This window comes from Catharus ustulatus, chromosome 18 (genome assembly GCF_009819885.2).
Source record: "Catharus ustulatus isolate bCatUst1 chromosome 18, bCatUst1.pri.v2, whole genome shotgun sequence".
Lineage (NCBI taxonomy): Eukaryota > Metazoa > Chordata > Aves > Passeriformes > Turdidae > Catharus > Catharus ustulatus.
The window spans coordinates 10,091,008-10,159,943 of NC_046238.1; the positions used below are offsets into that span (position 1 = coordinate 10,091,008).

The following is a 68,936-nucleotide window of genomic DNA, read 5'->3' on the forward strand; positions in this document are numbered from 1 at the left end:
GCACTTGTCCCATCAGCGCTCCCCAGGCAGATTTGCTCTTGGGCAGCATCTTCCTGGGGGCTCGTGTTGTGAAATGAGTTTTGAGATCTGAATCCGAAGTGAAAGGGTGGGGATTGTCCCTTGTCCCTCCCCCACCTCATCCAGGTCTCAGCTTCCCCAGGGAGATGGACTTTTGTGCCGGGGTGGCCAGGAAGGGGTGAAGGGTGAGCTCCAGCAGTTTGGGGAATTCAGACCTTCTCCTGCCCCCGCCTTGGCTCGTGGGTTCAGTGCAGGGAGGTGCTGGAGGAAGGGGAGCAGGAGCTGGGCTGGCACTGGGAGCTGGGGTGAGCCAGGGATGGAAACATCTTAGCGCTGGCTTGGAGGAGGACACGCGTCCTGAGTGTGACCCCTTCCCCTCTCCCAGGCTGGAGGCAAAGCTGCGTCCCCGCTCTGAGCCCGAACTCTGCTGAGCATCCCCAGACGCGTCCAGCCGGCCCCGAGCCGGGGCTGTCGGTAATGACCCCAACAGCGGTGCTGTCAGTAATGACCCCAACAGCGGTGCTGTGTGACCGCAGGCTGCTCACCGCCGCCGGGGAGGGCACTGGGAGGACAGCAGAGCCGGGCCTGTCCCTTCTGCTCGGACACGAGTGGCTGCGGGCTGTGTCCCCCGTGCCCTGTGCCAGCCGTGGTCCCCGGGGGCCGGCTCGCCTCCCCGGCCGCTGCCGCTCAGAGGATAAAATTCATATTTTCAGCTCCAACCCTCCATCCCCCTTTCCAGTCTGGAGCTTTTTTAGAGCCAAAGGGAAGGAAAGGACATGGCCTGGCTTCCCTGCCTCGCTGTGTTCTTTCACTCCGCTCTTCCCGGCGGCTGCCGATGGCTTTGTCTGGGAGTGCTCGCAGTGTCTGTCCCTGCGCCTTTTTTCTTGTGCTGCCTAAATATCCGGGCCTGGCAGCTTCGGTGGGTGAGTAGGGAGGGAAAAGGCTTTTGTTGAGAGCTGCAGAGCCCCCTCCTGCCCACAGAAAGGCGGGGTGGGACACACCTAGTCCTGGGGAGGGGGACACAGGCTTGGCAGGTCCCTGGTGTCCACCTGGAGATGATGGGAGGCATCCAGTATCCCTCTGGAGATGATGGGAGGCATCCAGTATCCATCTGGAGATGATGGGAGGCATCCAGTATCCCTCTGGAGATTATGGAGAGGCATCCTGAGATCCAGGGGCTGGCTGGGGCTGTCCCACCCTGCTCTGGTCCAACTCCCAATCATGCTTTTTCACACTTCAACCCCACAGTTATCCTCTTCCCTGCACAGGCTCAGTGCTGATGGAGATATCCCCATCCTTTATGGACCCAAACAAGGGGAGCACAGATCCTCCCCCCCAGTATCAGCCCCAGCAGCCCCCTCACACCAGGGCCAGCATCCTGAAGCTCCTGAGCTGGGCACTGATAGGTGGCCCTTGGACACAGCACTGGTGGTCTCCAGTGCACCTCCACTTCCCACTGCCCTTATTTACTGCCTGGAGAAACCTGGGCAGGGTGATGGAGGGAGGGGACAGAGTGGTCACTGCCACCACCCTGTGCCCAAGAGGCCACGGGCACTCCTGGGTTTGCTGTTGGTGGAAATAGCTTTTCTGCAGGCAGAGAAAGGAAGGACAAAAAAAATTTAAAAAGACCTTTCACGAGTGCCTTGACCTTGGATGCACCTGGATATGGGGACAGGCAGAGTGGGACACTTGGGTGCTGGGCTCTGCCCAGGGTGAGGGGTTAGCAAAGAGCCTGGCAGGGAAAAGGGCCATAAAAAGGTATTTACCCCTAGAAAGTTGGTGAATTCTCTCTTGCAACAGTTTGATTCTGAAAAATGCATTTGCCAGGCTAAAGATGCTGCAGCAGCAGTGTCCTGCCACCATCTGAGGGCTTTTCCCAGCTTGGCACACAGTACCCATTGTCCCGTGCTGCTTCTTCACCCTGCAGGCCACTCCCCACCGACTCCTTTCTTGGAAAACCAGCTTGGCTCCAGCCCCACTGAGCATCCCCATGGTCAAACCAGTTCAGTGTCCATCCACAGCCTCCAAAGCAGAGCATCACCCTCCTCCTCCTCCTTTTCCCCTTCCTCCTGCCTGGCCAAAGCAGGCAGTGTCTTGCAGGACCCCCCTCCTGCCAGGCAGGGCTGGCTGAGCCCTGAGGCAATAATTGGTAGGTGCAGCTGGAGTGCCACGAGCAGAGGGCACTCACAGCCTTTGTTTATGGACTCTTGATGATAATGAATACTCCCAGAGGTAATTACTGACTTTCTGCCCTCACAGTATAAACCTGTTTGGCTGGGGAATGGGTGGAGGTGGGAATGGGGTGGATTGAGCAAAACCAGACTCAGGCTTTTCCCACTCAGTACAAGCCAAATAAGAAAAAAAACAAACAAAAAAACCCCAACACTCAACATTTATAGAAAAATATAGCCAGCTTTCTTCTCTCTGCTAGGGGGGAACAGATTAAAACTTAATCCTCACTAAACACATTTTCTCCTTTCCCTCCCTTGGGGGACCTCCTGCACACACAGAGCTTCTTCCTGCTGATTCCTGCTTCCTCAACAGCAGCCCAGTGCCCACAGTGAGTGTTTATCAGAGCAGGGACCCCTCTCTTCTCTCTGTACCTTCAAAATCAAAGCCTGTGGTAGGGAGGGGATGAGGGCATGGGGCTCTTTAAATGTGGGAGAGGGAAAAGCAGGAGAAGGCATAGCTGGAGTTCCTCTGTCCCTGAGCCAGGTGGGTTCCTCTCACATTTCCTGGGGGGTTTGGATGCTGAGGGGAGGTTTTGGAGTTTAGGGTGGTTCTGGGTGTTTAATTGTGGCGTACAGGAGGTTTTAGGGCTGCAGGGCCAAGTGTGACTGGGGGCCAGAGCCTTGGGGAGAGCCCAGTCTGCAGCCCCCCATGCACAGGGGGAAGCCCTTTGTGTCACTCAAAAAAACCCCAAATAACGAAAAAAGTGCTCTTTAAGGAAGACATTTTTATAATTAATTTTATACTAATATATTATTTTATACAATTATATTTTCTGTTATTATTATGATGAAGAGGAAAAAGTGTCATTATCCTTTAAGTCCCAGTTTCCCTGCTCCCATCCCAAGACTCACCAGCTCTTCTACAGTTTATTGCAAACATTTGAACCTGGCAGAGCCCCACGTTACAGCTGGAGCTGTAAATAACCCGGGCTGGCATTTATGGCACTCCCATGGGTGAGTAACTGAGGGCTCTATGCTGCTGGCAAACAGAGGTCCCACAGGGCAGGCAGCACCTCCGGGGACTCCAGGGATGCTGTGGCCACGTCCAGCCCCATGGGATCAGTCCCACAGCCCCCACAGGGGCACCAGCCCCAGTTCAGAGAGGTGTTGCCAATGCCATGGGTTAATAGACACACCAGAAGTGCACAGCATCCTTTCTGCTTATGATATAGTGCTTTTTCTGGGTATCTTGTAATGCTTTCTCAGGCTGTTTATTTATGAGACAATTTATTACTGCGCAGTTATTCTGTAGCAGGGAAGTCTATTCCTGGGAGCCTCTGTTAACCGAGCCAATTGCTTAATTGGCTCACTGATGTCTCCACAAGGTACGCCAGGAGAGAGGGCTCTTGTAATGATCGCAGCCTTCCTCCTGCCCACACACCACCCGTGCTGCTAATTTAATAGTGCAAACATTTATTATTCCTTTTATTTGGGACTTCATGTTGGGGCGATTGGAGCCGTTCTGGGACCGCTGGTGGAAGGGGGTGAAATGCCCCGGAGCGTCGCTGGTTGCAGCTGGGGTGCTTGGGCTCATCCTGCGATGCCCAGGGGATGGTGATGCCTTGCAGGGTGTGTGGTTAATGAGGCACCAGCGGAGGGTTGGGGCTGGCAGTGCCGGGCTGGGAGCTGGGGCTCCTGCCTGACCCTCACCCCACGTTTGGGTCATTCACCAACAGGTCACAGCAAGATCGCGGGGTGTGTGTGCGCTTACACCTGATCTCTGTTTAGTGAGTTTAATGCGCTCTGAAAGGGAAACAGGTTCCTCATGAACAGCCTGTGCTCTGTGGAAATGACTGGAAGGACCAGAGGAAAACCAGTCCCGGTCCCTGCCCAGCTCAGGAGAGGAGCGCTGAGCCCCTGGTGCCTGTCCTGGGGCTGCCGTGTGTGCCCTCCCCAGCCGTGCTTTCACAGCGCCGCTCCAGCCCTCTCAAGCCCTTTGTCCTGCTCCTTCTGCCCTTTCTCTGTCCCTGGAGGATCCCCGCTCTGACACCTCCTGCCCCGGGATGTGCAGCGCGCCCTGGGCTAGAGCAGAGCCGCAGCTCCGAGCCCTGGCATCGTCCTTGGGCGCTTTCCCGGGGGGAGCAGCCTCCCAGCGAGCATCTCTGCGCCGTGCCCGAGCGCTGTCCTTCCCTGTCGGGTTTTTAGGCATTGTCTGGCAGAGCTGACAGCGTTTCTGTAAGCCCTGCTGGATCCGTGCCCGCTCTCCCTGCTGCCGCTTCCCCAGCATCCCTCCCCAGCCTCCCGCGGCCCCGCGGAACAAAGCCCAGCCCGCCGGGCCAGCGCTGCTGCGGCTCTCGGAGCGGGGACCCCGCTCCTGGACCGGCTACCAGCGCCACGGAGGGGGCAGGAGGCGAAACGGGGCAGGGAAGGAGGAGCTGGCAAACAACGGCACCAGAACGAGCCTTCTGCTAATGTTGTGTTTGTCGCAAAGAAGCGATTAAGTTTCCCCATGATTTTCCTCCTTCTCCGGCTCCCACCGCCTATTGTTCCTGGCTCCATTATCCCCCCGCCGCTTACATAAACGTATCATGCGGGTTTCTGAGGCACAATAGAGAGAGTCTCATTCATCCAAGGTCACCAGCTTCTACTTGCGCTTCAAAGCATGTGGTGGAAGCGTTTTCTCCTAAAGATGTTTTTATTGTACTCAGCACAGAGGCTGAGGGAAATCGCAGCGCTGCACTTGCACCGCCCCAGCTCTTCTTCCCTCCCCACGCGTCCGGTCCTGGCGGGTCAAATCCTGCCCTGGAAGGTGAGGAATTATTTTCTGTGCTGGTTGGGACCCCACTGTGGGATTCCCAGCCTGCCACTGCACTGGAGCCAAGGAACAGCATGCTCCATCCCTGCCCCTTCCCAGTTAAATAGGAAGGGAAGTGGAAAGAGGGGGGGAAAAAAGGGATTGTATTTCAAATTCTCCATCCCATATGGGTGTCAGTACGGACGAGTTACACAGTGGTCTGTACGACCTCCTGCGGCTTTCTCCCTCAGCTGTGGCTCCAGGCTCTCCCTTTCTCTACTTGTGTCTGGTTGGGCACACACGAAGGCTTCTGGCAACCTCTGCTGGGGGATAGGGACTCGCTCTGCCCTGGGGGGTCTGTGGCCCGCAAAGGGCAAAGTGCAGCGGTGCCCCCGATCCAGCGGGCTGGAAGTGCCTCTCGGCTGGGGAAGGAAACGATGGGGATGGCGCACGGGGGTGCCAGGGGGTGGGAGCCCCCCGGGAGGCACCGGGCGGGGGTGAGCGGGCAGGACCCGCGCGGGTCCCTCGGAGCCGCCCCCTCCCCTCCCCTCCCCGGGCCGGGCTCCGGGCGCAGCTGCGGCGGGGGCGGTGCCGGGGAGGGGACGGCGGCGGGTCCGGCCCCTCTGCCCGCCCCGCCGGCACAAAACGGGAGGCGGGGGCGGCCGGGGCCGCACTCCCCGCAGCGGGCAGGGCTGCGGGCCGGGCCGGGGATGTAGCGCTCAGCACCGCGGACAGCGGCGGGGCTGCCCGGGGGGCGGGGGGCCATGGCCGGCGTGCAGCAGGGCGAGAAGCAGCTCTTCGAGAAGTTCTGGAGAGGCACCTTCAAAGCCGTGGCCACGCCGCGACCCGAGAGCATCATCGTGGCCAGTATCACCGCCCGCAAGCCGCTGCCCAGGTAAGGGCGACCGGGGCAAGGGAGGGGGGCTCTGGGAGACCCCAAGTCCTTCTTCACCTCTAGTCTCCTTCCCACCACAAAGAGAGTCCTGAGTCTGTCTCCCCGCCAGCAGCAGTTCGTGGCTGGAGGACCCGGGGCCCCCTTCCCGTGCCTGAGGCTGGGGGATGCTGGCTGGCTGAGCCCCCTCCCTGGGCAGGTGCTGTGTTCCAGAGCACGGCAGGTTTGGGAAACTCTGGCTCGGTGGTACTTGGAGCCTGGCAGCTGGCTGGGTCCCGAGGGGAGCAGGGTGAGGGTCTGCAAAGCTCTAGATGGGCTGCGGGGAGGGGGCAGTGGTGGGGGGATCATCTGGAAAGTGTGACCAGCTCCACCCCCGCTGTGCAGAGCCCCGGGGTGTGTGTGCTGCTGGGACCCCTGAGGTGGTGAAGCCGGGTAGGGAAGCAGCTCCCTAGGGCTGGACCCTGCCTTGTCACCCAGGGGAGGCTGGTGGCCCCAGGGACACACAGTGCACACAGCCTGGTCACTGCCACGGACCGGGACAGCTCTGGGGATGGGATCCCCCATGTCCCACAGCCAAACAGCCTTGTCTTTGCTCATCCAGTACCTATCCTGTCCTCCTGCTCCAGGAAAGTCGGTGTCCCCATGTTTTGCCAGAGGCTGAACCCATGAAAAGAGGCGAGGGGGCTGCAGGTAGCCTTGAGCCTCTCCGCCAGGCTGTCACACAGGCAAAGGTCCGTGTGGCTTCCTCACGGCCATCCACACTCTAATTTAGACCAGCTTTATTTTGCTGATTGACTTGTTAAGAATATTGTGTTTGTGCTGTTTTTATAAAGAAAGGACGCTTTTGCTGGCTCTCCTCTCTCTTTGCTATTTTTCCTCTGCCGACTTCTGCTCGGCAGGTGTGGGGAACCAGCCAAAGTTCCGTGGAGGTGCTGCGTCTGTAGAGGAGAGGGCTCGGTCTGCAGCAGGCTGGGTGTTGGGGGCTCAGCCTGTACTAGGGAGGACAGAGATCCTTTGGAATGAGCCATTTCGGATGCTCCCCGTGCCAGAGAAGGCTGTGAGCAGCAGTGGATATGGGGGTCCTGCTGCTTGTGCAGTGTGGGGGTCCCTTCTGCCCCTGCTGCCCAGCTGCTGAGCGTGAATTTCCGAATCTTTCTGATTTCCATTAATCTGGGTAGGAAAATGGGAAAGGCATGGCTTCGGTCTCCAATGGAGAAGAACAACTCTTGTTTCCACAGGCAGTGTTTGCAGGGCTTTAGCCTTTGTGGCAGAGAGGAACCACCGTGTTTTTCTCCCTGCCTGCATCGGGTATGGTCAGCGCCTGAAGGGCTGAGGGCTGGCTTACACACACACTCCTGCCTGACGGTGCCCGAGTGAGCCGTGCTGCTTAAATATCTTACAGCTGGAGGTGTAATACGGCAACAAATTCGGGTTTGGGGGAAATACAGCCAGCCTGGGTGCCAGGAATGGTGCCTGGCTCTGTCTGGCCAGCAGCTTGGATTGCGCAGACATCCTGGTGGGGCTGAGCACCGCGGCTCGGGGTGTTGGCAGATCCATTAAAAAGTTCCCAGATGTGTGCACCTCTCGGTGCTGTCGGTAGTGACAGCTCCGGTGGGAGTGAAGCAGTCAGGAGCTCTCGGCACACAGCAGAGCGGCCCTCCCAGCTTGGCTTTGCACCTCGGCATGGCCAGGTCCAGGTGCCCACGCCGGGCTGTGCTCCGGCCGTGCCGCTGCCGGGTCAGCATCAGCAGAGCCGGCTCCTTTTGTCCCCTCTTGGCGTGTGCCGGCGGGCCGGGGGTGTTCCCTGCGCTGTGGCAGCTGCACAGAGCGGGGCCAGCCCGGCGGGGCTCACCCCGGGGCACTCACTGCGCTCACCCCGTCCCAGGCAGGCTCTGCCGCTCCAGGGCTGCCACCACAGGCTGCGGGGACAGGGATGCTGTGCTTCCCAGCTCTTCTCATCCGTGCTGCCGTCTGCACATCCCACAGGGCTCTGCCAGGAGCCCCAGGCTGCCGTCTGGGCAGGATCACACCTCTGACATGCCAGATCTCACACCCCGGGGGCTTTGCAGCAGGTCCCCGCTGGGCTGCACAGTGATGTCCCCAAGCTGGCACTAGCCCTGTAGTCCAGCAGTAGCCAGAGCCAGGCTCCTACTCCCCATCTGTGGAGAGAGCAGACCCAAGGCTTGCAGCAGCTCCTCTTGTAGTGCTTTCCGTGCCTGGCTCCACTCTGGGTTTGTTTTTCCGGAAGGTTTTGCTGCGCCACTGCTTGGATCAGCCTCTCTTCCCTGACGATACTCCCGGCTAATTTAAGAGCAAATTACTGTGGTGCCAGAGAGGAGATGGGGAGACCAGTTAGCCAAATGAAATATTAAGATGACCATCTGGATTCCTGTTTTCTCCACACTTGACAGCTGGTCCCCTTGCAAACACCCTGTTCTGGATCCAGCCCCATGCTTCCCACACCAGTGGAGACGCTGCCGTGGTTTCTAGGCCAGCACTACCCACCTCCCCATCACTTTTCCTGTGTCCTTGTGGAGTGTCAAGGGCTCAGCTGCAGCTTGGGGGTCCTGCCAGGGACCCCCTCAGTGTCCATAGCCCAAAGCCTTCCCTGCAGGGTGCCCCGAGAATGGTTAAGGGCTCAATCCTGCATCCTTGTGGGGCAGCAGTGGGGTTCCCTGGACAGAAAGTGATTTTTTTTCCCCTTGTCCCATCCCTCAGCACTACCATTCTGCTGCTTCTGCAGGTAAAGCCTCTACCATCTAAATTCCCATCAAGCTGTCTTGGAGGTTTGGAGGGTTAAAGCTCTGCTAAACCCACGGTTCATCCTGGAACAAAAGAGTACATTAATACCTTCCCTCCTGCTGGGGCTGGAGGGGCCATGAAATCCAGCCCCCCAGACAGCTTTGTGCCCAGAGCAGAGCTCTGCCAAAGTAAATGGATTATTGACCAGTTTGCAGTGTGAAAGGAAAAACCAAGCTGATGGGGAAAGGGGCTTTTCCAATTAACCTTTTCCCACACAGGGCCTGGTGGGGCTTTGCTGGGCAGCTGGGGGTGAGGGGCTGGGAAAGGCTGGGGCTGACACAGAGCTTGACTTTGCAGGGGAATTGCTCCAGCATATGCAAAATCTCAGTGTGGGATTTGAGGGGGTTTTGTGCTCAGGGATGGGATCAGGGACAGGAACCACCAACCCTGCCCTGAGCCCCTCTGCCAAACTGGGAAACCTCAGTCTCTTCCCCTGGAGCATGAGGATGGGGCTTTGGCTCTGGTGAACTGAAAATGCTTTTAAAAATCTGCTGTGTTAAGGTGCCACTGGCCTCTGCCCAGCCTTTGGGGATGGGTGTGAACACCACACTCTGGCCCCAGCCCCAGAGCAGGATCTGCTTTCCCCGCTCTGGGCTGGGCTTTTGTCTGCATCTCTTCCCTGGCCCTGACCTCAGCGCGGGGCTGGGAGCCCTGTCCCACCTGACTTCTCCCAGCACTGCTGAGAATTTCATCAGCACTGCTGCCAGCACCTGGGGACATCCAGGCGGGAGATGCTCCGGGGTATCCCAGGGAGCTGGAGCTGGTGGGAGTCTGCGGGCTCGAGGATGATTCCAGGGTGGTTTAGTTCTCTGCTGCCACACTGCCAGCCACAGTGCTGTCGGCATGAGCTGCTCTGTCTCTGCCCTGTCCCCAGAAACTCAAAATCCACTTTGGGGCACGCTGGGGCCTGTCGGTGCTGGTGTCAGCTCCTGGGGCAGCCGGTGATGCCGAGTGAGCGGCTCCTGCATCCCTCCTGCCAGATGGTCTAAGTGGGTCACATCAGGGCAGCGCTGGGGATTTGTGCTTTAACCCTCGATCCCCCGGGACGCACCGTGCTCGGAGGGGGAGGGATGTGCTGCTGAAGTGGGATTAAGCCATAGTTTGCCAGAGCAGTCTGGGTGCTGCTGCAAACGTGCTGGGACAAGGGTGGCGTGTCCTCCCTGCTGCACGGGGACAGGAGCAGGGCAGGAGCAGCGCTGCAGTGGCGGAGGTCTCGGTACCACAGCGAGTGCAGAAAGCAGCAGCAGCAGCTCTCCTGTGCCCTTCCAGTGACTTTTGGCCATCCCAGCCTCTGGCTTCCCAAGACACCCTTTGGCGGCCGCGAGTCCCCGGCGGGCTGGCAGCCCCTGGGCAGGGATCGGGGTGTGCTGCCGGGGAGGAAACCCCGCTGGCAGCCCTGCCGTGCGGATGGCCCCACTCCCGTTAATCCTCCCCCTCGCTGGCCGGGCATCTGCTCCGCGGGAAGGGGCGGCGGCGGGGCCGGCCAGCCGCCTGGCTGCCATCTGCTGCTCCATCCCAACGAGCCCAAGTGCTAATGAGCCCGTGGCCCCGGCCCAAGAGGGGGGAGAGGGGCTTGAAAAGAAAAGCGAGGGGGAGAAGAAAAGCCCCTTCCTCGGAGGGGCTGTCAATAGCGAGGCTTTTGTCTGCCCCTGCCCTCCGGCTCCAGCTGGACGGCGCTGGGAGCAGGGAGAGCTAATTAGGCAGCTCGGGAATTGCCGGGAGGCTGGGGGCAGCTGAGTGAGGGGAAGAGCTGGGAATGCCCGCAGGACGCACTCCCTGCTGCTCGCAGAGCCTTCATCATCCTCATCCTCCTCCTTTCCCCGGCCCTGTCCATCTGCCTCTCCTCTGGACTGGAGTTGGCACCGTGACCCTGCCGGCCTCTCAGCTGGGAAGTGCTGTGATTTTGGGGACAGGTCATTTCTGACCTGTAAAAGTCCACTTGAGAGCTTTGCTGAGCTCTGCTTGGGGCCCAAATCATGGGTCCAGCTCCCAGCTGGCCAGCATGGGCACAAACTGGCCCTGCTGCTGAGAGTGAGGAGCCACAGCAGCTGTGAGGAAACACGGGCTGAGGATCTCCCTAAATCCGGGATTTGCTGCTGCCCCACCTCTGGCGAAGGGGGAGCCTGTGGTGTCCGCGCTGTGCCAGGGGAAGCACCGTATCCGATCTCTTCGGGTGAGGGATGAAATCAGGTGGAAGGAAGCAAAGGGAGGACAGTTCCACTGGCTGGCTGGAGGATGCTTTTGTAGAAACATTTGATTTCACCCTTGAACAAACCCACTGAAGACACTGCCCTGGCTGCCAGGCAGCCCCACGGCTGCAGATGCTGGGGGTGCTGGGTGTGTGAGGGCAGCACTGGTGGGGTCTGGCACCTCGGGGGGCTGTGCTGGCTGTGGGGTCCCCTCCCTGGCTCAGCAGCATCCCAGCATTTGCATAACGCTGTTTCATGGAGTGTGGAGAACCAGGCCACGGTGAAATATGACAGTTTAGGGTCTTGCAGGGCTGAGGTTCATCCTTGCCCGGCTCAGGTAGCAGCACCAGCTCCAGCCAGTCCCCATCCCTGCTTTTATCCCATCCCTGGAGGGGCAGGAGAGCAGGACACTTGAACCCCATGCACGTGTTCACACCCCTCCCGCAAAGTCCTGCTCATGAATATTTAGGGCTGGAGGCCCTAAATAATAAATAGCAGTGATGACCTTGATGACAGGGATTGCTAAGGAGCTTCTGCCCAGCACCAGGTCGTGTGGCTGCTCGTGTCTCCTTGCTGTCACCATCCTGTCCCCATCATCTGGGACAGCCTGTCCTGCTGCAGCTTGACCCAACAAAGGGGCTCTGCAGATCCCACTCTCACTGTGTGGGGGGATCCCCTCTCTCACCTGGTTCCCTGGGCTTGGGAGATTTCCATTCTCTGCTCAGCCCCATTCCCACATCTCCATGGCAGGTGGCTATACCTTTCTGTACCTCCACTTCTCTATAAGCTGGACTTATCAAATGCAACCCCTGTGTCACTGAAATGAAATCATTTCATGCATGACCACCCTTTCCTTTTCTCTCCTTTTTTTTTTTTTTCTTTTTCTCCCTGTGGGCACTGAAACCTCTTCATCACAGCAAAGCCTGACCTGGGCCAGAAAATCCCACTAGTGTTTGAGCTGCAGAGGGTGCCAGGGGTTTTGCCACAGCCCCTGCTCTGGCATAAGCCCCCCAGGGGCTGTTTGCTGTTCTGAGACTGTGCTGTGACCCACAGTTCTTCCCTGTGACCCACACGCAGCTCCCACTCCCTTAGGTCCTCCTGTGGCCCCAGATCCCTGGTGGTGCCATCAGCCTGGGTTTGATGCCTGGATTGCAGCCCTTTGGCATTGCCAGCAAAGGACAGGGAGAAAGGCCAAATCCCGGGAACCAGCTTGTGTTTGCAGCCTGGCTCGATGATTTCATAGGTGTCTGCAAAGGCACAGAGGTTGTGGGAGTGCTGGGTCCCAGCAGCACAGCATCCAGAACAGGGTTTGGTGTGGATGTGGCACGTGCCAGGCTGGACCACCGCCCGTGGCAGCGTGGGCAGGCTCAGTGCCACCTCTGTGCCACCATCTCCTGGCAAAGGCCACACGACCCTCTGCAGGACACCGGGTGCAGCAAAACTGGCTTCTCCAGCAGCCACTTGAGCTGAAAGAGCTGACAAACACGGGCAGTTTAAAAATAGCCGTTTATTTCGCACACGGCGCGAACGCTTTCCCTGCCAGCACAGCGGGGACTGCAGGAAGGGCTTACAAAAAATAATGCAAGTGGCAAAAAAACTCTATTAAAAACTGTAGTGATGTTTGAGGCAGGCTGAAATGAGCCCCTGGTCTGGAGACAGCGAGGCTGGGGCTCTACCAGTGACTTGTTTAACTGTCCATGTTTAATTTATGTCTTGTCATTAATGGAAGAAGAAGCAGCTGCTGCCCAGCCCCAGCCAGGGGCATCTCCTTGTTCACACCTGGGTGGGCAGAGGGGACACTGTGGGCAGGGTCCTGCTGCCTGTGGGGCTGCTCTCTCTGCTCCCTGGGACAGAGGAGGCTGACTTGCTGGTATGGGCTGTGGGGGCTTTCTGCTGCTGGGTTCCAGGGCCGGGGTCAGGTGCCCTTCTCACAGCCCTCAGGGTGGCTGGAATGCTCTGAGACCCGGAGGCAGTGATGAGAAAATGGGTTTTCACTGCCACCAACATCAAATTCCAGCAGCCATCATCCCACTGGAACTTGATGGCACTTTGGCAATGGGCTGGTTGTATTGAATTTATCTCTGTGTGTTGGAGGGTGACTGGAACAGAGTGGGGCAGGAGGCTGGGATTTGAGCTACATTACCGTCAGGATGAAGAATTAGCTACTGCCCAGCAAGAGAAATATTTTTGCATTAAGAGAGATTTCACAGTTAAAGAGCTCCTGCTGCATTAATCTGTGGGTCAGCTGGAGCTGCTGTAAAATCCCTGCCCTCCAAAGCTGTGAAAGTGTGACACCAATCCATAGGGGCATGTAAATATAACAGAACTTATTCTCCACAGCTCCCTCAGCTGCAGCCAGCAGGGCAACCCTGCTGTGCCAGGGCAGGGGCACGGCTGTGGCCCAGAGGCTACAGGAGGCAGGTTTGGGATTTGGGCAGATCGGCCCCTGAGGTTGGTGCTTTAGTCCAGAGAAATTATTGCCTATAAAGCATTTGTCCTCTTCAAGTCCCCCTGCTCTGATCAGAGCCTGGTCAGGATTGTTATGATGGGGACAAGCAAGACAAATGGCTTCAGCACTTCTTTGAAGGGATGGGGGGTTTTATTCTCCAGAAAGTTCCAAGACTGGCAACTTAGAGAAAATAAAACCCCGAAGCAATTAAACTTTCCATGTGTCACCTGCCCTTCCCTGTGTGTGGGACAGTCTCTGTGGTTGTCCCTCAGCACTCACCCATCCCTGCCTTTGCCTGCCCATCAGCCGTGCCCTGGCTGCGTGAGAGGGTGACAGTGCAGGGCCAGTGGAGCAGAGGGGCAGGAGGATAATGCCGTGGAGAGGGAGGTGCAGGGGTCTGTGTGGGCACCACCAGGGGAGGAGGAACAAAGGGAGCTGTGGTGTAACCCCTGACACGGGGAGGTTTGCAGCCTGACCTGCTGGGGAGAGGTGGAACCGATGGGCTGTCAGCCTGGCTGTGCCCTGTGACTGCCAGTCGAGGATGGGCTTGGTCTCCTGGTGACTTCCTCTGGCCCCTGGGAGTCCCTGTGTGGGGCTGAGCCCTGCAGGACACAGGATATGTTGGCTGCATCTCCCCTAGGATCCCTGGGCATCCCCAAATGCAGGGATTCAGTTCTGTCTGGTGGCTGGAGAAGTTATTGACTGGTTTTGAACCCAAACATTTCCCACATCTGAGTCAGGAGCCGGTGAAGGTGAAGGATGTTCTTCATATTTTTTGGAGGGGTTTTGGATGTTTTGGTGAGTCCAGGCTGCTGGGGTCCCTGTCTCTATCCCTGCCCTCATCATCAGAGTGGAGCATCTCTGCACCTGCAGGGGCAGAGCCAAAGGCACAACACTGGCAGCACGCGCCAGGGGAAGGTTTAGCTCTTGCTGTGTGCTGTCTTGTGGCAGTAGTTATTCCCCCATTGCCTCAGGAGTTCACCACAAGTTCTTTTTTCCACTCAGAGTCCCAGTTTCCCCATCCCCTCGAGAGGGCTCAGATGCTCAGGGGCTCTGGACACGTGAGCTGTGCCACGGGGATGGGTGGGTTAATTTTGCAGTGGAGGTTTGTGGTCCAAAGTGCTGGCTGCTGGCTCTCTGGGCTGTGAATGCCACCCAGGGCACATCCATCCCTGATTAATGGAAACTGAAAAGCAGGATCCTAAGGAGCTGTAGCTCCCCTGCCCCCTCCCCACCGCTGCCTGCCACATCCAACCCTCGGCTGGCATTGCTGCCAGCTTTGTCCTGCACAGAGCAGAGGACAGCAGGTCTCACCTCACCTTCCTGTGGTGGAAAAGCAGTGGAGCCCATGGACACAGCCTGTGCCCTGCCTGCAGAGCTGGCACTGGGACTCAGCCAGTGCCCTGCTCCCCCTGCTCGCCCTCCCCACCATGCTGCTATTGATTTGACCTGAACTCCCTTTAATGTGCTGTGATTTCTTTCAATTAGGCTTTGAGCGAGGTCTCTGCAGCGTTCAATAGAACTGGACCAGTGCCTGGACTGCACAGCCCAGAGGGAGATGTTTGCAGATGCTCCCCCATCCCTGGCAAAAGCATCCCCCCATGCCCTATTTTCCCCATGTCCCATGAGGGTAATCCCACTGCTTAAAGGTTGTCCCCTCTGCATTTCCTGGACTGGAAATTTCCTGGACGTTTCCTTTCCCTGTGCATCACCGCTGGGCTGATGGCTTTTCCCAAGGGCAGATTCAGGGTGATTCCTGCTGTGTGCAGGAGCAGCCCCACTGCAAACAGGGACTGAACCAGCCCTGAGCACCCCTCATCTTCACATGCCCAGCAAGCTTTCCCCTTTGTCCTCTGTGGCTGTCATCTCCTCAGGGATGCACTCAGCCAAGTCAGGGCTTGGTGTCACATTGTTCCTGGCAAACTGATGGGCAGGGCGCTTGTTTCCAGAGATTGTGTGGAGCAGAAATCCCTGCCCTTCATCTCCAGCTGCAATTACCGGAGCCAAGTCGATGCAGTTGATGGTAATAGGATGGTAACACTGTCTGAATTTGTATTTAATGCTGATTCCAAGGGTCTGTAATCTTCATCAGCACCACATGACTTTTTATAGAACAGAAAAATGTGAGAGCAGTTAATGAGCTGTAATTCTGGAGAGCTTCTGCCTTGATTGGGACTAATTATTTTCTTTATAAAAATAATTAACCATCCACACAACCTATAGAGTGAAAGGCATGTGGCATTAATTAAGCCATGCAGTATTTTCTCTGCACCTTTATCTCCTGTTTCCCAGCACATCCCAAATAGACGGTCACACACTGCAGAAAGCCAGGCTGGGCACAAGCTGGAACCGTGGGAGGGGTTGTGCTGGGCACAAAGGGCAGCCCTGGGTGTGGGGGCTGCCTTCAGATGGCCATGCATGTAGTGTAAAACCCCTCATTTGGGTAGGAAAGGCTGGTTGGGGGGGAAGGTGAGGGTGCTCACACGGGGGCTGTCTGTGAGGGTACAGAGGGGACACTGGGGGTGACAGAGCAGCCAGGGGGACCCTGGCACGGTACTGGGCTCTGTGCTGTGTGCTGTTATTTGCTGTGGGACATCAGGGCATCCCAAAATTGAGGTGGTTGCTTTGTACAGGCCAAGTGTTTGCTCTCCAGCACGCTGGGATCCCGGGGTGAGTCCCAGGCGAATGTGCCCCAGCACCGGGGCTGTGCGTGCTTAGACACACACTTACATAATACATAATTGTTAACAAAACTAATTCCTCTCTTTTCCTGGAGGTATTCTGAGAACTAATGAATATATTTGCATAATCTTGATTTTGTTTATGAATAATTCTGGATTATCCAAATGTGAATAACACCAGGGCTTTGCCACTCTAGATTGCCTTTCAGCTGAGGATAGCAAAGCATTTTACAAATATTAGTTCAGCCTCACAAATCCCAGCAAGCAATAAAATTGTTATTACACCCAATTAAAGATGGATGGGATGAAAACTGAAATGATTCTCTGCAGCCCCTCGTGGCAGGGTCTGGCATGGGGACTCACCTGGCTCTTCCAAATCTTTCCCTTAGGAAGCAGCAAGCCAACAAATATTCCCCCTTTTCATTTTTGGGATGATTTAAAACAATGTCCAGAGTTGCAGGGTGGTTGGAGGCCTGAGAGCAGACAGGAGGTTTCTTTCTGGCTCTGACTTCCACACAGCACTGAGCTCCCCACAGCCCTCTGTGGCAGGGATGGCACAGCTATACCAACCTTTTCCTCCTTGGAGCACAGTGGGAGGAGAAAAGGCCCTGTATTCCCTTTCAGAAACTCTCCTTCACTCAAAACCTCCTCACCAGTTCTTCCTGGGCAGGCAGCCTGACCACTGAGGTGTTTCCCACAGGACCAGGGGGTGTTGCAGGGAAAGAGGACTGGAGTCAAATCAAACACTCCCACCCATGAAGCTGCAATTCGGGAGCTTCCCAGCTCAGCTGTCACTGCACACACAGGGAGGCAAAGGGCCCTTCTGGCCATAAAGAGCCCCTGTCAGCAAGTGAGGGTGGGAGTTTAAAGCCCACTTTCCACATCACTTGCTGGGCTGGGAATGTTGCAGGCTCATTGCTCAGCAGCAGAAATCTACTGGTTAATTCCTTTCCATGGGAGCTAATTTCTGCCCACGCTCCCCTGCGTGGGGACATCTGCTCCTCACGGTGTCACAGAGCCCTCCTGGCCCTGGCAGTGCACCTCTGTGCTTCACAGGCAGCTGGATGTCCAGGAGACAAATCCCAAAGAGAAGGATGTCCAGGGAACCCCTCCTCACCAGACCCTGCCCAGGTGATGCCCTGCTTGGGGACACCCATTTGGCACCCAAGTTGGGGACATGCATTTGGCTGCACCCCTGAGTCTGTCCTGGGGGGTTGAGCATTTTTAATGTTGGAGTCATTTCAAGTTGAGCCCTTGGGAATCATGCTGGTGTTGTGGCACATGGGGTGGCTCAGGGGCTGGTTTATGAACAGCATCTGGTGACCTGAGTGTCCCTGTCCCCAGGATGGATAGATGGATGGATGGGGCAGCACAGAGACTCAACCAGAGGCATTTCCAGAGCAGCTCTGCAGACAGGTGGCAGCTGCATGAACAGGTTGTGTTCTTGGAGTTACCCGAGTGTTGGGACCTCCAGTGTGTTCTCCCTTTTTCCAGTGACTATTCAAAGGAAGAAAATCAAGGGAGAGGAGGAAAAACTTTACATGAGTGGCAAAGAAAGCATTGCTGCTCCAAGTAGATCTTCTCCAGCTGCCTTCTCCTTGCTGCTTCCAAAGTGCCTAATTACTAATTCATTTTTAAAGTGAGCTCTCAGTGCTCCCAGGAGCTCTGGGTAACTGTGTGCTTACAATTCCCCATTTGATTAAAATTTAACGAGTTGTTATTGGCAAATTCACTATTTCACTGCTGTTTGCCATGCCAAGTAACACAGAGTTTGGAGAATGGGGAGAACAGGCACACCTGATGGTCCCTGGAGCAGGGGCTGGCACTGTGCAGCCCCTTGGGTGTGAAGGTGCTCTCCAGCCTGACCATATTGCAGCTAGTGTCAAAGCACTTCTTTTCTAGGACATCCATGAGTTCAATTTTTTTTTTGTTAAACCCTTCCTAAAGCATTAAGCATCATCCACTGATGCTCCTCAGTTTCTGGCTCCCTGTGCTGTGTTGGGAAGTGCCCAACCACAGCCACTGGGCTCTCTCCCAGCGCATTGGTCCTGACCCTTGCCCAGCTTGGTTTTGCTTGGTGCTGCTTGTGGGCAAGTGTTTAATGGGAAACACGAGCTCAGATCCAGACTTTTCCTAATCACAGGCTCTGCAAGGGCTGTTCTACGCCTGGCTGTCAGCTCACCCCCTTCATGGCTGCTCCAGGCTGCTGGGGGTGACGGCAAGGAAGGGATCCAGCAAGGAAGGGATCCAGGAGTGCTGTTTGAGGCCAGCTGTGAGCAGAGTGGCTGTGGGGTTTGGCATAAGCTGGCATCCCCAGGTTTCTGGGTCCCCCAGAACATGGATCAGGGATGTGCCAGATTGCTGTGCCACGGGGCAGCATGGCCATGTCAGCACTTCTGTCTGCGTTTGTGGGCACCTGAAACAGCCAAAGCTCCTCTTCTCATATTTCCCGATGGAGGAGAAAACTAGCTGCTGTACAGACATGGGAACCCGCAGGGTGTTTGTCTGAGGAGGGGGATTTGAGGACAGGAAAGGCACAGGATTGTCCCCCTGAGAGCAAGGCTGGCCGGCAGTGTGCAGGTGCTGCCGGGCAGGAAGCTCCGCAGGGACCTCCGAGCCGGCAGCGTGGGAGGCGCAGGATGCCGCAGGAACCGTTCGGGATGGGGCAGCCGGCCAGGTTTTCTTTAGAAACATGTGCCATATTCCTCAGGTTTCTCACTGTTGTCGCTGGCAGGCAGTCAGCAGAGCCATCCTGGGCCGCTGGCAGAGAGGGAAAGGGACACCGAGCCGTGCAAGGTGCTCAGGAAGGAAGGGGGACAGGGGATGGAACTCCTGGTGCCTTGGGGAGGAGCAGACCGAGCTGTGGGGAGCAGGGAGAGGCTGTGCTCACCCTCGTACCCGACCCTGCCTGAGAAGGTGATTCCTGGGGCACCGCTTTCCCCCTGGAGTTTTCCCTGTGCGGGGATTGTCCATCCCGTGCTGTTTCCAGCAGGAGCCGCCGCTGCCAGCTGGTGCCCGGGACAGAGCCCTCCCCGTGGGTGCCACCTCTCAGCATCCCCCGGAGCATCTGGCACCGATCCGGGGCCTCTTCCAGCAGGGACGCTCCTCTGTTCTGACCCAGCCATGCATAGTAAATCAGCTGCTGGAAAAGAAAGAGCCAAGCTGCTTTTTTGGCCCGGGATGTGCTGAGAGCGGTCGTTAAACCTTTCTGGAGTGCAAGGAGGAAAAGGAACTGCATCCCGGCTTGTGCCAGGACACAGGGTTCCCAGGAGGGGGAGGAGAGTCACGACTGGCAAAAATGTGATGAAAAATGTATAGTACAGAATTGTATTTCTCTTCTGTGTTTGAACTGCCTCAAGAAACCCACGTGCCTTTCTGCAGCTGGTGCCTCTGCTGATGCACGGAAAAAAATAGCAAGGAGAAGATTAAAATTGAACTGGCTTGGAGTCTGTGTAATCAAGGAAAGTATCTCGGTGATTTGCTATTATAATTTTCAATAACAAACTGCAGGGCTCCTGCTGCACTAATAATAACGGGTTGAATGAGGTGGGCAAAGAACCTGCCATGGGTGTTTGTGTGTGTATGGTGTGCTTGTGGGAAGCACTCACAATATTCCCCATCTCCTAATTTTGAAGAGGTATTTTTAGTGCGTATTTCAAAGAGCTTTACATAAACACATCTGCTGGAGTTTTTTCTGGGAAACATCCTGACAACACTTTTCTGTCCCCTCCTTCTCAGGGGACAAGGCAATGGGCTGGCCGTTTTCTTTTTCAATCAGATAAGCAAAGCCAGAGATCGAGAGAGAAAATCACAGGCTCATTTTGCCAGTGCCAAAAGGCTTCTCAGCCCAAAGGGTGGATTTTAAAAACACTTTGAGCAGCTCAGATCACCTTCACTAGAGCCCAGGGCAGAGGCACAAGTGATGTGGCTGTGGCAGAGAGTGCAGGGCTGTGGGAGAGTGAGGATCCTGAGCCACCACTGCCCTCTCTTGCACAGCCAAGACTTCCAGGTGGGGAAAGGAGAGATGGGGTACTCTGTCACCTGTCCATGCACTTTTTGCATGTTACTCAGGAGAAGTGGGAGAACATCCCTGGTGCAAGCTGCTGCAGGCACAGGAGTTTCTGCAGCCTCCCCTCAGGATGCCTGCATCCTGATGGTTCCCAATCCCAGGCAAGGTATCCATCCTTCATCATTTAATGCCAGTGAAACATTCACAGCTTTTAGGCTCATCAAAGATGTTTTAACCTTCGTTTGGGGGTTTTGGTTGGCTGAAGCTGCTCCTGCCTTTTCACTATGGGGTGTAGAGATGATGGGAACATGAAACCAGCCAGGGCTGAAGCGGGGAATGTAGTAAAGTTTCTGTATTGGCTATCCCAAATCCTCTGACCTTGGAAGTGCTGCCAGCGCAGGTCTGCCAAGTGCACTCAGTGCCCAGGCCTCTGAAGTGCTTGTGCATCCAGCACCCAACCCAGCTGCACATGCAAAGGAAAATAAAGGATAAAAAAAGCCCCAAAACTGCTTGGTTAGCATCCAGACCCAGTTTGCTTACACTGCTGCTTGCAGGGCAGCCGGGAAGGGCACAGGGGCGGCACAAGGCCACTGATGGCTGGAGCTGCTGGGGTTCATCCTGCAGAGATGAGGGACAACGTGGCTGAGTGGGGAGATGGTCTGGTGCCACGGTCTGGCAGCTGAAAGGTCAGTAAAGAGACAATCTTCCTGCTTTTGTCTCCTCCTGAGATGAGTAACTGCAGGGAAAAGGCTGATTGATGGAAGGTTTGTGGCAGGAGACCGCTGCAGGGCCAGGGCAGCTGGGCTGGGACACGGGAGCCTGTGGGCAGGGGAGGGCAGAGGCCCAGGATGGCAGCACCCAGGGAATGTCAAGTGCACAGCAAACCCACCCTGAGTGCTGTCACTGCACGGCCAGGGGGGACGGGTGTTGCTGGGCTCAGCTCCCCGAGCGGCGTGCGTCACCAAGTGCCACATTTCATGGCCTGATGAGATGGCATTTGGCCATGGCATGCAGCATGGCAGCCCAGGATGGAGGGATGGACATGGCTTGGGAGTTTGCTCCCTGAGGCAGCAAACACTTTGTGCCTTTGTCCTGTCCTCTGTGGACAGTGCCAGGGTCTGTCCGTGGGCAAGAGCAGTGCTTAACTGGTCTCTGTGGTGTCCCCACAAACTGGGGGTGACATCCCTTTCCCAGGGAAGGGGGCAGAGTGGGCTCAGGGCACGGCCAGCAGCAAAGAGCCACCCATCCCTTCTCCTCCATGAGGCCATAGTGGTTTATGGTGGTTTCATCACTCAGATGAGGAGTATTTGGGTTCCTTCCCACCAGTGACCTTTTGTGCATAATTTGTATTAGGGTAGGCAGTAGATCGTTTCCCTCTGCTGCCAACACATTTTGTTAGGGAATACATGTGGGAGCCCAAATCTGACTCCACAATGTGGAGGTGGGCAGGCTGGGCTGTGAGAGGCTTGTGCCTGGGGAGAATTGAGGGCCCTGTGTGCCTGCTGCTTCTCTTCCAGCCCCTGCAGCACTGGCAAAAATTGTCATGAGCCCAAAAAACTCCTTGTGGGCAAGAGGCTGCTGGGATGGGAAGGGACAGATGAGCCAGCTGTGGTGGTGGTTGCACAGGGCATGTTCTGCACTGCCTCTTCTTCCTCCTGCCTCCTCTGGCACATCTCCTGGGCTGAGTGAGTCCCATGCTCCCAGCAGCATCCTGCTGAGCATCCCTGCTGCTCTCCCTGGGCCAGCTCCAGCAAAAACACCCACAGAGGCTTTTTCTTTTCTGCTGCAGGCACAAGCAGCAGGGAAGGTGTGATAATCCCTCCTTTGAGGCCACAGAGATCATTCACATCAAACTGCATCGCTTTTGTATCAGTCATGAAAGCCACAAAAGACAATAAGAAAATGTTTTATATATTTATATATATATATATTCAATCAATGTCTATAGAGCTCCACACCAGGGGATTACCAGCCAGTTTAAAGCATTAGTGACTCTCAGTATCCATCAGAGGGGAACATTTGGTTGAACAGAAGCCAGCCTTTGATGGAATTGGAAAATAATTATTTCCATCAATAATTACTTCCAAGCCCAGAAGAAATGGTTCCTGGCATGTTGCAGGACAGGAGTCCTTGATTGCCTCCAGGCCAATATGTTTTAACCCCAGGACCTGGAAATCCCATTAGAAGCTGGGTGACAAGGATGTCGCCTGCCGTGCCCAGGTCCTGGCAGTGCTGCTGCAGCCTGCTGCCAGCCTGGGGAGGATCCCTCCTGCCTCTGCTGCTGGAATGCATCCAGCTCAGACTTTGCACAGGTCATTAATTTGGGGACATTTTTAATGGATCCTAATGATTGAGCCTCAGAAGGCTGTTCTTAAAAGGGGTTTGGGAAAGGCCACAAGCCAATTAGCTGGCACACAGAAAACAATTAACCATGTAGCTTCCTGGATGGTTAAAAATAATGGAGATGTTGGGAAGCAGCCGGGGGATTTAATACAGACTTTTTAAAGCAAGAGGGACTATTCATCTCCTGCATATTCTGGGCCAGAAATATTTCACCCAGCTTCCCCCCTACTGATCCCTGTCCCTTTTATTTGGCTGTGCATATCCTTAAATGTTAAGGCATTATAAAATGGGCTCAAAGAAGGAGCTGGCTATTAGAGAAAGTGGATGCTTGTTGAGAGAGAAAACACAGGTGGGAGGAGAGGGCTGACCCTTCTGCAGGTGCTCCTATGCCAACTCCAAGGCCAAGGAGTGTTATTCATGGCTGAGGCAGGCAGCAGGATGTTCCCCGGGGCATGCAAGACTCTGGCCATGCCTCACTGGGGCTTTTTTAGAGTGCCATTGCTCTTTAACCACCCTGTTACCCCACTTAACCCCAGACATACAGCACACACCTGTCCCTTGTTCCTATCTCCACACCCATGTGTGATGGCTGTGGTGGTCTCTGCAGCCAAAGCATCTTTCACTGTGGCTTCAGGGCTGGCAGGGGGACATCCCAGCCTCCCCCTGCTCTGGTGGGATCCACATGGCCTGAGGGCTCCAGGGTGCTGCTTTCCAAGGACAGGAGGTAGGTCTGGTGGCAGACAAAGCCACAGGACTTTGCAGAGCTGACCCTAAACTGGCACCCACAGCCCAATCCAGGGATCAGCTTTAAAATGATAATGGGAAGAAACAGAAACACTTTTAGTGCCAGCTGAGCCCAGCCTACCCTGGGTGTCACCCCACAGCCAGGTTGGGCCTGGACATGCCCATGTTTGCTTTATTTATTCCATAATGCTCTGGATGACACCAAACCCCAGTGTTTTCAGTACCCCTGCTGGGTACAGTTTATGGCTTTTTATTAATCTTTTCATTCTTTGAAATAAACATCTGCAGGGCCTGGAAACCCATTTATTTCCCTCCCGAGTGTCTGCACACAGACTTGTTTGGGTTTGTTTTCTTCATTCGGCTTCTTTTCTCCATTTCAGCCTGCACAAGCCCCAACGTTTCTTAGAAACCACTCCCTGCAGGCTTTCCCTGCCTTTGCTCTGCTCCTTGCCAGCTCCCAGGGCTCTTGCAGGCACTGACCTGGCCCAGGTGGTTCCCCTTAACTCTGCTGGGCTGTCCCAGGTTCTCAAGGTTGAGTTGTCAGCAGGACCAGATGTGTTCACTAGCTCATCATCTTATTTGTAGGAGTGGGGAAGTTTGCTGCCAGTCAAGGATGCGTGGCAAGGTGTTATCAAGGCATCAGCAGGTTCAGAAAACTACATTTGAAAGGGGCTTTTTTTTTGTATCAGAGTGCAAAATCTGTGCTGTCTCTGTGGAGCTGGTAATCTAAACCCCACAATGCAGGGTAAGTTTTCCTGTTTTTCCTTCCCATTGGACTGGACCTGGCCCTGTGCTGTCCAGCTGCTCCTTGGCTGCATGATGTTCATGGCATCTCTGCCTGAACAATGAGCACAGCATGCCTGGGCTGGGGTGCAGCTTGGCTTGGAAACAGGGCATTCCAGAGCCCTGTAGGAGCACTTCCCACTGCAGAGCTGAGCATGGAGAGCAACCTGCAGCTCTCCTCAACAGCAGGAGAGCAACCCGCAGCTCTCCTCAACAGCACAGCTCCTACCTGCAAAAGGCAAAGAAGATTCCCTAGGATGTGGGGAATGACCGAGCTGAAGGGACAGCTCCTGATGGCTCTTTGTCACCTCTTGCCCCGGCAGTGGGACGCTGGGCTGCCTGCCGTACCCTGCGGAGGACAGACGGCCGGAGAAGCTGAGCAGCTGCGTGGTCAGGGAGCCTGCCAGCACCAATGGCTGTGCCAAGGCGAGGGACAGACGGGACCATGCCCACCGCAGGTCACGCAGGTAGGAGCCAGGACCACACCCTGGAACACGGGGGTGGCAGGGGAGTGTTCCTGGCTGGTTGCTCAGCCCCTCTGGGATCTGTGAGAGCCGGGGGTGGCTTAAATGGCTCAGTGTATGTGCAGAAAATGTGTGTGATCGCACAAAATCCCTGTGCGAGTTTGCAGGGAGAAACCTGCAGTTCATTTCTACTCCAGGGCTCGCTCTCACAACCTCCTTCAGTGTCTTCCAAGACCTGCCAGCACTGCTCTGCTCTACCAGGTCTGCTGGGAATCGCCCTCAGCAATTCCCCTCTCCCCATGCCGAGATCAGCTCAGCAGCACTGCCTTCATTAGGACACAGTCTCGTTATCAGTTTGTCGTTAGTCCCTGACCGCTTGAGAGGGGGAAAATGAATGGAACGTTGTAAATGAAGCAGCTGGGGTCTCTGAGCCCTGCCTGCTCAACTGGCTCTGGGATTAAAGCCTCTCCGTTCAGTTAAAGATGTTGGAAAGAAAGAGCAAGAAAAGCACATTTCATATCTTCAGATTTCAGGCCAACCGGAACAATAATCTAAAGCACACTTTTAATTAGACTTTGATTATAATCGTGGAGGAACAATTGAAGTCAGATCAGCGCATGGGAGAAAGCTGCCACATCAAAGACAATCGGCTTTATCTGGGGAGAGGGAGAAGGGCTCTGCAGAAACCGCCTGTGGCTGCATGGTCAGATGTTCCTTCCAGCTCCGGCGGTCCCCAGCCATGTCCCTGGGCTTAGTGACAATGAGACATCCTGGAAAATGCACTATTTCTGTCTGCACTGACGTAGAAAGCCCAGCTGAGCCCAAGGTGTGCCAGATCCTCTCATGGGGCTGCTGCTGGTCCATGAAATCCTTGGGAGCAGACAGGAGTATGTGGGTGCTCCGTGGGGCCATGCTGTGGTTGCACACTGGATTTACTGCACCAGAAACACTCATTATTCACAGCTCACAACTGAAACATTAGCTTGCAGTTTCATTTTGCAGAGCTTTTATTTTTTTTTCCCTAAAGTGTATTAAAAGCACGAAGCAACTGAGTTTTTATGATAGTGTAATTTCAGTAGTAATTCAAGCCCTGGATGATCAAGTGTTGAGGGGTGGTGGAGTCTGAGTGTCCCTCCCAAAGTGTCATTTGCTCTGCATTAGGACTTTCATTAGCAATAATGTTTGTTCTTGCTGCAGAAAACTGCTCAATTTTTGGCCTGTTTCTGTAGTGAGGATCTCACGGCATTCTCCAGCTATGGGGCTTCTTTCACCCATTCCTTGCTCCTGGCTACTCTGAGGGGCAGGATGAGAAGTGGGGAAACCAAGGAACAAACCCAGCACCCTCAGTGATTTTTCAGAGGCTCTGGGGAGCTCACTGTGCCCCCACAAACCTTGGTCCTGCATCCATTTGGGGATTCAGAGAGATCTGTTTGGAGATCCACATGGCTGATTGGGGCTGATTTAGAGATGCCACCAGCTGCCTCTGTCTTTACAAGCATTTGCATTAGTTAATGAGTAGCCACAGAGTATCAGTCATTTTTTTCAGCCCAATGCTCTGAATTAATTAACCATGGTATTTGCTTTTCATTGAAACATAACACGATTCAGCATCATATATTTAAAGAAGAAATTAATTTGCAGGAGGGTTTATTTTCAAGGTTTAACAACTGTATAAGAGATTAATATCTCCTTCAATTACCATAGTGTCTCAATAAATATATATATATTTCTAATCAATTGCTACTTAACACATGTCAAGTCTTTATTATAGTTAGATGCATCTGGTTGCAATAATTACTGTATGCAAATTAAATGCCAATTAATTATTTAAAGCATATTTACAAAGAGCAACAAAACCTATAAATCTATTTTGGAGTCGTTAACCTCAGCAAACATGTTTTAAATAATCACCATTGCTGTCTTGTTATATCTCTATTAGACAGTTCATTTAATTTGTGGCTAAATAATTCATTAGAGGGTAATGAGGCAACACCCACACTCTTGGTCCACCATGAACACTGACCTTGCTGCCCCACATCCCTGAGGTGGGGATGCCAGAGAGTCCTGTGTGAGCCCATTCAGGGTTTATTTTTATTATTTTTAATGTTTATTGGGTCTTGTCCCCCATCCTCAGCCCTTCGTGTGATGAGGAGAGGCCACTGCCGGCTCGGGGGAAGAAGAAGAAAAAGAAATCTGGCCGCAAGAAGAGAAGGAGGTGAGGGAGCCATGGCAGCGTGAGGGGACAGGCAGGGCAGCCCTTGGCTGGGTGTCAGAGTCATGAGGGAGCCATGGTGGTGTGTAGGGACAGGCAGGGCAGCCCTTGGCTGGTGTGAGGGTCATGAGGGAGCCATGGCAGTGAGGGGACAGGCAGGGCAGCCCTTGGCTGGTGTCAGAGTCATGAGGGAGCCATGGCGGTGAGGGGACAGGCAGGGCAGCCCTTGGCTGGTGTCAGAGTCATGAGGGAGCCATGGCGGTGAGGGGACAGGCAGGGCAGCCCTTGGCTGGTGTCAGAGTCATGAGGGAGCCATGGCGGTGAGGGGACAGGCAGGGCAGCCCTTGGCTGGTGTCAGAGTCATGAGGGAGCCATGGCGGTGAGGGGACAGGCAGGGCAGCCCTTGGCTGGTGTGAGGGTCATGAGGGAGCCATGGCGGTGTGAGGGGACAGGCAGGGCAGCCCTTGGCTGGTGTGAGGGTCATGAGGGAGCCATGGCGGCGTGAGGGGACAGGCAGGGCAGCCCTTGGCTGGTGTGAGGGAAGAGTCATGAGGGAGCCATGGCGGCGTGGGGGGACAGGGAGGACAGCCCTTGGCTGGGTGTGAGGGAAAAGAGGGAGCCATGGTGTTGTGAGAGGACAGGCAGGACAGCCCTTGGCTGGTGTCAGAGTCATGAGGGAGCCGTGGCGGTTTGAGGGGACAGGGCAGCCCTTGGCTGGGTGGGAGTGAAGAGGATTGGTGAAGGATGCAAGGGTGGCCATGGCAGTGTGTGGGGCAGGAGGGCATGGCAGCCCTCAGCTGAGCAGGAGGAAAAGGGTCTCTGTAGATGGAGGTGTGAGGGCCTGGGGGTTGCACAGCCCAGGGAGGTGCTGCCATCTTCTTGCCCTTCCCTCAGGGCAGCAGAGCTGGGTTGAGGTTCCTCCCTGCGCTCCTCTCTGGGCTCATCCTGCTCCTGCCAGGATCCCCCAGTCTCTCCACCCTGGAGATGTGCTGGTGGTGGGGTGAGAGCTGGGGTGGCCAGGATTGCTGTGAGCATCCCTGTGGTCCCTAATGCCCCTCTGCCCCCTCAGGTCTCCCTCCTACAGCCCTTCACCTGTGAAGAAGAAGAAGAAGAAAAGCTCCAAGAAGCGAAAAAGAAACAGGTATTTTTTCCTTGAAAATGTAATTCCCTGCTGGCTGTTGGGGGTTTGGAGAAGGGGCAGAAGGCGCTGCTGCCTTGGGCAGCTGTTGGTGCCAGTGTGCAGAGAGGTATGAGCTGTGTGAGCACTGGGCAGCCAAGGGGAGGCACAGCCAGAGTCCCTCAGGGCTAGCAGGGAGTGGGAGGGGGTGTCCACCCAGTGCAAATGGAGAATCATGACTTGCTGGGGACACAGAGATGATCACCGTGAGGTGTGTGGAGCCTCAGCCTGCTGTCCTTGCTGCTCTCATGTCTCCACCCTCTGGAATGCCAATGGAACACTGATCAGGGTTTGTGCTGGTCCCCATCCCTTCCTCCCCAGCCCGCAGAGAATGTCAGGACCAGAGAAAGACTCAGACCAGCTCCCCACACCCACAATCCCAGTCTCCTCTGCCAGCCGCAGTGACTGTTTCCACCTTCCCCTTCTGAAGTCCATTTTTAATTCAAAGAGCATGATTAATTTTTAAAATTGTAAATATTTCACTGTTTTCTCTCAGCTGTTAAACCAATATTTGATGAGAACAGTGGATTCCATCTCCCTAAGAAGGTTCATGTATTTATAATATATTGAACCAAAGAGAGAAGCTACCAAAAGTGGATAGCAGGGTGAAAAGTTGAGCTTGAATCACCAAAGAAGAGCAAGGAAGAAGGAGAGACAAGGATATAGAAACTAATTTAAAACACTTTTTTCCCAAGAAGGGATTCTTATGCTCTTTTGTGAATGCCATCTCCTGATGGAAGTCCTGGGTCAGAGATTCTTTGGCTTTGAACCTTTGGTAGCCATTTATGCCCCTGCAAGCCAAGGACAAGCTGGAGCTGGTCCCATAAGACAGCATGATATGAACCATTCTGGATTAGTGACCAGTGGAGGTTGTTTGCAGACACCTGGTAGGATTTCAGCTGCACACCCCAAGTGACTTTACCAGAGGCAGTCTCACAGCCCCTCCAGGCAGGACTTCAGGCCATGTCTTCTGCAGGGTGCTGTGCTCCAAGCTGAGAGGAGACAGTGGGGTGTGCAGTGCACTGGGGCCAGGCCTTGCTGCAGGGACATGTCCTCCCTGTCACCAGGGTGTTCTGGATGAGAGAAGTGTCTCCTACATCATCCAGGGGAGCTCCAGGAAGCAAGACAGGGCCATGATGCTGGTTGGGCTGTGAGACTGCTCTGGAGTTACACAGAGAGGATTTTTCCCTTGACTGTCGTTTGGTCCTCTATACAGAAAACCAGGGAATGGACCCACCTCTACATGCAGTGCAAAACTGGAGGCAGTAGCAGAGAAAAAAGGACCCACCAGAGACAGGGGTTGTATCTGATCTCTCTAAAGTCTTATCCTGAGGATTATACTCTCATTTACTTGTAGAGTGTGCTGCTCCCTTCTGCCACACCAGCATTTCTCAGCTGCTCCCTCACCAGCTGGCTAAAGGAGAGGCGGGGCCATTCTGCCCAGGTGCTGCATGAGGTCTTTTCTCAGTGCTTGGTCTGAGCCTAAACAGTCTTAAACTTAAATTTCCAGTTTTGTGAGACCCTGTATTCAGTGTACATATTTGTGTCTTGCAGGTTATCATCAAAGAAGAGAAGGCACAGGTAAGAGTTGAGCAAGCATGGCTTAGAAATAAGAGTTTAATGATCTCTTCAAGATTGATGTTCACTGAGTGGGGGCAGAAGACATTTCTTCTGTGTTTCCTTGTGGAATCCCTTTGGGCACCCCCATTCCATGTGGGTCTGGGGTCAGTGACTCCCCAGGTGTGGACTGGAAGAGCTCTTCTGATTCCAGCATGTGTGTATTCATTATCGAGAAGTATTTGTTTTCTCTGTGGAAAAAGGCAAAGTCACCAAGTTGGCTGATCCCTTTGAGGGTTTTGGCCAAGCCCATGAAGCAGATTTGTCAGCAGGCACTCAGACCCCCTGTGCTGTGACAATCATGAATCCCTTTCATTTTTACTGCATGCTCTTGGGCAACTGAGCTGTAACATTGACATGTGATTGTGCAGCTTTTTATCGGAACAGAAATCTCCAAATTAATTAGCCATTTCTTATTTAGTTCTTCAAGCCCCAAAAGTAAGAGAAAGGAAGAAAGAAAACACAAAAAACAGTAAGTAGTGGTTCATGGAGTTCTCTGCCCTGCCTGCACAGTGTGGGGCTAGGAAGTGCTTGATGTGGTGGGGCCCCTGGAGTTAATACCTGCTGCACAGCTCTAAGCATTTCTCAGGAAGCTAAAACCAGCAATTCTGGTTTTACCAGAATGGAAAAGGGTTTGTAGAGGCTGGAGATCTTTCCTCTGCCTTTCTTATGTGACACTTCTTTCTGTAGTTTGTGTATCTTGCACGGATGTGCAGAGTCTTGTCCACCCATTCCAGAGAGAAGGCTCCAGCTTTTCTGGTGGGGGCAGCATGAGAGGCTGAACTCTGACCTGCCAAAAGGGCAGGCTGGCACAGTCTTACTGAGAAGGGCCTCAGCAACTCCTGGTTTGCTGCTCTAGGAGGTTGCATTAGGACCTACTCATGAGATACAGTACAGCTAAGAATATGAATAGGGTCAAGGGGAAGAGAAGGGATTGTGTGGAGGGGATGGAGTTTCACCAGATGGAAAAATCTGGTGTTGAGGTTCAGCTCTGGAGTGTTAGCAGAACACAGTCCTTGTCCTGTGGGCCACATAACCAAGGGGCATGGTACAAAATGGGATTCCTCATGACTGGAAGGAAGGACTGTAAGCTGCCTCTGTTTTTCCCTTTGTTCTCTGTCTTCTGGGAACTGCAGCTTGTGGCTTCTCACCTGCTTTCAGAGCAAGGAAACAGTCCTGGGGCTGAACCTTGGGCACTGACCCCCTGGCCAGCTTTGCTGGGCCTTGGGACACTGCCTGCACAGACCGTCTCCATTGCATGCAGAAAGCCAGTCTCCTTTTTGCTAAGATTTCTGCACATTAAGTGGCACAGTTTCAGCTCAGTTTCCCCTCAAACTGGGCTGCCCTGCACCTAGAAACCTCCCTGGTAAAAGAGAGACTTCCTAGGTTATCTGTGAAAGGAGGCATAACACATACTAACACAGCAGTACCCTAGCAGTGCAGTTAAGGCTCAGATCCTGCTGGTGTGCCCTGACCTCAGGGAGCTAGAGCTGCTGGAATTGCTCTTTGGGGATAAACCAGCCAAGGCGTTTTAGCCTCATCATTCTGCTGGCAAATCAGAGCTCAGCCACTCCCAGTTTCTGCAAACCTTTTGCTCCCAGGCGTGGATCAGATGGATCCCATGAGGATTTTTGTATAATCACACTGCTTTGACTTATCTTTGCATCAAGCAACTGGTTATCTAAATCACACAGGACCAGTTTTCCTTTCTGCAGGAAGGGAAAACAAATGGGAGGAACTGGTGCAGGGGGTGAAGCACAAACACGGGGATTTACACACTAATCCACCACATGAGTGAAAGATGTTCAGTGTTGCTGATTTCAACTGTACGGAAATAAGAAAGGAGGATCCCAAAATGCAAAGGTTTTTTAAAAATATAATCATTGGGTGTGAAAAGCATCAAAGAAACCAGCCAAGCAGAGTTGAAGGAATTGCCCTGGAGGTTGCCCTTCTGTCTTAAGGGAGATGCTGTTCTCAAGCAATTATTTGCTGAGTTTTTATACCAGCAAGTTGCTAAATGCTGTCCAAGCAGGTTGTATTGGTGCTGTCAGTGCCTGTGTAGTGTGGCCATGAAGCCAGGCTGTTCCCACCAGCTCACCCACAGTTAGCTTTGCCTGCTGGCACAGCCATGCCAGCCTGAACAGATGGAAATGCTTCCAGATCTAAATTAACTGCTATGGTGAACAAAGATGGGAGAGACAGGACACAGAAGGTGGCAGCTAGCCTGCCACCCTTGTCACCCTGCTCCCTGCACCCAGGACTTCAGCTGTTGGCATGGACAGCTATAGTCCTGGTATAGGGCCAGGTAATCCATGAGAAACAGCCTGGTGGTACAAAGGGAACTGCAGCAGGGCACTGGCCCTCTGTGCCCTACACACAGTTTGCTGAGGACTGTCCTCAGGCCCTGTCAGAAAAGGCAGCACCAGAGACTGGGCCCCTGTCAGAAGCCAGGGAAATGGTCCTGTCTCTCAAGCAGGAACTGTGCATGAGGCAGGCTGAAATGGTCCTGTCTCTCAAGCAGGAACTGTGCACGAGGCAGGCTGTGCTTAGGGAAGCTGTACTTTGTGCAGAGCCTCAAGAGCTGCCCACAGGACTGGCTAAATGCTCCCCCCTGGAGAGGATGGGGAAGGCTGGCTGCTATTGAGTGTGCTTTATCACTTGGAGCTTGGCCTTCTGTACCTGCTCTTTAACACTAAGGAGAGGGCTGGAGGTTTGTGATGGCTTGCTCAAAGAGGTTATGCTTCCCCAAGGCTCAGCAACAGGAAGCTCTCGGGCAGTTGCCTGGCTGGTATAGGGTGGGCTGCAGGATGAAAGGCAAGCACATGGCTCTTTAAAGTCTTGAAGGGATTGCTGCTGGCTGCTGCACTCCCACGTGCTTGTCCACAAATCTTTCCCCAGCATGCTCCAGAGTCAACCTAATAGCCTGTGTGTAAAATGCTAGCAGAGGTCTCAGGAAGAGGTCACTGCAGCAATGAAGGGATGGAGAATTTCTTGTGCCTTGATGTTCTGTGCCGTGTTTCATACACCAATCTCTTCAGTTTAAAAGGCATACCTCCCTTCTGATTTGAACATTATTGACCTCAGCCTTCAGCTGCTGGCTCTTGCATCCCCCCACTTGCTAACCTAATGCTGCTTTTCCTTTCTGCTTCTTAAAGCTCTCGTGGGCGCTCCCGGAAATCCCATCGGCATCGGCGCTGCCACTCTCGCTCAGAGAGCTCCGACTCCCACTCCCCCAGCTGCCGGAGCAGGTAACGGCACTGCTCCCAAGCTCAGTGTCCTGCTGGGCTCAAGGATGTGGCTGCCACAGCCTGTGTGACCCACAGGCTCCCTGTGCACAGCCACTTCCCATTCTGGTAGCAGCAATGTCACACACTGGGGGCTGAGCTGTTTGTGGTCTCAGCCATGGAAAGGTTTTGCCTCAAGAAGCAGTGGCTGCAGCTTTTTGGTCTGACAGTCACTTCTAATCCCCATGGCTGATGATCAGCCCATGACAGCTGATTCCAGTCTAGTGTTCCTTCCCCAGCCCAAGGGCTCTGTACTGCTGATGTCCCAGGAAACCCTTAAACATGGTCTTAGCAATGGAAATATATTTGCCCGTGGCAATCTATAGTCATTGTCTTTGACCTGATTAAAATCTCTCCTGTGGATGACAGATGCATCTTGGGGCTGGCTAAGTGGATGCTGGTGCTAGACCCAGCTTTGCTGCAATAGCAAGTGATTTATACACATAATGCATTCATGTTTCATGTTCTCTGAAAGCACTTGAACAGCCCACCCCCACTCTCCTACTTCACTCCTCCTAAGTACTGGGAATTTTCTAATGAAAAGCTGAGGATCAGTGGGGGAAGGAATGCAATCAGTAATTGGAGGGGTGCTCATGCAAGAGCAGAGTGTGTTTTCTCTTGGAGGTGTATCACCATAGGAACATTCTAGGGTGCACAAGGTTATGGTTTGCCTTGAGCCACCATAAAATCATGCATTGGAGCTGAAATTTCAGGTTAAGGTCCAAAGCCTGGATGCAAAATTATTATTTTTCTTTTAAAACAGAAAAGCAAAACATCCCTTTTCTCTCCCTCATGGCTCCCTGAGTAGTCACGTGGCAGAACGTACACATACACAGAGCCCTAGCACAGACCTGCCAAGGGCTGGTGTGGAGCTGGGAAAGGGCACTACTGCAATCCTAAGGAATAACATTTTGGCTGTTCCTGTCTCTTGGAGGCACAGAGCCAGGTCTCGGGAGGAAGGGCGTAAAACACGGCGAAGACACTCCTGGCACCATTCAAAGATCACGGCAAAGAGAAGCTCCTCTGCAGAGGTTCAGGCCAGTCAAAAAGCCAGCCAAACCCTCCCACTCTACAGCTTCCTGTCTTCTAAGGAAGTAGTAAGTATTACACACTGTCCTTCTTTGCTTGAATTAGCCAGAGGAATCTGGGCAAGAACTCTGATATGAAATTTTTATAACTCAATTAGAGTGATGTTAGATGAACTTGGTTAAACTGTATTATTAATTCATGGTGCTGTTTTCCAATGTATGTAAAGTCATTCCTTCCTTCAGCACTTTCACACCAAGGGTGGGGCTGGAGAGGGGGAAAACTTGCAAAGTCTTTAGTCTATGAATAATGAATTGAGGACATTTAACAAAAAAAAAAGTGGCCTCCAGAAACGATATTTTAGAGGGAAGAGTTTGTTATGCAGTCTTTGCTCAGCTGGATGTGAACTTAATTCACTGGTCTTTACATCCAAAAGTTTAGTCCTTCAGGCTGAAAAAAGGGTATCAAACATATACAAAAGGAACATTTACATTTAATGAGCTGATGATTATTGGCATGGGATGTTTTCTGACTATCAGGATCCTTCTAGGATCACTGTTCCTCTGGACTGACAAGCCCAGGGGCCAAATTTGAAACTTATGAGCTGCCCTCATTGATGCTAATGGGAGCTGCATGTGCATCTGAGGGTAAAATCAGGCTCAGTGCCTTGGGATGTTTTTCCATATACACAGAAAGAGATGATATAATACATGAATTGAGGGAGCAAGAGATGGACAGAAATATTAGACAGAGATTGGTATCAATCTTCCATTTGTGTGGCATGTTTCCCCTTTGTTCCTGGCAGCAGTAAAGCAGAGGTGTGATGCCCTGACTGTGGTGTTGGTATCAGATAGGAACTCTGGAGAGAGAAATTGCTCCGCAGGACTGGAGGTAGTGCAGGATCTGATAGTCACACGTGTGGATGTGTAATGCTAGAGGTGTTTTGACTACAGAGTCCTCCAAGCCCCGAAGTTGTTTTCTCCTTTAGGCCCAGTCATCAGTTGGAAATAGCTCAGGCACACGCAGGAGCTACATCAGATAGGAGAGAGATGGTGCCAGCAAGAGGAGAGGCTCTACCCACTCACCCACACAGACAGCGTGCTGATCAAAATACCCAGGGATTGTACGTGGGTACAGACAGGCACAAGCTGTCTCTCAACATTATAGATATGCATATTTGCTCTCGTTATAGAGCGTGTGGGGCCATGTGAGTCAGTGCTTGTAAAGCCTTATAAGGCAGCATGGAGAGCAGAACCTCACACCACACGCTGATGTGTGCACGCACACGCAGAGGAAGAAAAACAAGGTATGAAGCTCGTTGGCATGAACTGGGGGTGTTGCTGAGTTCAGAGCTCCTCCCCCCAAAAGAAACAACCAGCCAAAGACTGCATCATGTCACCAGGGTGTTGCTTAGTTCAAGCAGCGTATTTTTCATGAATGCTTTTGAGCCTAAGCCTAGTTTTTAATTAGTGCTAAGTTTCCTCTCTCGGAAGCCAGGCTCCCTAAGTCCTGTGAGGCCAACTGCCAGCTGTTCTGTTTCCTGAGAAAGAGTAAACTCTAATTTAAAATTTTAAAAGCTTTAAAATGAGCTAAACTCAAGCATCCTGCACTCGCTTTTCCATTTGCTTCACTCGAGGTAAATGAGTGAAGCAAATGGAAAAGCTGCAGGGAAGGGAAGACAAGAGCTTGATAATTCCGGATGCAGGGGGCGGATGCAAAGTAAAAGTCATCAGGTTACTCCTGTGTTCTTTCTAGTAAGGGTTAATAACTTGAGCAAATATTTTAATGACTAAAAGGTATAATGGCTGATGAAAGGCACTACTGTCCTCCTGTCCCCAAAAGAAGTGCATTCTCTTGGGACACCAAGAGCACATTTAAGCACTTGTTCAAATTGAAGCTCCTGGTGAAGAGCTGCCCCTGAAATTTTGCTGAATAAGGTCATTAAATATCGTGTACTCAAAACTGGCAAGGGAAAAATGGAATGGGAACCTTTAGTCTCATTTATTAATGACTATACACAACCCTTTGATGCCTTTCCTTTTCATGAGTTAAATGGTTGCTCTATGAATAAGCTTCGTTCTGTCAGACTTTGAGAGCAGCCTGAAATGAAAATGTGTTCCTGCAGAATATGTTAATCACATATTAAAAAAAAAAAAAGCTGGAGAATAAAACATTTTTTTAAAAAATTCAGAATTAGGATTTTAAAATGCCATGTTTCAGTCCTCTGTGAGAGTTGGTATGTTATACTCCCTATCCTTCCATCTGGCCTGGGCTTCTAAACCAATCCAATCCATCCTTACCTGGGGAGATGCACTGTCAATATCTCCAGAGGAAAGGGATTGTCCAAGGAGGATCAGGAAAAATCCACAGAGATACAGGGAAATATGAGATCGTGCTATAGCACTTCCAAAACTAAGGGTTTGCTTTTCAAGATGGTTTTTATTCTACACTGTTTTGCTTCTGAAAACTTGAAGTGCTTTGTGGTAAATTCTGCTGTCCTCCCCACCCTTATTTGCCTTCATTCCTTTGTAATGAAACAGCCACAATTTCTAAGTAGGTCTGCCTAGAACTGCTGGGGGATAAAGCACACAAAAAAATGCCCTGCCTATGCACCTACCTTGCTGCTTCCTTCCCTCCTTATGCAAAAGCTGATGCACCCACACATGCATGTACACATGTAGAAACACCTCAAAGTTCCCTGCTACTTTTATTTTTGGCAGCGAATTTCCAAGCTTCTCCTTCTCCCTCTCCTTTAATCCTGTGCAGCCGCAGTAGGCACCTGTGGAGAGCAGGACTGTGGGCCTGTGCCTCAGCAGGCACAGAGAAGCTGTGGGTAATGTGCAGCATTTATTTCTGCACAGAATACCCCTGCCCAGCTGCAGGCACTTTATTCCACACTGACACAGATGGATGACTGTGCCACAGTGCTTTCCTTTAGCAGTGCAATATAAATACCTGCAGGGCACAGATCTAATTGCCTTTGTAGTTGCTGATGAAGATAACTGCACAGTGCATACACTTTCCTTGCCAGCTCCTTTGCTTTCACTGTAACTCATTTGTGATAGCACAAATTATCACAGGCTTCAGCCAGATTTCCAGTGAAGCTCAGTGGGGTACAGCTGCTCCAAATGATGCTGTTTGTCTTTGTGCTCGTGTCTGCGGGAAGGTAGAACGGGGAAATGCTGTGCAGGGACTGGGACAGAGTGTGCTGGAAGGCTGAGGAAACCTTATGGCAGACCTGCATATTGGCTTGCTGCTGCTGTTTTCTAGCCTGGGTTTTGGCTTAGAGAGAAAAACTATTATTTTGAGTGCTAGGCAGCATGTTTTTGGCAGCAAACAGGGCCCTTCAAGAGCAGAAAGGCAAAACCTTCTATAAATATGGAGGTTGTTCTCTTTTTTCTTGTCCTGTCTTCCCCTCCCAGCCAGGGAACTGAGGTTACCCCTGGTTATTGTCTGACAAATCCACAGCCTAGTGCTGGGAGCAGCAGCTGGGGGAAAGGATCAGTGCTGTATCCATTGAAGGGCTGGGCAAAGAGAGGTGGTGGAAGACAAACCCTTGCTCCAAAGCAGTGCCAGCCTGGCTCTAGCTGAGGTGGGGATGCAATACCTGCACTCCAGCAGGCTAAAAAGATCCTTGAAAAGAAACAAACCTTTGCTTGGCATTCTCTGGAGTTTACCCCAGTAATGTGTTGGTGACCCAGGCTGCTCAGCAGTGTCACCACCCAGCCCCAAATATCCCAAGCTCAGGGACAGCTGTGTCACTGCCTCCCTGCTCTGGGACTCAGCATAACCCTTGTGGTACAGAAACCTCACCTTTAACTCCCCACCCAGCCAAAAAAAAAGGGGGGGCGGGTTGCCACTCAGTGCTCCTTGTGCCAAAAGGGGTTATACTGAATTGCTACAGAACTTCTGCTTTTCGGACTCAGTCAGAAGCTGGCTTTTCAGGGGTAGGTTCTCAGCAGAGGTGAGGCCGTTTCCCGGGCTGTGGCAGGTGGAGGAGCCCCAGGCAGGCGCACAGCCCATCCCCAGCAGCCCCGGCAGGTGCGGTCCCTGTGCCGCCGGCTCTGCCAGATGTCGGCCGGGCTCTCGCCGACGGCGGGGCTCGCCGGGTCACCGACACAAGTGCTTTACTCCTTTCATGAGCACAGTGACTAGAAAAAGAGAGAAAGGCAGGCGTTATGCCCCTCTGAAAGAGAAATTAACTCCGCTTTGAAGTGAGTTGCAAAACAAGAGAAAAAAGCCCCACGGAAGAAATCCTGCGGCTCTGAGTGAGGCTGTGCCACGCTGCTGGCCCGGGTGGCTGAGAGCGCATTGTCATCTCTCGCCCCGGGCTGTTTGTGCCACTGTAAATGGAGCTGTTCGGTTCCATTGGAATACAGCAGTGATTGTGTTTTTGTAACCTGTTAGACTGCGCTGCCTCTTGGTCTGGGATTGCACTTGGAATTACAGTCTGAAATATGAGTGAGGGCTTCATTTCTGCTCCCCCCTCATCTTGATTAAATAATGATTTGAAACAAAAAAAATCCAATAAATACATATCCTGGGTTCCCTTGAGGGCAGCAGTATGTTCCCTGCTGAAAGCTGGATGAAGCAAAGTTCACTGAGATTGTTTAATTACTTATTAGGGGTTGTGTGTGGGGGGAAATCCAAATGTTCACATAGAGAGAATTAGATCTGTGAAAGAGCAGGCTCTTTTCAGCCACCCTAGACAAGCAAAAATCCATTAGAATTCAGAATCACACAGAATCGTCTGATTCAATTGAGCTCTATGCAGTGTTTTTAGGTGTGGTACTCTCTTTCCATCCTGGGTGGCTGGTATGACTTTCAGAAACAGTAAAATGAGACCTGGAGCAAAGCCAAGGTCATCCAGTGGGGAATATGGGGAATTGGCCTGAGCAGGCAGGCAAGCTGTGACTTGTCCTGACTGTTGCTGCAGGGCAGAACCTCCCCCAGAGCCTGCAGGAAGCCACTGGCTACAGCCTGGTGCCCCAGGGTGGTGGGGCTGAGAATCTCTGTGTCCCCCTGGCACCTCCAGACCCATCCAGACCCTCCAGCCCTCACCCACACTGTCAGCTCCATTTTCACTGATATCCACACTGCCTCTTCCCAGAGTGCTGCTGCCACAGATGCTGAACTACAGAGGAGCTTGTTGATCCTCCCAGTCATTTGACAGATTTTGTGATGTGCTGACAACAGTTGCTGCTTTGAAGGTAGATGTCAGCCAAGGCAGAGCAGAAGCAAGGATGCCAGATCCTGGAGTCAGTCTGAAAGCTGGTTTAGAAATGCCAAGAAACTGCTGTATTTCTTGGCAGAAATAACAGCCTTTTGGTTTAAACTGAGAAGGAACAGAAGGAAGGTATTTCTGTGTGTGATGCTGGGGTCAGTGTCCCTTGGAGCAGCCCTGTGCCCACTCCAGGCTCATCCTACCCCTGCAGCCAGGGAGCACCTCATGTGCTGGTTTTATGCCTGTAAGTGAAAAGTGGTGAAAAGCTGGTTGGCTCTGGGTTAGGATTCAGCTTGAATGCAGACCAAAACCCATCTTTTAAGAAAATTATCTGGTAATATATTTGAAAATTCAATCGTGTATCTTGTGGAATGTGGCTGGGGAGAGTACAGTGGTCCGTAGCACACAGAGGTCAGATCTCTTGGGGCTCTGGATTTCAGAAAGAACTGGTGAAAAGCAGAGCTGGCTATTAGGATCCCTTAGGCTCCTGTGACATTCCAGTTTCTGCTGGAGTAAGCAAGGACTTGTAGAAAATTGCTAGAGCTGAGAAGAAGCAAGGAGAAGTTCCAGATGCTGAAATGAGGACTTGCAATATGTGTTTCCACTCATTCCTAGTTGGGAACATTTGGGAGATGTTTCTGCTCTGTCCAGGGCTTCTGCATTGAAGGTGCAAGTTGGCTAATGAAGAAGGATCACTTCATTTCCAATGTTTGCTGCTGGGGCTTCTGATTCCTCTGAGCTGGGACTGAGCATCAATTAGAAGTTATTGTGGGGTGGAGATGGGGAGCTCCATTATGGATTTGCTGGGATGAACCAATCACTTACCCCAGAATATGCTTCTCTCCCTGGCAACACAGAACGTACTTGGAGATCCTCCAGCTCCAGGTGTTTTCAGAGCACCAGAGTGTTGTGGGCAGTCATGCTTCTGCAGACAGTGCTGAGAGCTGCTGCTGTTGGTAGCACTGCTCTGGTTTCAGTCACTGCTGGTTCAGCACCTGTGTCCGAGTCAGCTGTCCCTATCCCAGTTAGCACCTTGAACTGGGTCGGGAGCAGCTCTCCCTGGGGACACAAATTGAATGCCACAGGCGGGAGTGTGGATATGGAGGCACCATCTGATAGGATGGAGATCCATGTGAAACATGAACAGGCTGAGTCTGCAGCCCCTCTGAGGATGAAAAAGCCATCCAGTCCAGAGCTAAACTTTCCAAAGGGACTGGCCCTGTGCCTGCTGTGTAACAGCTGATCCAGGTCTCCTCTGCTGCCTGAGGCAGCACCAACATTGCAATGTGGTTTTTTGGCTCAGATTGGTCAGGGCATGGCCCAGGTCCCCAGTGTGGAGAGCATGGCAGAACTGGGGGCACTGTGTGCCCCAGAGCATGGCATGAGGGCACGTGCACGTGTTTGAGGGAGCACAACTTGCTGGGGACGTTTGGAAGACTGTCCTGAGTGGGGGGAACCAAACCTGCGTGTCCACTCTCTAAGAGCCCTGCACCAAACCTCATGGGTGGGTTTGAGGAGAGTGGAGGCTCTGAGTGAAGGAGGAAGAGGCCACATGAGAGTGCAGATGTGTGCATTGAGCCCTAATTCTCACTCCATTGCTAGGGCAGATGTTAGCACTGACACGGCCTCACTCCCAGCACTGCCACATTCCAGGCAAATGCCAGTGCAGTGAAAACTGAACTGTGAAATAGTGAAATGATGTAAATCCCCTTGGTGGTGCTCAGGGTCCCAGAGAACAGCCCTGCCCAGGCCAGTATGTGAGTTCCAGGTCCTTGCTTGCCCCGTTGTGTTCAGCAGCCCACACCCAGGGTGTGGCTGACCCCTTGCAGGGGCTGGCAGGAGCACAGCTGCCCTTCCCTTCCCACAGGTCTGTGATACACAGCGTGGGGACACTTTTCCTCCTCCGTTCTTTTGCTTCTTCCCTCACTCGAGTTCCCTTTGTCATTCCCATACAACCCGGGGGGATTCAGTGCAAGCTGCAGCTTTCAGCACAAGCCATCAGCCTCCAGGAACGGGCTGGACAGGCCAATTTACAGCAGAAGGAAACAAAAATGAATAATGAGGGAGACAAGCGAGCAGACAAAAAGCAGTCATGACATTTGCATAGAGGAGGCAGCAAACAGTTGGCAGTGTGGATTGAAGAGAGGGTTTATGTTTTTTTCATGTAATTTGAGACTCTAATGATGGACTTATGTTGCCCGCTCTTCCTTTTTTCTTACACCTTACCTACTAAAGGAGGAGTTCTTGATGGGTAAGTGGATGCTATCCGCAAGACACCAGGGAATTTATTAGAGGTCACTTGAGCGCATTAGCTATATCTTCTTCAGGGGGTAAAAAGCACACAAAAAAGTATCTGTATACCTTTTATTTCCAAAGGGATTTTTCTTTTTTTCCCCCCTCACCCTCTTTGTTCTTTTTATTTTTTCTTTATTTTTTCTTTTTTTTTATTTCAAAGTGATAAGCTTGTTTATTTGCCAGTTTTTGCTTTGTACAGAAGCCCTTAATTTGATTTGATTTGGCTTTTTGTTGCTTATTTTAGTGACATTGGTTCAGCTACTTTATTAAGAAAGCTTTAAAAAATTCACTCATCCAAGTTTTTGTTTCATTTTTGATTTATTTGCAAGGATTATGTAGGTTTTTTATACTTATATACCCCCTTTTTTTCTTTCCCTCTTTAAGGTTAAATAAGGGCTTTCTCCTCTGTTACATTTTTTTATTTAGTTAGTTAGTTATTTTAATTCTTTGGTTGCCCGCTTACTTTGTTAAGCTCTTTTGTTTAACATGAACCGCATGCTGATACTCTTTGCATGATCTCTAAATCTTCCCATTATTATAGCAGGGGGAAAATAAGTTTCTTCTTACTGTGGATTTCTTTTAGGGATATGTGCTTTTGTTTTCTTCTCCTTTCTTCTTTTTTTCTTTCTTTCTTACTTTGTTTCTTTTCTTTCCTTTCATTTTGTTTCAGTGCATCATGACGGTAAAATTTCTGGGTTTATTTGAAAAAAAAAAAAAAAAGCAAAGTAAAACCAAAAACAACCCCCCCAAAAACCATTCAAACAATGCCAAATGGCTTTTTTGCTTTCAGATCTCTCAGTCAGGGTCTTCTGCTGACCTCTTTACCAAAACAGACAGCCCGCCTGGCAACCTAGCCAGCCAGAATGGAGAGTATCATGAATATGACTCAGGAAACGATACTTCCTCCCCTCCCTCCACTCAAACGAGCTCATCCAGGTCAAAGGACAGCCAGGAGAAAAGAAGTCTAGTCCATGATGGCTTTGGCCATGCCTTCTCGTCCGGGAAGCCCAAACTGGCCAACAGCGATAACAGCTCTGATTCAGGAAATTCCTTCACCAGTTGCTTTTCCCAGACCAAGGGAACAGCTTTGGAAAATCTGTCTCCAGATGCCCAGGGACAAGACCGAAGGTCAGTGATTGCCAGTAGCTGCTGCAGGCAGCCCAATGCCTGGTACGTTGTTGCTCTGTGTCTCCTGCCGCTCGCCAGTGTCCGTGGTGAGCTGGCAGGGAGCTTTCTGTGCTCTGGAGGCAGGCAGGTACCAACCACACCCACGGTCTTGCCAGGCTGGAGTCCAGAACCCAGCAAGGACCAGTACTGTAGCCTGAGGAGGAAGATAAAACCCAGCCATCACATCCCTGGACATTGCTTGTGTCAGTGCTTTGGCATTGCTGTGGCTCATGCAGGGTTTGGAACTTGGTCAGGCTGTGTTCACAGCACATCCCTGCTCACCTGGGCATGGCCATGTCAAAAAAAAGTCTCTGGCTCTTCTGGGCACAATCTGAAAGGAGCATCTGGGGGTTGCCATGCTAATCTCCCTCTTTGCCTGCTGTGGGGAAGGGAAGCGGGGCTTGTTTCCACTAAGATCATTATGGGCTGTTCTTTCACAGGTCATCCAGCACAGCTCCAGGGTGACAAGATAGCATGTCCTGCCAGTGGGGAGCACAGGGAGGGACAAGTACTTGGCTGGCTGCAGGATAACACAGCAGCAGCTTTGCACTGGGGCCACAGGGCATCCAACCACCACCCAGTGCCACAGGTCATCTTCAGTAGAGGGGAGTAGCTGCTAGCCTCCATCACCACCTCCCATTCCTGGGTTTGCCAGGGGATGTTGGGAACAAGAGCACTGAAGTGTGGTGGCTGGTACCCAGGGCTGTGCTCAGGCAGTGGCTGTAGGGAGCTCTTCCAGCTCAGGACCTTGGGTGCTAAAGGCTGAAGGTTAGAGCCAGGACATGATTTGGAGCACTGAATGTGAACAGGAGGGAGCCAGGGTAATGGGTTTTAGTCAGAACAAGCCTCGTTTTTCAATCAGAGGGTAAATTTTTAGGTCTGTCTGTACTTTTCACATGGTGACTCCAGTGGGATAACTCTGCCTTCACATGGGTGGAGCTGGGATTGCAGCTGGCCCTGGCTGCTGGGCTCTGACCCCAGTTCATTCCCAGAGCACTTCTGGAAGAGGAGGAATTCACACAGTGGTGTCCAAAAGCAACAGGACATGCCTCAGTGCCCACTCACGCTGCTCCACAGCCAGGCTGGAGCACAGCCCTTGCCCTGCCATGCTCTGCCTTTCCCCTCCTCCAGCACCTTTTACTTCACTCCCTGCCCAGGGCCAGCACTGCTCGCTGGCCTGACCAGGCTCTGCCAGCCAGCCAGCTCTGGTGTGTTGGGCATGGGGCAGATGAGCTGCGGCTTGTCCCACCCAAGAGCTCTTCCACACCTCTTCTTCCTGGCAGAGCCCGGAGGGTGAGCTCAGACTCTGACCCACACACATGAGTTCTTTCTGCAACAGCAGCCTGGGGAGCTGAGAGAGAGATGGAGCTTTTTTACCTCCAGTTAGGGAATGGAAGGATGGGAATATTTATTTGCTGGAGCATGGTGCTCCCCTCAGCCAGGGATCAGTTCAGCCTCAGCTTCAAAAAGTGTCCAAATGTGTGTTCACAGAGCGTGCCTACCCTCATGTCTCGGTTCCTCAGAGGAGAAGAAGCGAAGCTTCCTCCCCTCCCCAGCGCACAGCTCCCCGCTCAGGCCTGGCTCCCGCAGCGAGTCCTGCACCAGCACGGGCAGATCCTCCCCCGGCTCCAGCCGCTCCCGCTCCTCGCACCACAAGGCCTCTCCCAGGTACTCCCGAAGCAGGTCCTGCTCCTCGGGAAGGAGGTAAGGCCAGCTGGAACAGCTGTCTCTGTGACCTGGGGCAGTGTCTAGTTCTTGCAGCTGGCAGGCTCCTTGCAGGGGGAGGTGTAAGAGTTTGGGGGTGCTCAGGAATCCACAAGGCTTGGGGTGAATGGGCCATGCAGAGCTGGCTGAGACCCTGGAGAATGGGACAGCTCTTCCCCCTCATGATTTGGAGAAGTCTGGTACAGCCTCGCCCTCCAGTATCTTTAATTCTCTTCTGGTTCTTTCCTATCTCCAGGTCTTCCTCACGTTCCCCCAGCTATTCCTCCAAATCCTGCAAAAAAAGTCCTGGGAGTAGAAGTTCCAGGCCTCGCCGGAGCCCCAGTTACTCCCGCTACAGCCGTAGCAGGTACAGTTGTCTATTCATGGGGTATTTACTGTCCACTCCTGGGGTATTTACTGTCCAATCTTGGGGTATTTACTGCCTACTCCTGGGGTATTTACTGTCCACTCATGTGGTACCTGCTGCCTCACACTCTCCCCCTGCCTCCATCATTGTCATGCTGGTGGTGGTGAGTGGTGGGCACAGCCCAAGTCTCCAGCTGGGTCTGTCCACACAGCCAGCAGCCCCTGCAGCAGGGCTGCAGCCCCTGGCAGAGAGGGATCTGACTGCAGCAGGAGAAGACACCTTGCTTTTTAGAGTCACAGCTCTGACAAAGAATTGTCAGGCCTGGGGAAGTGCCCCTGCTGTGAGGGCAGATGCCAGGTACCCTCAGGCTGGCACTCACAGCCTTGCAGAGGGAAGCACAGTCCAGGCACCTCTACTCCCTCCATACACCATAGAAAAGTCTCACAGTTCAACCCTAGAGATGCTTTTAGCAGGTTTTCCTGGTAGCACCTGCGCTGCTGTGAACATTTTGCAACCTCAAAATCGTACATTCCCAGGGTCACTTCTTGCAGGCTTTGACAATCCCTGTGCTGGTGAGGAGAACACTTCCGCACGCAGGGATCAGGCAGGCCCTTGACCTGTAACGTGTTGCTTTGCAGATGGCACTGAGCAGGGTGTATGAAGTCAGCCACGCTGCACACAAGGGCCTGTGCTGACGTGTACAGGAATTTAACAAAAGAGAAAACCATAGCAACACCGGCACTCCTGGCGAGGATTGCAGAGCCCTGCAGGGCTACCAGGCCCTCAGCTCACGTGGGGCCTGCTGGCAGGGCTGTTCCTGCCAGCTCCAGCAGCACAGCCAGCAACAGCTAAATACAGACTGCACCCACAAACACAGGTCCCTGGGAGCCATTTTTGGCAGTGCAAAGCCACTGGAAGACACACTGCTGGAGTCCCTGGGGACAATCAGTGGTCTCCAGTCTCTTTGTCCAGCTACATGAGTGCTCGGGGTGACAGCACCAGAGTGCTGACAGTTGTCCCTCTTGGAGCTGAGTGTCCTCTGCTCATCTGTGCCTTCGTGGGTCCTTGCCTCCCCACCCTGAGCCACCCCTAAAGCCCCAGCAGTGACAGTCCCCATGCTGTGCCCTCCGCAGGGACCGCGAGCGGGAGCACAAGTACAGCTCCAGTGAGAAGGAGTCGCAGCGGCAGCGGCGGCGCCGCTCCTATTCCCCCCTGAGGAAACGCCGGAGAGACTCTCCCAGCCACCTCGAAGCTCGGCGCATCACAAGGCAAGGGGGTGCTGTCCCAGCCTTTGGAGGCAGGCTCAGCTTCCCGGGGGGATGAGGGCTGTCCTTGGGTCCCAGCCCTTGCCAGAGGAGGTTTCTCCAGCAGACCGGTTTCCCCGAGCCTGATCAGCAGGCCCTTCCACCCCTCCTCTGGAGCTTGGGGATTTCCAGCTGGAGGCACAGGGAGGATGGAGAGGGTCTCAATTTACAGTAGCTGAAGGAAAAAAGAAGATTAAATCAGAGCAGGGACTCAGGTGCCAAGAGCATTCCCTCACAGGCTTTCAATTTCACCCTGCCCTGTGGTAGATGTCCCACGCTGGAGAGAGTCAGCTATTGACTCCAACCTTCATGCACAGGGCTCTTTGGGACATCAGGTAGAGCCCAGCAGGCTGAGTGGCTGAGACATTCCCCAGGGCTGTGGGGGTGGGTGGTTTGAATCCCAAGGCCCGACAGCTACCTGATCTCTTTTAAACAAACACAATCACATTTTTGGGAGTGTTGTGCCGAGTGAACGGTGCTTTTTGGAGCTTTTGGCAGTAAGTCTGTCCTTGCGTTGCTGGTGACCCACATCTCTCTGTCCCCACAGTGCCCGCAAACGCCCCATCCCCTACTACCGTCCCAGCCCCTCGTCCTCCAGCAGCGCCGGCAGCTACTCCTCCTGGTACAGCAGCTTCAGCCGCTCCCCGAGCCGCAGCCGGAGCTACTCCAGCTACCGGACGAGCCGCAGCCGAAGCTGGAGCAGCAGCCGGAGCTCGGGCCCCAGGAGCAGCCGCAGCAGGAGCAGGAGCAGGAGCTATGACTCAGGAGCCAGCTCCGACAGCCTGCGTCGTTAGGGAGTGTCACTGCTGGCTGACACCAGCTGCCGGCGTCACCGCCACATTCCTGGCATTCTCCGCTTCCTTCCCACCTACCTGGCCATCGATAGCAATCATCCCCGATACTGACGTGGTGGCACTGCCGGGTCCCCCTTCCCCGGCTGGGATAAGAGCCCTGGAGCGCCTGGTGCAGCCCCTCCGCCCCGGCGCGGGGTGGGTGGATCAGTCCCAGCTCCCCAGGCCAGGCTGGAAGAAGGGTCGGTGCTTTACAGAGGGTCTGTCACGACAGACCTGCTCCATCCTCCCCGATGCTTCCATCTGCCATTGCTACTGCTCTCCAAAGCACTACCAGCAGGTCCAAAGGAAAGAGCTCTGCTCCTTGCTCTTCTGACAAACCAGGAACCAACAAATTAACTTCTTTTGGAGAGACAGACCCAGCTGGGGAGGAGTTTGCTGGAAAGCTTCCGTGATGGAGGGGATGGCTGTCCCCACCAAGGCAAATGTCAGGTCCTTTGGGTCTCTCCTCCGGAGCTGCTGCCCATTCTGCAGAGAAAATATTTATTTTTTGCCAGTCAGCCAGTCCCTGCTATAAATAGAAGGCTAGAAATCCCTCCCAACGTACTTCCTGGGAAAAAAAAAGGCTGTTTGCTCCTTCTCCTGCCCTTTCCTACCAGGTAGCAGCACCTTTTGCAGGGTTGTTTTATCCCCCCAGCACTGAATTGCTTGCAAACCACCTGCTGAGGTCTGAAGCAGAGGGGAAGTGGTGCTGTGCTGTGCTGTGCTCAAGGGGCCACATGTGGGACACAGGGCCATGGGCTTCCCTTCTTGGAGGAAGCCTCAGACAGTTTGGGTTTGGGTTCTTCAGGGAGCATTGCCCTCAGAGTGCACTGCTGGTGGGACCAGAGAGAGATGCAGAAATAGCACTTGTGGGGTTCAGGTTCAGTCAGAACACACAGGGTTAAAAGGATCCAGGGGACCCCAATTCCCCTTCCTCCAACCATGCAGCAATTTCAGGCAGGGTTCCAGGCAATCGTTCCTCCTTGAGCCTCTCTGGCTGCCCCGGGGCAGGGTCAGCAGCGCAGTTGCAGGGCCAGTGCCAGGCTGCAGCAGGATGCACTGGTGCCCCAGGGTGTTACTGGGAGGCCTGAGCAGTGCAGGGGGACACGAAGGGCCCCCCACTAATTGCCTGTTTTTCCAGGGAGCCACGGGCTGCCCTGGGCCCTGGGGTTTTGTCTCCCTGCCAGCCCAGCTGCCTGCGCAATTAATGTGTTTTGCCGGGTAACAAAGGCTTCTCCCAGCACAGCCTGAGCTGGTGCTGAGGAGTTTATTTCTCTTACAACACCTGGGTGCTTAGAGACGCCTAATTTGGGCTTAAGACTTCCCTCCCTCCCTTCCTTTTTCCATCCCCTCCCCTTCCATCCTGCACGGTTATTAACGAGTTTGGGCTTAATGAGTCAAGGAGGTGTGTGTGTTGTTTAAGTGTTACAGAAAAGGGCTGAGTGGAGCCACCATCTGCAGGAGGAGAGGGGGTAGAAAGGAACACAACCCACCCTCCATCTACAGAATTACCTACAGGCCCCTGGCAGTCAGAAAAGGGACAAAGCAGCAAGGGGAGGAAGGCTGAGTGCCACGAGCTGCTGTGGTGGAACTGGATGATGGCCTCAGCAAGCCTGTAAATCTGTTATCTGTTGGGAAGTACAGCAGTGCAGGCAGGGATTCCATCTGGGTGGTACAAGAGGAAGTTTGATGTCAGGGAGCTCTTTCCCAGTATCTTTCCTGTGCCTTCAATGGCCAAAGCTCCTCTTTTCCCCAGACCCTCATCCCCTGCCTTGCTTGCTGCAGGCAATGTGAGCATGAGGGGGCTGAGGCAGAGAGCTGAGCACTGGTATGGTTGGCTTAGTGGGGATGTGTCCATCTTCTGGGAAGACCCTTTGTAGGACACAGAGAGAAGCACTCCTGCTAGGACTGAGCAAATGCTCCAGGGCTGTGGCTGAGGGATCAAAGCCAGGATGGCACTGCCTTCCCTCCTGTGCTGGCCCTGACAGCGGCCCCTTGGCCACCTTCTGCAGCGAACTCCCTCTCAAAAGGGCTGAAAACCTCATTCTTCTTCCCCAAAGAGTCTCTCCCAGTCTGATTCTGAAATGCCCCATCCTTCTGCTCCCTGGGAAGCTCCAAAGGCAGTGAACCCAGACCTCCCCAGCTCTCCCAGTGTTTCAGGAACAGCCTCCTGCCCTTGGCACCCTGTAACGCACACGTGGAGCTGTAGCAAGGAAGCAGTGAGCTCGAAGATCCAAAACTAGGAAAGAAAAGAAGAGGGGCTTTGTGCAACTGGTGTAAATACCAAACTCACACTGACTGGAGTCCTCGTGGCTGGGGACATGATGGAAGCACCACTCCAGGGTTAGCAGCATCCACCACCTGTGGATCAGGAGATGCCCCCGAAGGTTGTGTGGGGCTGGTGGCAGCTCCTGCACTCGTCCAGCTGATCCCTACATCAAGGACTGCCTCTGCCTGTACAGTCCGTGGCAGCTAAAAGCTCCTGGGGTTTCCCAAGCAGACTTGCATTGGAGTAACCCTCTTTAAATTATTTATTTATTTATTTATTTAATATTATTATTATTATTCTATTTTTAATTGTATGTCAGAATGGACCAATATTTATTTATTCTATTTTTTTTCCCCTAACGTTAAGTTATTTTTGGATCTGTTTGTTTGTTCAAATGTATCCATGCCGCCGGTCTCGTGTAAAAGTTTACAGCTCTGGCCTCTCTGAGTGAGGTGGCCGGAGGAGTGACAGCCACTCCTGCTGCCACCGTGTCCCTCTGCGCTCTCCGGAGCAGGGCGGAGAGCACGGGATGGACAAAGGGACGCAGGGCAGAGCTGCGCGTTTTCAGTTCGGAATCTCGTGTTTCTCATTAGATCTGTGCAGGAATGTGATGGGTGTGAGCACAGAAGCGGCTCTAGGACGTGTCGGAGGTGCTGGCGAGGGGCGCTGGCAGTGCCACTGGGGAAGTGTCGCCCGCGCCCCGCCGGCCGGGTGCCAGCTGGCCCCGCGCTGTTTGCCTTGGCTCCGCTCTGCCCGAACCGCGGCTGCTCCGCGCAGCCCCGCCGCTTTCCCTGGGAGGATGCCGTCGCCAGGACTCCCCTGCCGTGTTTATCCCTGCACACTGACCCACCCATGGGAAAACAAGAGATGAGACTGTGAGAGAGTGATCCCTGTGGAAGGTCCTTGCAAAATCCAGCCTCTGGTGACGGTCCTGACCAAGCCTGTGTGTGTATGTGTGTATGTGCACATGTGCATATACATGTGAGTTTCCCTCGGTGTTATTTATTTTTTAACTTATTAAATATTTTTAGTACAAGCTTTAGTACACCCTCCCTGTTAGCAGACAGCCGGGGTTTCTGTGGGTTTGCGTGAAGCTGTGAGTTTTTTCTGTCTCTGTGCCTTTTGCCAGTGCTTTTTTATTTATTTATTTTTCAATGTTGTTTCATTCACTGCTTTTATGGATTTTTGCTCTGCATCCAACAGCTCAGATTGCTGCAGGTGCTCTCTGCAAATAGCAGGTTCACCTGGTGGAAAGGCAGCTTGGTCGTTTTGGTGTTGGTGAATCACTGCTGTGGTCAGACACACAAGGGGTGTTCAGGGCTGCCCACAACATCAGGACAATATCCTGGCTTTTTGGAAGCCCTGTCTCACACTCAAAAGTTCTTTCCTACCCTTGATTTTGAATCATCCCACAAGCATCCCTGCTGCCTTTCCCTGGCAGAGCACATGTCACAGCACTCCCAAATGTCTCCTTGATCCTGGAGCCATCAAATCTCCCCATTCACTGGACCTACCTTGGCTCTGGGTTTGGGAGGCTTGTCCCACCTCTCCCAACCCCAGGCTTCAGAAAATCCAGCACCATTTCTGCAGGTTTGCTGGAAAGCAAAGATAAGGGATGTTTCAAAGCACTGTTCTGTTCTTTCTTCATTGGTTGCAGCTTTGCTTTATGTTGACTGCAATTTTCTCAATGTTTTTGTTGTTTTGGGGACTGAATTTGTACCAAACTTGTCTGCAACAGCCAATCACTGTTATTTTGCTATGCATTGTACATACATTGAACAGGCTGAGAGGACTTGGCCTCTATTTAATATTTATTTCTTCTATTTATTGAGCATTACTTTAAAAAAGGCTATTTGGATCATGCAGTTGGGTCCATGGAGGCAGGAGCCTTTGAAGCATTGCCAGATATGTTAGAGAGAGCAAGGCAAATTTGGCTCATTTGGATCTCACCACCAGTATTTAGAGAGGAACCTCATTGTGATGGAGATGGACAAGGCAGGGGAAAATTCTCCATCTCCTTGGACCAGCTTCTGTTGACAAATCACATCTCCCTGGAAAGGTGTGGGGAACTCAGAGGTGACAGGCCAGCTCTGGTGGAGGAATAACCCTGCTCCTCTTCCTCTGGCACGTGCCATAGGGCTGCCATCACCAGAAATCCCTGGAGTTCTCTGATCTCCCACTGCTGTTCCATCTTCCCTCTGGGGGACAGGGACACTTTGCATCACCCTTTGCATCAGCAATGAGGAAGGGGATAGGATGGAAGTGACTGGCCATGGTCTCTACCAGGAAGCAAGGATATCCCCCTGCCCCACCCTGAGACCCTCGTGCCATGTCCTGCTTTGCCCCCTTCCCCAAGCTTTGTGCCAGCAGCTTTGCCCTGATGTGAGCTCAGTAGCCAGGGCAGCACTGGGGAGGGTTCCCCTGTAGTTTCCAACATGAGCAGAGCTTGCTTCAGGCATCCTCCCCGAGCTTTGAGAAGAGCATGAGCTGTGCTAAACCACCCCCCCTGCCCAGTGCCGCTCCAGCACCGCCACAGCCGCAGCAGCGCTCGCTCAGCTGGGAGCTGTTTGTGCTCCTTGGGCAGAGCTCCCTGTGCTGCTGCAGTGAGGACACAGCTCCAGCATCAGCAGGCCAGTGCCCAGAGCTGGGCTGTTCCCACAGAGCTGCCCAGGAGCTGCTGGGTGCCCAGCCTCAGGGCTCTCGGGTATTGGTTTGGGAAAGGGGCAGGTTCAGCTCCCTAAGGGAAGACTTTGCCCTTTAGTGTCCAGTGGGGTTTTGTTACCTCTTCACCAGAGAATAAATAATTCTCATGACTTTGCTGCTACCTGGCAGTTTGCACATGACTGGGAGGGTCTCCAAAGCAGCAGTGTCGTGGTCAAGCACCCTAGCTTTGTCTAGAGAACAACACCCTCACCAGCCCAGGGCAGCTCTCCACCTGTGAAACCTGGGGAATGAGAAGATGTAGAACAAGAGCCAAGACGTGGGAAAAGCCGCGAGGGAAGCGGTGTCTCTGTTCTCTGCCTCTTGGTTGGTTCCACCCCAACGACACCGGCGCATCTGTTCGTTTGAGTTCATTGTAAAGCTCCCCTTGCTCTCCATCCACATGCGTTCTGTACCCTTTAGTCTTCATGGGTGTTTGAGTTGTTAGCCTGGTTAGAAAAAGGTTCCAATAAAGGTTCAGACAGTATTTCCTTTGCATCATGTTCCTTTTGGATAGCAGTGTGTGCGGTGGGATATTTCAGGTTGTTTCAGCTGCTCCACAGGGAAGGGCATGTGCCTCCAGTTCCAGCTGCCCAGGACTGGCTCCCCAGGGCACTGACTGAAGCAAAAAAAGTTGTGGGCTAGTATTTCTGGCAGTTCTTTCCCTGCTGGGCCAGGCTCCTGCTGCCCTTTGCCAGGCCCTTTGGATCTCCCCACCCTGTTCAGGCACTGGGAGTCCAAACCAGAAGTGCATCCATCTCTTCCTGAGGTCACACTGGGCTCACCAGGGCTCTCCTCAGGGCTGTGCCCTTCCCTTCGTGCATAGCCCTTGCTCCAAGCCCTGCATGGAGTTTCTGTGCCACAGGGCCCTGCCACGGTCACCTCAGCAGGAGCCAGGGGCAGTGGGGACTCTCCAGCACCCTGGAACTCCCCCAGGGGAGCAGCAGCACTGGGCCATGTTCCCATGCTCCTCAACAGGACTCGCATGGGCACCCAGGAAAGGTCTGGATGGCTTGTGGGAACATGGGACAGCATCCCCAGGTGCCTCGGAGGAGAACGGGGGCTGCGAGGGCACTTCATGTTTCCCGGAGCTGATGTGGGGTGGCTCGGCAGTGGGAGGCAGCCCAGAGCATTGGAATGACAACAGGAGCTAAACTGGGACGGCCCAGAGAGGGTGAGAGCAGGCAGGAGGAGGGGACGTGTGACTAATCGGGGATGAACAAGGCGACAGAAAGAATTCCTGGCCGGGGAGGGAGGATGGCCTGGAGCTATGTGGGAAACGTGGGATGGGGGATGTTATGAGGCTCCTGAAAACACGGCAGGATCGTGGGACTGCCTGAAACCACCCTCTCACCCCGTGCCATGGTGTTTGTCCAGAGCTGATGGCAGAGCTGGGTGCTGGGGCCATCCTGCTGCCCAGCCAAGCTGAGATGTGCCCGGCTGAGCTCAGGCTGTGTGTGGCAGTGACCCACAGGACTGTCCCCATACTGTCACCCACGGGCACTGGGAGCCCTCAGCCGGGCAGGACAAGGGAATGGAGGGGGATGTGCAGTCCCTCCACCAGATCTGCCTCTCCAAACCGGGAATACTCAGATCAGGGAGCTCCCCGGGCACCTCCAGGCATCCCTTCAGACCCCAGGGATTCCCCTGTGATGCCCAGGTGTCCCCATGCTCGGGGGCCAGCCCTGCCCTAGCCAAGGAGAGGCAGCTCCCTGCCCGCAGCGATGCTGCCGTGATTAATGCCATGGGGTGACCAGCAGCTCCATCCCTGCGCGGCCTGTGCTGCATTAAAGCCTTCCTGCTGCAATTACTTCCACAGGGTCCATTAGAAAAATTGCAGATGCTGGGAGAAGGAGCATGATGCAGAGCCAGGATGCGGCATGAGGAAGTGGCTCCGTAGCCAACGTGACCCTCATTGGTCACATCCCGTCCTACAGCACACCCCTCTGCCCGCGGGAGCCGTGCCTGGATCGCCTCCATGGCTATGGCAGCCCGTACCCCGCCTGTGGCCGGGCTCGGGGCCGTGTTTCCCGGCTGGATGCTCGCTCGGAGCTCCCCCTCCAGCGCTGCTGCTGCTGCCGCGCCCGTTCCCGCAGCGCTCAGCCCGCTCCCGCTCCTGTAATTAATAACCGGGCCGCGGCTGTGATTAACGCCTCGCCCTGTCCGCACCGCGATTGCGGCAGGGCCGGGGCATGCGGTGGGGTGAGGAGGAGGAGGAGGAGGCAGGCTCTGAGCAGCGCCGTGAGCGCCCTGCCTGCTGCCCGGGGTCCGTCTCCTTCCCGCAGTTAGGGGATGTTTCCCCGGGCCCAGCAGGTGAGGATGGCCACAGAGGCAGTGCTGGAGAGGGTCACCCTATGGCCCTGCCCCACTCGCCCCAAACACCCTCCTCGGGGTCCCACCGCGCTGGGGGGCCAGCAGTGACCCATTTCCCGGGACAGGGGCACTCGGTGGCCTGGGGACACGTGGCTTTACAGTCAGGGGAGCAGCTTGGTCAGCCCCACCACGGTATTTTTAACAGGTGACAGCGGGGCGAAAGTAGCCAGCCCTGAGTGAGCTTGGGGGCTATTTTGGGCGGGCAGGAGCCGGGGCAGCTGCCGGAGCCGTGGCCCCGTGGCAGCCGGGATCCTCGGGCCAGCAGGAGAGGTCAGCTGCCACTACCCAAATTCTCAACGGCTGTTTCATCCTCTCCAAAATACTCGGCTGACAGGGCAGGACTTGCAAAACACACCCCCCTCCTCTGAAATCCATATAAATAGTACTCGCCCAACGGCTGGAAGGTTAGAGAAGTTTCTGGGCTCCAGGCTCAGGCATTTATTGCAGCTCTCACCCAGGAGCAGCAGGGAAAGTTACACATAAAGTGCCAGAGAGTGAGAAGTGAGAGAGGAGCTTTTAAACCTCAGGATATTTGGTTTTATTACTTTTTTTTTCTTCTCTCCTGACAAGAAGTTTTATTTTCCTCTCCCCAGTCCTGGGATCACAGCCAGACAGGAAGCGTTTTCTCGCGGCCAGAGAGCTCCCTCCGTCCTTCCTGCGCTCCTCCAGCTCCCGGTGATTCAGCCTGAATTGATTTTCTCATCGTCCTTTACCTGGTGCCGGGAAGGAGGGACCGTCCCCGCGCACCCACGTCCCACCCGGGGTGGATGCTTCTCCTCCGGGACAGGCTCCCGGGGGAAGTTTGCAGCCAGGAGCAGCCGCACAGAGGCTGAGGCTCTGTTGGAGAGCCCCGGGGACACGCTCAGAGCCCTCCGAAGGAAGCCATGGCCGATAGCCAGATGCCCTTCTCCTGCCATTATCCCGGCAGGCGCAGCCTCCGCGACCCTTTCCGGGAGCCCGGCCTGACCTCGCGCCTGCTGGACGATGACTTCGGCTTGTCGCCCTTCCCCGGGGATCTGACGGCGGACTGGCCCGACTGGGCTCGGCCCCGGCTCACCACCACCTGGCCGGGCCCCCTGCGCTCCGGCCTCGGCCGCACCCCCCCCATGGCCCCCGCCTACGGCACCCACTTCGGGGGGTACCCCGAGAGCCGCAGCCCCGCGCCCTTCCCCCGAGAGCCCTGGAAGGTGTGTGTCAACGTGCACAGCTTCAAACCCGAGGAGCTGACCGTCAAGACCAAGGATGGCTACGTCGAGGTGTCAGGTGAGAGCCAAGGCACCGGGGAGATGGCACTGCCAGCTCAAGGAATTGCTGCGAAATGCCAAAATCGCCTTTGTTTTATGGCTTGGGAGCAGGGGAGGGCTGCAGCAGGGCTGTGGGGCATCTCCAGAGGCAGCGTGGGTGTCACGGGGGGAATCTGGCTCACAAGGCACGGTGGTTTGCTGCCAAAATGAGAAAGGATACGTGTCCTTTGGGGTAAATCTCCCTGCTTTGTGCCCTGGCTGGCGGCACCCTGCAGCCAGCGGCCAAGAGGGGCCCCAGCTCTGCTCGGTTAATTATAGCCAGGGTGAGGTCGGCACGGAGGGAGATTCCCTTTAAAGGGGCCGAGGGAGAAGCTGGAGAGAAGGGAGCAGCTGCTCACAGCCCCCAAACCAGCCCGGCCAGAAACACGTCCCTGAAAAGTCAATTAATGGAGGGAGCAGTGGGTGTGGGGTCCAGCACTTTTGGGGTGCCCACAACTGCCCTCAGTGTCCCGTCAGCCTGGCACTTACATTCCCCATTGTCCCTGGGTCCTGGGGGCTGGGATCACCAAGGAGGCCTGGGAGCTGCCACCTGACACAGCTCTGGGTGTTTTTCTTGGAGCTCACTGGGGCACAGGGGGAAAGCCACAGCTCAGGGGGCTCCAGGCAGCCTCTGGCTGATGCTCCAGGTACAAGGACCCCCAGCATGACAGAGTGGTGGAAAGGAGCCCATCCTGGGGAGTGGGGCCAAGGGAGATGCTGCCACCTACAAAGGTTTTATTATTTGTTTATTTTCTTAAGCCCCAGCTCTTAGCAGCCTATGAGACCCCAGTTTTCTGCTGGAAATGTGGCTGTGCTGTTTCTAGCATCTTCCCCACATGGAGAGGCTTCCTGAGCTCTCCCCAGAGGAAGAGTTTGCATTGGGGCAGGGAAACAGCTGCTTGGAAAACAACTCTTAGTTGTTGTTATTTGTTAGGGAAAAAAATAATCTGGTAAGGTGCTGATGTGGGGTGTTGGCCTTCCCTGCAGGCAAACACGAGGAGCAGCAGGTGGAAGGAGGGATCGTCTCCAAGAACTTCACCAAGAAAATCCAGTAGGTACCGGTCGGCCTGGCTGAGCTTTGCCAGTCCCTGTGCCCCAGTTCACAGACACAGGGATCTGTTTGCACCCCAAAATCTGCCCTTCTGCAGCACGTGCCCGGCTGGGCCGGGCCACAGAGTGATTTCCCAGGGGAGGGGAAGGAGAAGGAGGCCGTTTTTGAGGAGCTCTGTCAGCCTCCTGCACATCCGGGGCTGTGGGGAGCAGGAGGGGTGCGAGGAGGAGCAGCCAGCCCCGGGGAGCAGCCGGGCACGGCGGGCTGGCAGCACCGGCTTACAGCCGGCCCCGGAGCGCATCCCCGGCGGGCCCCGGAGCGCATCCCCGGCGGGCCCCGGGCCCCGGAGCGCATCCCTGCCTATCCCCGCATCTCCATGATGTCAGTGAGATCGCTATCGCGTTGACTCAGCCCTGGCTCGCTTTGGCAACAACAACCGCAAGGGCGAGCCCAGAGGCCGGCGGGCCCCGACCGATGTGGGGGGCAGATCCCACCCGCGGGGCTCGCACGGTGAACAGGGAACAGCATCAAAGCCCAGGGCATGGGAAGGGTTTCCTCGGCTGGCAGCAGCTCAGCTTCGCTTCTCCGCCCCGGAGGAGCCCTGTGCATGGCCGAGTCCCACGGGAAGGCTGGGGCGAGCCCCGCTCGCTGCTCTCGGGCTCCTTTTAGGGGAAGGCTCGCGGCTGACGTGGGTGCGGCACGGCCGGGATTTACTCCTGCTCCGCGCTGCTGACATCCCGTCAAACACATCTGCCGGGGAGATTAAACAGAGCTCCCGCGGGGGCCAGCAGCCCGCTCCGAATATCCCCGCACATTCCCAGGCGCTCCAGCAATAACAGAGGCTTTGCCGCTGGGGCTGCGAGGGTCGGGGTCCAGCGGGGATGCAGCATCCTAACCCGTGCCGTGTTTCCTGCCCCCCTGCAGGCTGCCCTACGAGGTGGATCCCATCACGGTGTTCGCCTCCTTGTCCCCGGAGGGGCTGCTGATCATCGAGGCGCCCCAGATCCCCCCCTACCAGCAGTACGGCGAGGGCAGCAGCGAGATCCCCGTCGAGAGCCAGGAGGCCACCTGCACCTGAGCACCCCCGCGCCCCCTCCCCTGTCCCTTGTCCCCTTCCCCTTCCCGGTCCTGCCAGCCTCGGGTGACGGGTGCGGCTCCAGGGATGGCAGCACCCGCCCCCCAGCTGAGCCGGGGCACTCAGCGCTGTCCCCCAGGGCTCGCAGCGCTCTGAGGTGCCGCTAGAGATTGTGTGCCCGCGGGGCCGAGCAGAAAGGATGTTCCTCCTCCTTATGGTTGTTGTTTGTTCCGAGTCACTCGGATGGGATATTTATAACAGTAGCAAAAAAGGGCCTGTTTTTTTTTCTTTAAAATTGACATGGAAACCCGTAGCTCTTTGTCTTTTCCTCCTCCATGAGTTTTTTTGTTTGTTTTTTTTTTTAAACTACATCTCTGCGAAGGACACGTGTCCAGTGGCGTGGCCTCCATCCTGAGAAATGGTCTGCGTGCTTTGAACCTTGGTTTGGGGTTTTGGTGTTGGTTTTTTGTTGTTGTTTTTTTTCCTTATTTCCAAAGAGAATTTGTGCTTTTACTTGTCAGACCTGAGGAATAAAACCCAGTTGATGTTCTTAGCCTCTGCTTGTCTCGGCTGAGCCAGTGGGGTGGGTGTAGGAGGAGGGTGGTGGGGAGGAGGGGAATGTCACCATGTGTCACCTCCCAGCTTGGCACAGGTCATCCCCATGAAGGCAAGGACAAGAGAGATGTGTGGGGATGCCTGCACTGAGGGGGGAATTCCAAGTCCCAGCTCACACTGTGCTGGGGAGGCATCGGGCCTGGCAAGGACCATGGGCTCATGCTGTCCTTAGCTCCTCAGGGGACTGAAAATGTTCTTCCTGCTTGGGGGGCTGTGAGTTGGGAAAGTTGGGTTTGCCCCATCCCCATTTCCAGCTCATCCTGCCAGCTCCCCACGTGCAGCTCCATGGGAAGCACTTCCCCGTGGAATGGCAAATGGCTTCTGCTGGGTTCTGGGCAGGGCTTTAAAACCATCCCCAGGGCCAAAGAACCATTTGCTCAGCCACTGCAGTGCCTGGGCTTAGCAAAGCTGAGGAAATTTTCCATTGATCTGTGCAGCACCTGGGCCAGGCACCCAGTTTTCCATGTTACCAGGACCTCAGAGTTAAAAATACAGCCCCACGTGTTCCCCTCTGGCTCGTTGGGGATGTGGTTACCAACAACACCCACCACGTGCTGGAAGCCCTGGCCCAGCACCCACGTGTCACAAAGGCACCACATTCCAGGTCGTGGAGGGGAACCTGGACATTCTCACCCACTTTTGCAGGTTACATTCAACTCCAGCAGTTGTTCCAGAGCTGGGACCCCCCGATGGTGAGAGCAGAGCCAGCCCCAAGCTCAGCCAGCCCAGCTCTGCCAGGCACGGCTGTGAGCACAGCAATTTTTATGAATAAAGTACAATCCTCGAAATGTGACACCGACACCAGGATGGAATGCCAAAAAGTCATGAGTCACAGCTCCAGCCCTGTGTCCTTGTGCCACTTGGAGCCGTCAGGCCCTGCGGGTGACACCTCTGCAGCACAAATTGTCCTTCCTCTTCCTCACCCCTTCAAAGAGTTATTTTTATCAGACTTTTGAAAAAATATCCCCAGGCCCAACCTCAATTTTTTCCCCTTTCATGGAAGGTCCCTGGGGACAGGCTCAGGCCCAGCACCCTGCCTGGGTGTCCCCCAGTGCACCCCTGGCCCTGCACCCATGTCTGGCACAGGATGGTTCCCTGAGCAGGGCTGCAGGTGCAGGGGACCAGCTGTGACTCCACAGGGAGCTGCCAGGGGGGAATGAGCCACTGCTGAGCCACTCTCCCATCCTGGGGTCTTTGGGGAGAGCCCCAGGCTGCTGCAACACCAGTGCTGGGACAAAGGGAGCTCCAGGCTCAGCTGTGGGGCTGCTGCACTCACACAACAGCTCCAGCTCTTGTTCCTGCTGATCCTGCAGTTTGGGGTGAGTTTTGTTTTTCTTTAATAGCTTTTTGCTTTCCTTGGTTCTGCTTTCTGGTGAATTCCTTAATAGTGTCTTATAAAAGCTGTTGTAAGCTGCATTAATTATCATTTCCTAATGGCTGGGGTTGGCATTGGCAATTAGCACTAAGGACCTCTTCCCTGGGCAGCGTGTTTGGACCTGTGCAGACAGCAGCTTCCCAAGCTCTTGGATGCTCTGGAGTATCACATCCTAATGAAATAATTGTTACTGGAGATCTGGAGGCTCTTTTCAAATATGATCTGATTATCCCTGCAGAGGAGGTTTTAAACAAGTGATCCCTGCTGGTGTTTCTGCAAGTGCAAAAATCAGTTTGGAAACACTGGGGCACTTCTGCACCAGCCTCTGCCCCGTGTCTGAGGAGAGGGGGTGGGATCTGTGCATTTCTGGGGTTCCAGAGAGAGCAGAGCTGGGGCTGGTGGGGACTGGGAGCAGTTTGCTCACCCTCCCTCGTGTGAGATGCTGGTTTGGAGCCTCCAGCCCCACAGCACAGAGCAGGAGCAGCCACTCTGCAGTGGTGTCAGAGCACATCATGGTTCATGGCTTAACAGCAGCTCTAAGGGACAGACCTCAGAGCAGGCTGGGACTGAGGGGAGGGGTGGGCAACCTGTGGGTCTGACCCTGGGGCTAAGGGAGCCCAGGAGGGACTGAGATGCTGGCTGTGCATTTTGGGACCTCTCTCACACAAGGGAGAAAGGGCAGGATTGTGTTTATCAGCAATTCACACTGCACCCCAGCCCCAGCAGCACCTCTCTGCCAGCCCTGTTCCAGTCATTCCAGAAGGACAGTGCTCCCTTTTTTCTCCTGGAGCAGAGTTAGACTTGCCAATAGCCACATCAACCAAGACCAGATTTTCACTGCTGAAGGAGACAGAGGAACCATCCTAATCTGGCCTTTCACATGCTGCCTTTGGAGAAACCCTGATGCTGCCAACACAGCATCCTGGATGGGGAGGAGACAGGAGCAGGTGCTTGGAAGATTTAAATTTTTTTTTCTAAGAAGCCAGTTCTGATCAAATGCACAACCACATCTGAAAGAGCTGGTGGGATTAAGCAGTTGCATGCTGGGCAATTTATAATTGGCACTGATGGGGCAGGAGAAAGGAGTGTGCTTGTTCCAGGAGACGGATTCTGGGGCTGAGGTGGAAATCCAGCAGTTCCTGGTGCATCTCAGGACCATGAGCTTGCCAGCTCACCTCTGAGTCCCAGCAAAGCTCTCCTGGGCAGCTGGAGGGAAATGTAGGTGGTCCATTCAGCTTTTTTGTTTTGGGAAAAATTGTTGGTGATCCCTCCCTCAGCACAAGCAGGTGATTCCCAGTGCTGCCAACACAGAGCTGGAATGGGCTGATGGAGAGGGCTCAGCACCACGAGATAAGGGGCTACATCATGGGAAACTGGCCTTGGAGGACCTGCTGCTGCATGGCTGCTGTGAGGGCTGAAGGACGTGAGGAGATAAGGATAAGGTCACCCCAGCCATGGGGGAGCTCTCCAGGCACCCTGTGGCAGGAGGCTCAGTAAATCTCCTGGCTGTGTCCAAGCTGCCAAGGAAGCTGTGGAGCACCACCTGCCCCTGCAAGGCAGGGACACGGGGCAGTGAGTGAGGCCAAGGGGTTCTGAGTCCCATTTACATCCCACCAGGGCTGGGATGGGGAGCACATGGCTCCCAGCAGGGCACCAGCTCCCAGCCTGTCCCTGAGGATTTATTTTCCTAAAATGGAAGCAAAAGCTGCATTGATTTATTTTGGTTGGCAGCGTGTGGTGCTGGGTAAATAATCCACAAGAAGCTCCAGAGCTGTCCAGATCCACCAGGCACCTCGAGAGACCCGGTCTCTTCTCCTAGAAGCAGAGGATTTGTCAAAGTTTCCAACTGCAGCCCCTGTGGCAGGAGCAGGTGGTGGCTGGGCAGAGCTGTGGCCGTCCCTGCCTTGAGGAGCATCACTCTCACTAACCTGTGCCCCTGGATTGGGGCACCCTTGCTGGCTCACTCTGCAGGGATATCCTTGGTGTCCCTCCTTGCTCCCTGTTGGATTTTCCTGTTGGATCATGCTGTGGGTGCCTACAGAAACCCCTTTGTTGTTTCATGGGGTTGTTTGTGCTTTCCAGCCCCTCTGGGAGCCTCTGCACATGAGGAGCTCAGCCTGACTTCCTCCAGCATCCTCCTCCTCCCCTGGGGCTGCAGAGCTGCCCTGGCCCCAGGACACGTGCAGCTCTCCAGGCTCTCTCTTGGAGCTCTTCCCATTCCTGCAGTGACTCCATCTGCATTTTCCCAGGGGATCTGGTGTAACACTTCCAGGAGTTTTTCCTTCCCAGAGCCCTCCAGAGCATCCCTGGCTTCCCAAGGGTTTCTCACTATTTCTCACACAAATCTCAGCTGCTCCAGTACAAGCCAGTCCCTTTTCCCAGAGAAAATATCCTGTAACCACCCAGGTGTTTTTCTGCTGTAGCTGAAACCATTTGGGCGTTTTCGTGTTTCTCTTTGGGAGTTTCTCCTCCTTTGGAGGTGTTGCTTTTATGAAATTTTTGTCTCTGCTTGCAAAGCAAATCTCATCTGCTTTATTTTGGATGTCTCCAAAGGGAACACTTTGCCACGTGACAGCCAAGGGGACAGAGAAGCAAAAACTTAATTTTTTTTTAATGGAAGAATCCAATGTCACAGAAATAACTCACCTGGCTGGCCAGAGGGACTTTCTCTCCCTTCCAAATTAAAGGCTGGAAAGCCATGAAATGGCCCAGCCACCCCTGGGAGCTGATCAAGGAGCTCCTGCAGCTTCAGCCATCCCAGCAGAGGGGAGGGGAGGAGAGATCTCTGTGGGTAAAGCAGTGCTGGTTATGGCATCATGTTCTGGACGCTTCTGCCCACCCCAGGAGGGGACTCTGGGACCCCCCTTGACTCCTGGGTGGGCAGTGTGAGTGACCCTGGTGTTGAGCATCCCTGACCTATCCATGGAATTGCAGCTTCCCCTGGGCAGCAGCACCTTCCAGGCCCAAATTCCCAGCTCCAGGGCTGCAGCTGGATGAAGGAGAGTTTTCTCCTATTTGTTTTCTTTTGTCAGTCTTTAAACTCAGTTGCAAACGCTGCTGATAATTAAGGGCTCTCTTGCCATTTGGGTGAAGTGCTGAAGTGCAGCCTCCTGCTCCCAGCCAGATGCTCCCCAGCAAACCCATCCTGGAGGAGAGGGAAATTTTGGCTTAATTTTGATTCTTTCATACTCCAACAAAACCTTCCTATCCGAGGGAGCCTTGGAAAACCTCTCCTTATTAAAAGACCTCCTTGAAATGCATTGTAGCAGCCAAGGAAGGTGGTTATGAAGCACAAAAAGCCTGCAGAAGAGCTCATTAAAACAATAAATTACAACTAATTAGAATAAATCAAGCTAAATCATCTCCAGTGGGAAGGTAAAATGAGGTGTGAGTGAGTGGTTTTAATAAGGATGCTGCTAATCCCCAGCTCCCCTTTAAAGTGATGGTGAGTCCTGCTGCAGCAATGATCCTGCTGCTGGGACCAGGGTGGAAAACAGACGTGAACAAAGAGGAGAGTGGAGCTGATGGCATTTTGAGTTGTGTGAGTTGTGTCCCAGCCTGAGCTGCCTGTCCCTAATTGCAGAGGGTTTGGGGGTAGCACAGCACCCACAGAGGTTGAGGTGTTGGGTTTGCTCACTTTGGATTTTATTTCTGCTTAATTTGCCATGCTCAAAGTGGCTGTGAGGTTTTGCTCCTCTGCTATCACTTCATCACCACAGCCACAGCAAAATGACTTCTCTGCATAATTAGCAGTGAGATCATCGCAGCCGCCTTGGCTCCAAATCACTTCTCCTCTGCTCTCCAAAGACTGCTCAAAACAAGGGAGAGGAGGGAGGTGTGGGAGCAGAGCCCTGCCAGGCTGGATGGGCCCTGAGCAGCCTGCTGGAAGATTCCTGCCTGTGGAATTGAGATGGTCCTCAAGCTCCTTTCCCATCCAAACCATTCTGTGCTCATTGACCAGAAGGTCTTCGAGCTGCCAAAGCAAAAGGGTGATGCTGAAGAGAGAGAATTGCTGCTGAAAGCCCCTGGGAGGGGGCTCAGCTCTGGGGAACACAGAGCCCAGAGCCAGCAGGTGCAGCAGTGAAGCTGCAGGGACAGCCCAGCTCCACCTTCCCTGGCTGCCACCTCCCTCTGAGGGATGAGCACTGCTGCCAGTGCTGGAGAAATGTATAGGTTTCATTAAGCCTAAATGATTAGCTCCAGGCCTTGATAATGATACTTAATGGATCTAATATTTTTTTGGTGATTATGCTGTTGTATACAGCGTGCATATCATTAATAACCTTCTTTAAACCTCCTTGCTTGCACTGTCACTAACCATGTTCAAGCCCTTCTTATGCCTAAGCCCAATTAGCTGCCAAGAAGGAGGCTTTGTCCCAAGGAGGATGCCTGGCTGTGCTGGGAGGCAGATGCTGATGCTTTGGGCAAGAGGATGTTTGGATCTGGGGGCAGGAGCCACAGGCTGGACCCTGCAGGGGGTCAGGGCAGCCCTGGTGGGCGCAGGCAGTGGTTGAATGCCTTGGGACAGCTCTGCTCTGCTCAAAACCCCTTCCCCAATCCCATCTGGACTTCTGCAGGGGTGTTAACACCAGCCAGGCCTCCCCACATCCTGGGTTCTGTCAGGTCTTGGTTCCTGTGTCAAACACTCCTCACCCTTTTCCTCAGGGGACATGCACTGAGGGCTCTGTTTTCTCAGGAAGGAATTCCTGAGTCCAGGACACATTATTCCTCTGTGGTGCCCATGCTGGATGCAGCCAGGTGGAAGAAGGAATATCACCACTGTCCCCACATCTCTCTGAACCTTTCCATCACCCTGGGAGGAGGAACCAGGCTCGGCTGCTTCTCTGCTCCTTCTCACCAGAGCCTCCTTCCCATCCTCCTGTGAGTTGATTAATCCATTAGGATTAACCTCTCTTTAACTCCTTGATTAGCTGCATTTTAAAACTCCATTTGTTTTCCTTTTTACATCAAGCTGGAGCCAAAAAAAGAGGGCAATTTGCAGCAATACTGATTTAATGCAATTTCTGAAAATCAGGGTGAACGCTGGGAAGGCGTGCTCAGCATTCCAACTCCTCCCAGCTAGCTGCAAGGGGCTCCATCCTGCTCGAGCCAGGTTTGGGAAGAGCACCACAGAACCAGCATCCACCTGAGTCCCCTGAGCTGGTTTCTGATGGCATTGAGACAAGCCTGAAAGATGCATCCTGGTTTCAAGGTGTTTTTGGGGAAACTGAGGCTGTGTATGTGGGCTTTTTGGTCCCACAGGGACAACTCATTTCTCCATTGGAAATGCCCCTGGTTTCCCTGAACTGTGAGTGGCAGACATTGTTCAACACAGGGATTCTTGGATCATGGCTTAGATCCATCCAGGTTTGATTTGCCAGGTTTAGACATGGTCCTGCATTTACCAAACCCAAGTTTAGTCCATGCCCTAGGTGAGCTACCAGACCCCTCCAAAATCTGGGGGTTTCTGATGACAAAAACTTTGCTTATCTGTGGCAGGGGTTTAGCTTGGTGTCAGCTCCAGCTTTTCTTATGGGACCCTTTTTTGCCATGCTGGGAAAAATCACTAGTATCCTCAAAACTAAGCAAACCCTCTGGATTTAGACCAAAATCTCCCCTGTTCTCAAATGCCTCTGTCCCTTCCCAGTGTGTCCCAGTGGGAGAGTGACCCTTCCATGCTGGGACTGTCCCATTGCTGGGGCTGTGGGACACAGGCAGCACTGGGGATGTGTTGGGGTGAGCAGTGCTGTGGTAATTCCATGGTGGGGGCTCTTTGGACCCCCCTGTCCTGGTTTCAGCCCAGATCTGAGCCCCGTGGCCTCTCCCTGTGCAGATGGGTGAGCACTCACCTCCTGTCCCATCACAGCTCATCCCTTGGCCAATCTGGATGCTCCAGAGTCACTCCTGCTGTGTTTCTGTGATTACGAGCTCTGAGGTGGCTGACACCCAACACCCCTGGCCTGTTTTAACCCTTTGACTCATTCCTGGGGCACTTCTCTGGCTGTGAATGAGTGTTTGGATGCTCCAGAGGGGCTGGTAGGGCTGAGGCTCAGGGAGCTCAGCAAAGCCAAGGCTGACACCTGGGGCATCTTTCTCACCTGGCTGAGGGCTGGGAGTCTCCCCTGGGAGAGGGGTGAAGAAAATGCCTTCCTCTCCAGTGGAGCTGGATTTTTGGGGCTGTGTGCACAGAACAGCTCTCCATGCAGCTGTTGTTTGGGGCATCTAGGAAAGGCTGAGAGCAGCAGGGACACCACTGGAGGCTTTCTCCTCTTCCAGACTCCCCATTGCAGGATGTTTATCAGGGCCTTTGAGATGTGTCTAAGGTTTTGGAGCAGCTCTGTGTGTTTCTAAGCTATTTTGGGGTGCATGAGTGGGAAATACTCATCATGAACACGTGTGCCTGCAGCTCCAAGTGCTCAGGCAAGCTCTGCAAAGGAAACTTCTTCAGTACTGAAGCAAAACAAGGCAGAACCAAGCAGAAATTGGTACAGAACCAAGCAGAGAGCTTTGCCTTGTAGGACTGCGGCTCCCAGAGCTGGGCCCCCCTGCATGGGTTGCGTTGGAACAGGGAAATTCTCTCAGGAGCAGTCTGGGAGCTGTCAAAATATATCATAGCTGCTGTTGAGGTTTAAAAAGCTTCACGCTGATGCACAATTTAGGGGAAGCATCTCGCATTTCCATAGATGTACAACAAGATTTTCTGAAATTGCAATGATATGAGAAAACGTCTTTAAAGTGGCACCCAGATGGCGGGAGGAAATTGTTCTGTTTGAATTCTCTTCAGATAAATCGAAGCTAAAGGGATGTTAAACATTTTATAGGTTTTTCCTCCCCCCACTTCCACCACCTGCTACTGAAATGGCATAAGAGGAGCCATGAAACAGTGAGATCCTTACAGCAATGGCTTGGGAAATGGCTTAGTCTGGGAGCATTTAACACCCAGAGATCCCAAACCCAGCAGGGTCAGGTCAGGGCTCCTCCACACCCACTCCCTGGGAAGGTGCCTTTTGGGACAGGGATTCCTGGAGGGGTTGCCCAAAGCCATTTCTACCAAAGGAGCCATGGGCAAGGCTCGGGGGTCAGGGCTCAGCCTCGGGGGTCACAGCAGGAGTGCAATGCCATGTCTGGAGCTGCATTTCTCCTTGGAAAGCCAAGGATGCAGAGACCCTCAAATGCACGAATGGAGCATTTTGCCATTAATCCCCCTGAGTCCAGCCATGCCCAGAGCTGTTCTGCCTTAGGGACAGGCTCTCTGTGCCTCTTCGAGGTTGGCTTTCGGAGCCTCCCCAGCAGCAGGCATTTCCCTCACAGGTGCTTTTTGTTTTCCTGCTCCTTGGCATTCCCAGGCGAGCGGCATTTTCACTCCCGAGCTAAATATGTCACTTTGTGTCGCAGCGGCTGCCAGGCTTTAAAGCGCTGGCACCTCTCGGAAGAGCCGGAGGACAAATGCCAATGATTACACACCGTCCTTGCTCAGGGAGGACGAGCTGGGCTCTGCGGCTCCTTGTTGTTGTTTTGAAAGCAAAACGAGCCTGTTTACCTGGCTGTTTACTTAAGCTGGCTGAGTCAGTGCCCAGGAGAGGTGTGCGGGCTGGTTTGTCCCCCCGGACGGGTCCCCTTCCCGGGGATGGGCTCAGGGGAACAACAGCAGCAAATATCCCAGCCTTGGCTGTGCTCCTCCCGGGGGAATGTGCTGCATTCCCGGGAAGCCTTTTCCCTGTATCCCTGCCTCCCTGCCTGTGCTGCTGGGTGTGGGAAGCCTCGGGGATGGGCAGCACCCGCACCACAGCTGGGTCAGAAGCTGCTGCTCCGAGCCCCATCCCCTGGGCAGTTGTGCCTCCAGCCCATCTCCGGAAAGCTATTTTTCCATAGTCCTTTGAGAATTCTTTGCGGTGCTGCCGGATTCATCCCGCAGATGGGTCCCTGGGGGGAGGGTGATGCTCCCCATGGGTGGTGAGCTGCCTTTGTGCTCAACACCAAACGGAGGTCACTGCCAGGGCGTGTGGTTGAGGTTTTTTAGAGCGCTTCCCAGCTGGGATCTGGCTTAGATTTTGGGAGAAGAGACCCTGGGCAAGATCCCAGCAGTTTTTTCAGAGGGCTGAGCCTGCAAGGAGCACCTGCTCATCACCAGCATGGGCTTCCCGACTCCCAGCAGAGCCGCAGAAACCGCGGGGTCTGGGACTGGGTATTTTTAACCAACCTTGGCCGGGCAGGCAGTGCTGCCTTTCCCTGTCATCTCCTGCTGCAATTACGGAGGTTTGGGGCAGGTCCTGCGGCTCGGCCCCCGCAGCTCGGGCTCGCAGGCAGGGCTCGGCGAACATCCCCATCTCCGCTCCAAATTGCTCCCAACGCCAGGTTATTTTGGAGCGGGGAGTGTTATCTATCATACCCACAGACCCAGATAATAACAGTAATACCGCGTGCTGGAGCGCTGTAATGCAGCGAGGCTGTCACTTGTCCCCAGGAATGCTGCGTGTGGCAGAGCCAGCCCAGCACAGGGATGCTCTGTGCTGCTCGGCTCTGCTCCCTGGCTGGGGTAGCCCTGCTGCAGCGATGTCCTGGCGTGCTGTGGCTTGTAGGGACAGCGAGAGCACGGCCCCAGGGCTCGGGAGCCGTCTTGTTTTGGCAGAGATGCTTCCCTGAGCCGGGCTGGGCCTGCCAGGCTCGCTGTGTGAGCTCACTCCCTCCTTCCCGAGCCCGTGTGCTGCTCACAGGGTGGTCTTGCCCAATACATCCCGAATTTGGGGATCCGTGGATGCTACATGCATGCCATGGGGTGTGCAGCAGGCGTGTGAGCCCCTGGGCTGCTCGCCCCAGGGATGGGCAGACGCTGCATTGCCCCCACAGCTGGGCACAGCCGAGCTCCCACAGCAGGCAGCATCAGCTTGTAGCTGCAGGCACTGGGTGCTTATCTTTCTCCTCCCTTGTTCCCTTAGAAAAGGTATTTCAAAGATTAAAGCAATGTGAAGACAGGCACTTACACATCTGGAAATGTGTCACGAATGAAATAAGAATATGGGAGGGTTTCTGTAGGAATTCATCTCTGCTGTATCTGCTTCACAGCAAGCCATAAACTTCTTAAGAACATTAAAATCTCACTTTTCCCCCTCTTTAGCACATACCCAGTTCCTGTTTCCCCCCAGCTGCAGCCCCTGTGCCTGGGCAGAGAGAATGTTCTGAGAGCAGTGCAGAGCCTCCTGCAAGCCTCAATAACTCCAGCATTTTCTGTCTATAATGGAAGGGGGAACAGAGAGCTCTGTGGAAATGTCTTTCTCAAATCATCAGGTTATTTTTATGTGCATTGATACTTTCTCATGTGTGTAAATACCTCCCCCACACGTGTAGCTTTATCTCAAGGAGTGAAATAAAAATAGCTGAGGATTGAAAGGGCGAGGGGGCGGTTGTGCTTTTGGGAAGAATCTCTTCCAGGTTCGGAAACAGCGAAGTCATGGTGATAACAGGATCTGACAAAACCCAGCCTCCCTGGGCCTGGCAGCAAGGCTGTTAATGGAAGAGCTCTTAATGACTTCCCTCTGTTTCCATTTCTCCTCACAAGCCGAGCCCAGGGCGCAGGCTCAGTGCAGGCTCTGTGCTGCCAGGAATTGCTGCCCAATAAATGCCCCCATCCCAACAGATGCTGGGATGG

General features: G+C 53.9%; 2 protein-coding genes across 5 annotated transcripts; both read left to right on the forward strand.

The window, feature by feature from the left end:
* Positions 1–5,678: 5,678 nt before the first annotated feature.
* SRRM4 (serine/arginine repetitive matrix 4) lies at positions 5,679–52,005 on the forward strand. Of its 4 annotated transcripts, none has more exons than XM_033075510.2 (13): positions 5,679–5,878; positions 24,199–24,342; positions 26,474–26,554; positions 27,621–27,692; positions 29,283–29,309; positions 29,767–29,817; positions 32,501–32,593; positions 33,564–33,726; positions 41,965–42,302; positions 43,833–44,045; positions 44,302–44,412; positions 45,546–45,680; positions 46,264–52,005. In XM_033075510.2, exons 1-13 carry the CDS (start codon positions 5,748–5,750, stop codon positions 46,508–46,510), a joined length of 1,806 nt encoding a protein of 601 aa, XP_032931401.1. In that variant the 5' UTR covers positions 5,679–5,747; the 3' UTR covers positions 46,511–52,005. The 4 variants fall into 4 exon arrangements, with proteins under 4 accessions (XP_032931401.1, XP_032931403.1, XP_032931402.1 ...); XM_033075512.2 differs by having other exon boundaries at positions 43,833–44,009; XM_033075511.2 differs by having other exon boundaries at positions 33,570–33,726.
* Positions 52,006–53,876: 1,871 nt separating this feature from the next.
* Positions 53,877–57,853, forward strand: HSPB8 (heat shock protein family B (small) member 8). The gene is made up of 3 exons (XM_033076223.2): positions 53,877–55,154; positions 56,162–56,225; positions 57,150–57,853. The coding sequence occupies exons 1-3, from the start codon at positions 54,776–54,778 to the stop codon at positions 57,301–57,303; spliced, it is 597 nt and encodes a 198-aa protein (XP_032932114.1). The 5' UTR covers positions 53,877–54,775; the 3' UTR covers positions 57,304–57,853.
* The last annotated feature ends 11,083 nt before the right edge of the window (positions 57,854–68,936 follow it).

Bases quoted from the DNA above. Each gene is read 5' to 3' on its own strand.
- HSPB8 (XM_033076223.2), top strand. From the start codon at position 54,776: ATGGCCGATAGCCAGATGCCCTTCTCCTGCCATTATCCCGGCAGGCGC. The intron at 55,155-56,161 runs GTGAGAGCCAAG...CCTTCCCTGCAG, and splicing joins TGGCTACGTCGAGGTGTCAG to GCAAACACGAGGAGCAGCAG. The intron at 56,226-57,149 runs GTAGGTACCGGT...GCCCCCCTGCAG, and splicing joins AACTTCACCAAGAAAATCCA to GCTGCCCTACGAGGTGGATC.
- SRRM4 (XM_033075510.2), top strand. From the start codon at position 5,748: ATGGCCGGCGTGCAGCAGGGCGAGAAGCAGCTCTTCGAGAAGTTCTGG. The intron at 29,818-32,500 runs GTAAGTAGTGGT...TGCTTCTTAAAG, and splicing joins GAAAGAAAACACAAAAAACA to CTCTCGTGGGCGCTCCCGGA. The intron at 33,727-41,964 runs GTAAGTATTACA...TTTTGCTTTCAG, and splicing joins TCCTGTCTTCTAAGGAAGTA to ATCTCTCAGTCAGGGTCTTC.